Below are 61,867 nucleotides of genomic sequence, written 5' to 3'. Positions count from 1 at the left end.
TTCTCCTTGATGCTAAAACATGATTTAGCTCTTTGTACATTTAAAAACTCTTTTAGTTTGATATTTATATTTTCTTCAGTAACATTTTATAAAAAAAGACTTGTGATATCAAAGTCATTAATACTTACGTAAAAGAAGCTCAATATGTACTTACAACTTGTTTGGATGGTTGTTACGTATCGTTTCATAATGTATCGTATCGTATTGTATTGTACTGTATCGTTTGATGAATACAATGTTTGGATAAATTATGACATTTACCATCGTTTCATGATATCACGCACCAACAATATGAAAAATAAACTTGTAATATTATAAAGCAAATTTATAATACAGGGTAAAATTACTATATAAAAGGTAGGGTAAATGATAAAATAAAATAATTTTAATAATAATGAAGGGTCAGATTGAGATAAAAAGATAAGGTAACGATGCGACTACACCAAATCGGTCGTTATGTAAAGTGACATATTTCGTTATTACGTAACGACGGATTTAACGATACAATACAATAAAATTTAAGTAACAATCAAAACAAATATCGTATTTAAAGTAACAACACAATACAATATAATACAATAGGTAACAAGGGGGAAGTGCACGGTTAGTCACTAATTAGAGATGTCTTTACTCTTTAGCCACCGTTTAAAATGTATTAACTTTTTAGCCAGTGCTTAATAATTTTTTTACCCTCCCGGACAAAAATACCCCTGTGCTAATATTAAGGACATCATGTCCTTAACTTCATATGTTTAGTGTAAATGTTAAGGACACGACATCCTTAACTTCATGTGTGTAGTGTAAATGTAATGTCCTTAACTTGTATTTGCACCTTCTGTTGTTAAACTTTAGGACCTCATGTCCTTAACTTCATATGTGTAGTGTAAATATTAAGGACATGGTGTCCTTAACTTCATGTGTGCAGTGTAAATGTTAAGGACATAGTGTCCTTAACTTTATGAGTGCTGTGTAAATATTAAGGACATGATGTCCTTAACTTCATAAATACTGTATAAATATTAAGGACAAAGTATCTTGTATTTGCACATTCCGTTGTTAAACTTTTGGACATCATGTCCTTAACTTCATATGTTAAGTGTAAATGTTAAGGACACGACGTCCTTAACTTCATGTGTGTAGTGTAAATGTTAAGGACATACTGTCCTTAACTTGTATTTGCACCTTTTGTTGTTAAACTTTACGACCTCATGTCCTTAACTTCATATGTGTAGTGTTAATATTAAGGACATGGTGTCCTTAATTTCATGTGTGCAGTGTAAATGTTAAGGACATAATGTCCTTAACTTTATGAGTGTTGTGTAAATATTAAGGACATGATGTCCTTAACTTCATAAATAATGTGTAAATATTAAGGACAAAGTGTCTTGTATTTGCACATTCCGTTGTTAAACTTTAGGACATCATGTCCTTAACTTCATATGTTAAGTATAAATGTTAAGGACACGACGTCCTTAACTTCATGTGTGCAGTGTAAATGTTAAGAACATAATGTCCTTAACTTGTATTTGCACCTGTGTTGTTAAACTTTAGGATCTCATGTCCTTAACTTCATATGTATAGTATAAATGTCAAGGACATAGTGTCCTTAACTTTATGAGTATTGTGTAAATATTAAGGGCATGATGTCCCTAACTTCATAAAAACTGTGTAAATATTAAGGACAAAGTGTCTTGTATTTGCACCTTCCTTTGTTAAACTTTAGGACATCATGTCTTTAACTTCATATGTTCAGTGTAAATGTTAAGGACACGACGTCCTTAACTTCATGTGTGTAGTGTAAATGTAATGTCCTTAACTTGTATTTGCACCTTCTGTTGTTAAACTTTAGGACCTCATGTCCTTAACTTTATATGTGTAGTGTAAATGTTAAGGACATGGTGTCCTTTAACTTCATGTGTGCAGTGTAAATGTTAAGGACATAATGTCCTTAATTTTATGAGTGCTGTGTAAATATTAAGGACATGATGTCCTTAACTTCATAAATACTGTATAAATATTAAGGACAAAGTATCTTGTATTTGCACATTCCGTTGTTAAACTTTTGGACATCATGTCCTTAACTTCATATGTTAAGTGTAAATGTTAAGGACACGACGTCCTTAACTTCATGTGTGTAGTGTAAATGTTAAGGACATACTGTCCTTAACTTGTATTTGCACCTTTTGTTGTTAAACTTTAGGACCTCATGTCCTTAACTTCATATGTGTAGTGTAAATATTAAGGACATGGTGTCCTTAACTTCATGTGTGCAGTGTAAATGTTAAGGACATAATGTCCTTAACTTTATGAGTGTTGTGTAAATATTAAGGATATGATGTCCTTAACTTCATAAATAATGTGTAAATATTAAGGACAAAGTGTCTTGTATTTGCACATTCCGTTGTTAAACTTTAGGACATCATGTCCTTAACTTCATATGTTAAGTGTAAATGTTAAGAACATGGCGTCCTTAACTTCATGTGTGCAGTGTAAATGTTAAGGACATAATGTCCTTAATTTGTATTTGCACCTTCTGTTGTTAAACTTTAGGATCTCATGTCCTTAACTTCATATGTATAGTGTAAATGTTAAGGACATAGTGTCCTTAACTTTATGAGTGTTGTGTAAATATTAAGGGCATGATGTCCTTAACTTCATATGTATTGTGTAAATGTTAAGGACACGACGTCCTTAACTTCATGTGTGCAGTGTAAATGTTAAGGACACTATGTCCTTAATATTTACACAACACTCGTGAAGAAAGGGTAACAACGTCTTTTCGTATTAATTTTAATAGAGTAGTTGCTATTTGCGCTCAGCATTAAAAATACTGAATAAAAACTATATATCATGTTAAAAAATAATTATTCCACGCCATTTCTTCAGGTAACAACCATCCAAACAATCCAATTGAAATCAATATATGAATCGTCAATAATCATGCTCCTTTATTTAAGCTAATCTCATTTTACTATTACTAGGAGCTCTCCACAATTTTTGTACTTAATAGAAACATTGAATAGCCCTTCCAAACTTGCAAGAAGAAAAAAAGATATAATTAAAATAATAAAAAAGGTACTCTAAGTCCAAGTATCGGATTCTCGAGTTCCGACCCGTTTTATAGAGATTGACAAATTAGGGGGACCTTCAAAATCAAAATACCAAAAGTGTCTGTCGTGTGTCGGGACTCCACTCCGAGGACCCTGCGACGATCAGCTCTCAATTCGGGGCTGGGATCGTCTATAAGGTATGCCAATTTCCAATTGGATTCACTGCTTGAAGCTCAATACTCACATTCACTTTATGTACTTTTTCATTACTCAATTTTGTTGATCTAAGTGGCCATTGAATATTGATTTAGATCTGGCTCTTCCAATTTGAAGCTATTGTCTTTTGGTTATTTCTGACTTCTATAGGGCCAAATATCTCATTTTGAATTATTTTAAGGCGTATTTGCCAAAGGGATGATCTTGGATCATTTTCAGATCTTTGGTGGCGTAATTGAGAAATTTAAACATGATGTCGCTGAATTTTATATTCTGTTTTTCCCCCTTTGTTTTTTGTTTTAAAGGGGTTGGGTTAAAATTTCTAGTTACTGTTGTTCTATTGATTCCCAAAATGCTGAAAGCAAAAGCTTAGTAAGATTTCTTGCTCGAAAAAGTCTGATGTAATTGCCTGGCAGAATGATCTAGTAAAAGGGACATAACCTAGTGCTTTGTAGTTTTCCTCCTATTAAGCTTTTAATTTGATCTATTTAAATGTTGAAAGAGCCTAAGAGGAAAGGCTTGATTTTGAACAGTCGCAAGTGGAGAACTAGGATTAATAGAAGGACACTTGACGAGCATGTGCTAATGCACTAGCTATGTTACTTGGAATAATATGTGCTAGCATGGTAATAAATGTCTGATTCAAAATTTTCTTTAACATCGTAGCTTCTGTGGCTGCTCTGCATATATTTTTGAAGTGCTATGCTTTAGATAGATAAGAAATTCCTTATTGCATGCAACGTGGAGAGGATTTTGGTATGCATAGAACTCCATGTTTATCACAACAGACCAGTGTTTTAAAAGGCGTGGGCGTAAGGCGAGGCGTTTTACATATGCCGCAGCGAGGCGTAAGCCCCGAGGCACGGGGCGTAAGTCCCATAGGTATTTAATTTTTAATTTTTTATAAAATAATATAATGACTATTATACGCTACTTACAAGCACAAGTAACTTGAGTCTAAAAGAATAAAGTTTTCTACGTGGAGGAACAAAAAGGATGATTAACCTGCAATTTGAACTTTGAACTTGCTGCTATGAAGGAGAATGCAGTTCTCTTTGTATTTGTAAAAAAAATTAAATATTCGTTGCTTTTGGGAGATATTAGCAGGAAAGACCATGAATTAGGGCTTCAATCAATAAAAAAGGTCTTGACTTTTAAATTTAATACTTTTGAGTTCCTTTTTAAACCTTTGAGTAATTACCAAATTGACTTTTGAGAATTTGGGTATTATATGAAGGACTTATTTAACAAATTTTGTTTTAATTTGAAAAAGTCTCTGGGGCTTACTCCTCACTACAAAAATGTGCCTCGAACGCCCGGGTATACGCCCCGAATTGTTGGGCGTATGCCTCTTGAGACTTTCGCCCCACACCATCGCCCCGGGGCGTTTCTGGTACGCCTCGCCCTGAGGCTCGCCCCGAAAACGCCTTTTAAAATACTGCAACAGACCTGGATTGCATTGTGTGGCTAAGCATCCAACTAATTGGTTTTATTACGTAAGTACTTTTCTAGAGTTTTTTTTTTTTTTGTTGATGTCTCAATGCTGGTTTTCTTATTTTTTCTTAAGTAAAAAGATATTGATGTTGGTTGTCTTCTTAATGGTCATATAGTTCTGCCACGAACCTGTCAGGTCTTTCCCCCTTTAAAGTCTTAGTTTCACCTCCACATTTATCAGCGTGAATGAGATACAGAAAGTGTGTTATATTCTTTGATACCTTACTTCATTGTTTTACTTGTCTCTATCTACTTAAAACTGTTGACTATAACCACATCTAACAACTTACTGCTGCTCAGGGGAATGGTTTGGAAAAGCAGCTCCTTGATCCATGCTGTAGTTTTTTAATTCTTTTCTAATTGAAGTGAACTGAATCAAAAGTTAAACTATGATGGGGTGCCTTAATCGGCAGAGTGAAGTCAATACTCCAATTTCAGAGCCCAAGGGTTATACTCTAAAGCCTTCCAGAGGTGCCTTAGAATGTATGGTAAATTCAGAAATTGGTGCTGTATTAGCCGTCATGAGGAGAAATGTGAGGTGGGGATTTCGTTATGCTGCTGAAGATGATCAACTAGAGTATTCTCTCATCCAATCTTTCACGGAATTAAGGAAAAAGATATTCTCATGGAGACATGAGTGGAACAATGTTGATCCACTTCTATACCTTCAGCCCTTCTTGGATGTGATACAATCTGATGAGACTGGTGCACCAATAACTGGTGTTGCATTGTCATCTGTTTACAAGTTCTTGACTCTTGGAATAATTGAATCAGCTAACATGAATGTGGACAAAGCTTTGCATCAGATAGTTGACGCTGTGACAAGCTGCCGCTTTGAAGTGACTGATCCTGCCTCTGAGGAAGTGGTGTTGATGAAGATACTTCAAGTTCTTTTGGCTTGTATGAAAAGTAAGGCATCAGCGAATTTGACCAACCATCACGTATGCAACATAGTAAACACTTGCTTCCGATTGGTTCATCAAGCAAGTGCTAAAAGCGAACTGTTACAGAGAATAGCACGCCACACGATGCATGAATTGGTTAGATGTATCTTCTTTCACCTGCCTGACATTGAAAGCAGAGTGTGCGCTGGCCCAGAGGTAACTGAGATTCTCGTTCTTTTCACTTTTTTTTCAGCCCTTGTATTGGTTAGCTGGAGTTAGGACACTCACTTCAAGTACACGTAATTTTTGACTGGCATTGCCCAAAGCACTGTTCCACGTATGATTGCTTGTTATCTTTAGATTTTACTACATCAGTTTCATAATTAGGGCTAAGCCCAAGCTGATAAATTTAGCTGCTTCTCCGAGAAGTGCTTAAACCGGGTCTCATGTGATGCATTTTATACGTTTAGCTGTTTACTGACCATGTCGGGGACTTGGGTGTTTTGCGTCTTTTGATAGTTTTCATGAACTTTGATTACGTCAGCCTAGGGTTGATTGAGTATTAGATATTTAGTCTCTTAAGTTCTTGAAACATGAATACTAGTATCACCTTCTTGTATATTGCGACTCATAAAGTCATAAACTTTCTTGCAGGCTGGCAAGAAACAAGAAGACAATGGATGTGTTAGTGTAGAATCCACGGGCAAGTCACCATCTGCTGCTGTTACTTCAAATGTATCCTCAGTCACTTTGGGGAGCGTAGGGGATGAAACAACAGATGAGAAAACTGGAAAAGGGGATATTGCTTGTAATGGAGAAAACTCAATGATGGATCCTTATGGGGTCCCCTGCATGGTGGAGATATTTCATTTCCTATGTTCTCTTCTGAATGTGATGGAATCCATTGAAATTGGTTCAAGATCCAACCCTATAGCGTATGAAGAAGATGTCCCATTATTTGCGCTGGGTTTAATTAATTCAGCCATAGAACTAGGTGGTGCTTCTTTTGGGAATCATCCCAAATTATTGGCTCTGATACGGGAGGAGTTGTTCCGCAATCTGATGCGTTTTGGCTTGTCAATGAGTCCTTTAATTCTTTCGACAGTTTGTAGCATTGTTCTGAATTTGTATCATCATATGCGTTATAAGTTAAAGCTACAGCTTGAAGCCTTTTTCTCTGGTGTTTTGCTGAGGATTGCCCAGAGCAAGCATGGAGCATCTTATCAACTTCAGGAGGTTGCCATGGAAACACTTGTTGACTTCTGCAGACAGCATATGTTCGTGGCAGAAATGTATGCAAATTATGATTGTGACATATCCTGCAGCAATATTTTTGAAGAACTTTCCAACCTGTTATCAAAAAGCACCTTTCCAGTTAACAGCCCACTTTCAGCTTTAAATACTCTTGCCCTGGATGGTCTAATAGCCATGATTCAGGGTATGGCCGAGAGAATAGGCCAAGATTCATTAGCTTCAGAACAAGGTTCATTTAATTTCGATGAATATAGACCATTTTGGACAGAAATATGCAAGGACTACCATGATCCTAATCATTGGGTTCCTTTTGTCCATAAAATGAAGCAAATAAAGAAAAAGTTGTTGGTTGGAGTTGATCACTTTAACCGTGATCCAAAGAAGGGTATGGAATTTCTCCAAGCAGTGCATCTGTTACCTGATAAACTTGACCCAAAAAGTGTAGCATGTTTCTTTAGATTTACAAATGGCTTGGATAAGAATCTTGTTGGGGATTTCTTGGGAAGTCATGAAGAATTCTATATTCAAGTGCTTCATGAATTTGCAAGGACATTCGATTTTCGGGATATGAACCTAGATACTGCCTTGAGAATCTTTTTGGAGACGTTCAGATTGCCTGGAGAATCACAGAAAATACAGAGGGTGCTTGAAGCGTTCTCTGAACGATATTATGAGCAGACACCAGATGTTCTGGTTAACAAAGATGCAGCACTCGTGTTATCGTATTCACTTATCATGCTGAACACGGATCAACACAATACACAGGTGAAGAAGAAGATGACGGAGGAAGATTTCATTCGCAACAACCGGAGAATAAATGGAGGAAATGACCTCCCTCGAGAATTTTTGTCTGAGCTCTACCACTCCATCTGTGAGAATGAGATCCGGATTTCCCCAGATGGAGGTGCTGGAACCCCATTGATGGCACCAAGCCATTGGATTGGTCTAGTTCACAAATCAAGGCAAACTTCCCCGTTTATTGTCTGTGATCAAGGACCTTATCTTGATTATGATATGTTTTCTATGTTGTCTGGTCCGACAATTGCTTCCATCTCAGTGGTTCTTGATCATGTGGAGCAGGAAGATGTCTGGCAAACATGCATCGATGGATTTCTTGCCATTGCCAAAATTTCAGCCTCCTATAGCTTTGATAATGTGTTGGATGATTTAGTGGTATCTCTTTGCAAGTTCACAACTCTTTTGCTTCCATCATATACTGATGATTTTATTGTCACATTTGCCCAAGATAATAAAGCTAGACTGGCAACTTTAGCTGTCTTCACAATAGCAAACAAGTATGGGGACCATATTCGCTCTGGTTGGAAAAACATCCTGGACTGCATTTTGAGCTTGCATAAATTTGGCCTTCTTCCTACTCGTCTTTTTAGTGATGCTGCTGATGATGTGGAGTCTACTTCTGATGCCGACCAAAGCAAACCTGCTGCAGCTTCCCCATCAGCACCTCATGTGCCTTCATTGGCCCCATCAAGGAAATCATCTGGCTTAATGGGCCGATTTAGCCAACTGTTATATCTTGATGTAGAAGAACCTGCGCCTCAGCCAAATGAAAAACAGCTTGCCGCCCGCCAGCAGACTCTTCAGACTATTCAGAATTGTCACATTAATAGCATATTTGCCGAGAGTAAGTTTTTGCAAGCAGAGTCACTTTCACAGCTTGTTCGGGCCCTTGTGATGGCTGCAGGCCGGCCTCATAAGGGAAACTTCTCTCTAGAAGAAGAAGAGACTGCAGTATTCTGTCTGGAGTTGCTGATTGCAATCACAATAAATAATCGGGATAGGATAATGCTTCTTTGGCAGGTTGTTTATGAGCACATAGCAAGTGTTGTCCAATCAACAACAATGCCTTGTACTTTGGTAGAGAAGGCTGTTTTTGGGCTGCTTCGCATATGCCAAAGGTTGCTTCCTTACAAGGAAAATCTCACAGATGAGCTCCTCAAGTCACTGCAACTCGTCTTAAAGCTCGATGCAAGGGTCGCCGATGCTTTTCTTGAACAGATAACCCAGGAGGTGATGCACCTTGTCAAAGCAAACGCTATGCAGATACGATCACATATGGGCTGGCGGACAATTATATCTCTGCTTTCTATTACAGCTCGGCATCCAGAAGCTTCTGAAGCAGGATTTGAAACATTATCATTCATCATGGCTGATGGGGCTCACCTACTGCCTGCTAATTACATCCTTTGTTTAAATGCAGCCAGTCACTTTGCTGACTCCCGCATTGGAAATGTTGATCAAGCTGTGAGATCCTTGGACCTGATGGCTGGGTCACTTGTTTGTCTTGTTAGATGGTCTCACAAGACAAAGGAAGCTCTGGGGGAGGAGGCTGCTATAAAAATGTATCAGGATATAACTGAGATGTGGCTGAGGCTGGTACAGGGACTCAGAAAATTTTGTTTGGATTGGAGAGAAGAGGTGCGGGGTCATGCCATCTTGATGTTGCAGAGGTGTTTGACAGGGGTTGAGGGGATACACATTTCAACCGATCTGTGGTTGCAATGTTTTGATCAGTTGATCTTTACATTGATGGATGAATTGCTGGAACTTGCACCACAAGGTTCCATAAAGGATTACAGGAGCATAGAAGGAGCAATTTTTCTGTCTCTGAAGCTCATGTTCAAAGTGTTTCTACAGTGTCTGCAGCAGCTCTCACAGTTGCCATCCTTCTGCAAACTATGGTTAGGGTTATTGGATCATACAGAAAGATGCATGAAGATGAAATTCAAAGGTAAACGGAGTGAGAAGATCCCAGAACTCGTCCCTGAACTCCTAAAGAACACTCTACTTGTCATGAAAGCTAGTGGACTTCTGGTGCCAAGTGATCCTGTAGGAGGGGACAGTTTCTGGCAGCTAACGTGGTTGCATGTGCACAAAATATGCCCATCCCTTCAATCAGAGGTTTTCCCTTCTAGTGAATTGGAGCTGTTGCAAAAGCAGCACATCCAAGCTGGGTGTAGCCTTCTCTCAGAGGGAAGTGTTCTAGTCTCACCTAGTTGAAGCACATCTTGAAGATTCATGTTATTGATCACACTTTCATTTGGTGAAACTGACATTCTTTATCAGCACCATCATTAGTGTGGTGAGAAGATAAATTGTGTGGCTGAGAACGTGCTGGGCATTAGGCGAAACACGCTCATTGAAGCACAAGCTGCAACCTGCTGGAGCAAAGCTGGTTTCTGGTTTACAAGTTGTGATATCTCCATTCTGAATGTTATATGGTGCTTTACTGTTAAAGGAGCCTTTTCTGCCTTGTTGGCTTTCGAGGGAAGATTAGGGAGGGGTGGTCAACTCGTGCAATTTTGCACTTCTGTAGCGGTCACTTCACTTTAAGTTTGATAACTTAGTTGTTACCATTTCGGCTGTACAATATTGGCTATACTACAAAATAGTGATTGATATTTTATAGTATGAAATGTTACGGTCAGATTGAACCGTAGGGTTTCTTCAAAATTATTTGTTTCAATTATAAAATATAGAATGCTGATATTGGTTAGGGCGCTAAGTGGTGCAAAGTGTCTGTTCTTTAACTGTTTAGTGCGAGAGACTACTGAAAACTGGGTTATAAAATACAGCATATACCAAATATCGAGAGTAGTCTAACTTTGGTCGGAGGATGAGATCCTACGGAAGGGAACATTAGATTGGATCTTCTATTTATATATTATTCGAGACTTAGAAAGGTACCTGGTGTCCCGAGGTTCTTTTACTGTTTAATTTACGTTCTTATTTTTGTTGCTGATTAATTTGGTGACATAAATATTAGAAATCTAGGCTCATTTAGAACTTTGAAGCATTTCTTTGTACTATTAAATGAGTTTTTATTTCGTTTCAACATTAGGTTTTGCTTATCTTATTGGAGTAAGTTTATATAATGAACCAAAATAAATCCAACCCCTTCATATATTTCTGTTTTGAAAATGAAAAATTTCTAAGCACAATGAATCTGCATCACATTAGAAAGGAATGAAACAAACCTCCATTTAGGTGTTGCGGAAGAGATGACACCACTGAGCACCTAAGGAGGGATTCAATGCCTAACAAAAGGGCCAAAATAAGGAGAAGGATGGATGTGAATCCGCTTTCTAACGAAGTTAAGGTGTTGGTCCATTCTTGCCAAGACATAAGCTTTAGCATCCATCGAGCACATCTAAGCAAAAAACGAAAGTGCCTAGATTTCAAATGGATTTACACCCTCTCTACTGAGAAATTTCAGTCGACACCACAAAAAGTAAAGGCAAAAAAAAAAAAAAAAGAGAGGAGAAAAGGTATAAGTTAAGGTTGATAGAGAAGGGTAGAAAACTCAGATACACAGAGAGCACCAAAAATTGGCAAGTTTGGAGCGATAACTATGTTCGATATAACTGTTGCCATATACTGACGGGGGTTCTTAACCACTCAAGCAAGTTCCATCAACTATAGTTAAAGCCCCAAATGCTGAATTTGGATTTTGTATGGAACGCTTGTCTTTGTAGACCTTGATTCTGCAGCATCAAGAAGACCTGCAATAGCTCCACCTCATTGAGCAATCTGACTTCTCATTACTTTCACTACAGCCATCAACATCTCTAGAAACTGCTCAATAGTTTGAATTTGAGCATCAACAGCGTCAAAAGTCTTTGTGCACTCCTGGTTGTACACGTGTTAAACCATAAGTTTCAAGTAGGGCAATTAACAGTTGACGGTCCCATAAACTGAATTTAACATTACTTGACGTTAAAATACCAACATTTATGGCCTCTTCAAGAGCCTTCTTCCTTGCTCTGGTATTTCCAATTTCAAGAGCTCTGCTTCTTGCTAAAATAATCTGCAGGTCAACATTATTATCAGGCCTAAATCTAAAAAAAAACTAAATGGCTGACTGATGTAAATGTCAACGACACACAGAAAATTTAATATTTTTACCATCTTTCCGCGGAACATGGCTCTCTTGAGAATCAGATAAGAAGCATTCAATATCTCTGCATTCTGCAATACAGGCATTTTTAGCAATAAACCAAACAGAAATGCAATCATGTAAAAGAGAAGTAACCCGAAACTACTAAAGGCCCCATATTGTACAACACTGATAGAGCTTGCTGATATGCCCCATACAGAGGAATTGTGTACCTTTCTTATTGCGTTAAAAGCAGTTGGATTTCCTGTCTGTAAGCACCTAGATAACAGCCCAGCAGGTTGCCAGAATGATTCATGAATACCAGTAAGCGTAACACGATCAAATGCCACGGCTTTTAAGACGTCAGAATCATCAGCAAGTTCCTTGAACAGTCTGCAGCTGTGATGAGGAAATCAGGATCAGAAGCAACATAATCTGCAAGATAATCGCAAGAGATATGCAGATGCCTTTTACTAAACCCCTTTTGATGTTGTAAAGGGACAATTTTTTTTAACACCCATAGGACACTTGTTGGGTCATAGTCAGCGGAAATTGACAGACATACGTCAACTTCAACAGAAATTCAACTTCAAAGTTAATCATAGCAAGAGAATTGGGAAGGACAAAGAAGTCGAGGTAAATAGACATCATAGGTTATCTAGAATTAAAAAACCTACAAAAATAAGAAAGAGATTCGGGGAATGAATACTTACACCGAAACAGTCCGAGCAAGATTTCCAGCTCCATCGGGTGATAGGGCTACATGATACATAATGTGTTTCAACACATCAAAGTTCAAATCTGTTATTTTAGATTGCTTCCTCCGCTTCATAATTGCTGAAATAAGTTAAAGAATTGTTGTTTAACCTCTTTGATTCTTTAATTGGAAGAGAATAGCAGATTAAGGACTCCCAATATTCCTATCAAATCCGCCTACTGCTTCCATGAAATCCAACTCAATACCCTTGATTGGCTGTAGGCTACAGCCAAGTAGAAAGAGACAAAATTCAAGAATTCCGAAAGGCTTGCTATAAGCCCATAATGTGGAATTGCAAGATGATGTCAAGCAAAATAAGATAAATGGGCCATGTTAATAGAAACTGTAAAGCTTCTTCACTTAGGTAAGCACGTTTCACAATGTAAACCAGTATCCAAGCATCATATGAGCATAGAGAATATTCAAGGTCGCTAATGAATAGCTTGATGATTTTAAGAATACTTGTTAAATCAAACACTGAGGTCGTTTGAATTACAAAATATAGAATCAAGAGAGAAAGATCATTTTTTTAGAGATTGACATCCTAATTTTCTTTGAATGATAGATTCATCACAATCTTCTGACTTATTTAGAAAGTAAAAAAATGTAGCAATAGCATAGTCCAAGCGCAAATAGAGCGGAATGAATATAAAAGATTCATATAGCTAACCCTTTAACTAGTTTAAGATTGAGCTGTAGTTTTTATTCAGCCATAACATAGTCCACATTCCATGTTAGATAAACTTAGAAAAAAACAGCAAAAGAGGGGGGTAGAGGAAATCCAAAACTGAAAACCCAATATAAGAAGAAAAAAATTGAAACTTTTAGGGTTAATTAGAAAAAAACTAATGCAACAAGAAACCTAGACTTGAGCTATAGGATATACCGATAAACCCAGTTTATACTTTATGCCATTAAAAGAATCATCTTTTTAACACCCAGATAACACACGCCGATAATCTTGATCATCTTCGATTAATCAGAAAATCCCAATTGAAAAATCAAACAAATTGGAGTACTGAACATAGAGCAGAAGAGAGAAAAAACCAAAAAAAGAAAGAAAAAAGAACGCAATAGTGCAGCAAAAATAAAAATTGCACAAACAGCGTATCGTTACAAATTCGTACTATTTCAAACCGACAGATACAGAATCTCCGGCATGTATACGCGGTAAGAGTAGACGGAAAACGAGAAGGCTACGACGGTCAGATACCTATGCCGACAGTGGACGGCGGAGACAGAGTATGAGGATAGTACAATGATGACGGTGTCAAAACTATGCCACCACTGCTCCGAGCCTTTTCCCTTTCTGTCTTCTTCTGGAAAGACCAAGGGTAGAAACCGAACAAATAGGTTTTCCTTTTAAAGTAAGTTGGATTGTACAAGTTTAAATTCACACCGGATAACTAATAGGAGTATTGATTTTTGGAATTTATAGAAGAATATTTACTTATATAAAATTAAAATTAAACATATAGGGGTCGCTTGGTTACCGGATAGGGAGAATATAAAACTATGTATAATTTATGTAATTACATTGTTTGGTGAATCCAACATAGTTTTGGTTAGGTTTTTTCTTTTTCTTATACCCGTATAAAAAAATTCTTTTATGAAATAATAAGAAATTATTTTGCATTATTTTAAATAATACGTGAATTAAACTAACAAATAAAAAAATATCCCTTTATGCTAGTTCTGCTACTAGACCCTTTTTCTATTGTTTTTTATTTTCTACTATTACTAGATATTTTGCTTGTTTGCTTAATTTTTTCTTTTTGTAAACAAATATTTTTCAATAAAAATAAATTGTATAATGTGGGACTGATTTTTTATATAATAAATCAAGTATTCAAAAATAATTAATCCATACATAACTAATATCTCATAAATTTAATTCTTGCATAACTAATACCTGTATAACTAATATTTACATAACTTAAAAACTTATCTCTGAACTAAACGATCCCATAAAGTATTAAGTACTAATGTTGCATTTTTGCATTCTTGTCAGGGGAGGGTGCCCCTCGCTAAGATTAATAAGGAAAGATTTTTGCTCTTTCTTATTTTTATTTGTACTATTTCGATTTGAGGTTTTATTATGTAAGCCGTATACACGAGGGTGCATAAAAGTTGTACATGAGGGAGCTGCTTGGATTGGATTACAATGCCTTGAACTTTTCTTAGTCTTATTGTTACTATTTCTTGTTCTAGATAGTGATGTACTTATTCAAATTCATGTATTATTCGCCTGTAGTAGTGTTGTATTTGGATACTTCATACTTATTTAAACTTATGTTATGATTATAACCATGTTAACTTGCTTATGTCTTTATGGTATCAAATTTTGTTGGTTCACGTTGCAGGTTAAGATTAGATGTCATCACAATTTTAATGAGAATTTGAATCGTGATGTTCTCTCAACCACCTTCATTGTATGGATGTTATCTTCTTTTCAAGTATGTTTGGATACTAAACTGAGCGAATGGATCTTGGCTAAGTACATTTGTATTTTATCGATTCAATACTCAATTCGACTCGACTTATCAAAATTCAAGCTTGGATTTTGGCTCAATCGATTCACATAATTATCCCCTAAATTCTAGTAATAAGTAAATTACTAGTAGTATCTAACACAGTTGTTTATAGTTTTTGTTTACTACTAAATAAGCAATTATGTAATTGTTTATTAATATACCTAAACTTTTTAATCGTATTGACTCTTATAGTTTCCATTATGAATTATTGTTGGAACTGTGTATGAATATTCAAGTTAAGAAAACTTTTGTTTAGTCACCCCATTCCAATTTATGCAGTAGTATTTGATTGGACATGTAATTTAAGAAAAATGGATGACTTTTCAAACTTATGATCTAAAAAAAAAGATATAGATATTTGTGTTGTTATAAATATCTCATTTAGGTTTAAATTGAAAATTTAGAGTTAAATTTAATTTCTAAATATAGCAAAAATGTGTTTTTTCTTTTAACAGGCAAAACGGAATAGAATAATACAAATCCAGAGGAAAAACAGAACTAACAGGGGATGTAGCTCAAATGGTAGAGCGCTCGCTTTGCATGCGAGAGGCACGGGGTTCGATCCCCCGCATCTCCACATCGTCCTTTTTACTCATTATTTTACGGCGCTCGAAGGAAAGTCTTTCCTTTTATTTGATTGAATCTTTAGTGTGAAATGATCGACCAGCAACAATTTTTGACTGAAAAAGAACAATAACAACAATAAACTTCTTTCCCCACTGTATATTTCCTTTTCCCACTGATAAACATTTTATTAATAGTATTAGTTATTTCCCCACTGTATATTCCCTTTCCTGAAAAAGACAAAAAAATGAGGGATACAAGTGTGCTTGTAAGTAGTAATCTCACTTCATACTTGCCTTTGCGTACACGATATCACTAATTAACAAAGTATACACCAATAATTTTCATTGTTAGCTTGATTAGTTGAACAAATACAAAAGGCCACAAAAAGGGAAATTCACACCGAGCTAAGAGTGTTTCAGTATTTTTCTTGTTTATCTTATTTTCGCTCTTCTTCTTCAATGAAAAGTCTAACTTATTGTGGAGGTGGAATATTTTTGTAGTTTTCCTTCTTGAATTTAGTGTAATCGGCAAGCAGATTATCTCTTACTTTATGCTGCATACTTTCCGCCATATTCTTCATAACCTGTTATAGCATATACAAGGCAAAGTTAGAAAGATCATTTGCTATAGTAGCTAGTCCTTACTAAATTAGTGTTTTAAAATACTGGAATACCATTTATCTTCTATGAAAATAAAAATCTCGATCGTAATATCATAAGTTGAAATATCAGTAAAACTCCAACTATTAGTGTTCGATTAAGCAGTGGGGCAGCCAAAAATTTCAGAGATTAAAAAAAAGGAATCTTTACACAAATAGGCGGATGGATTATCTGTTTACTTTTCCTAATAGGTATACACTGATTATAAACGATTATACACATATTATATATAAATTATAGTACATATATTATATATCTGCCGACTATTTTTAATATAAGCAGTTGGATGAACGATTATTTAGGTTAATTAATCTTCTAAAAAATAGTACTATGTTATCACACGTCAATTTCAATCGATGACGTAAAGTAATTTTTTGAAGTAGAATTATTGTATACATGGTGTATAATTCAATTTAAGTAGTTCTAACCGATTGTGTAACATGTTGATGAACATGTGGAGGAACCAAAGCAAGCATAGGAGGCGGAGCGAAGCTAAGGCTCATATTGAAATGACCTTTGATCCTGCTTCTTGCTCCTCTTCTATCTGGGTAAAGTGCTCCTTCCATATTAAGCCTGAATTCTGAAGGTTTATTTTTCCCCTCTGTTACCCCTTCTAGATCCCATTTTGTCTGCATATATAGCAAATTAACCACAAAGTTAAAACTTAATTGAATTTAACCACAAATTAACCCATTTTGTCTGTTCCAAGTATGCACTTACAATTTTCAGCTCGAGAACAGTAGAGGTATTGGTGGGAACGCCAGAAGGGTATTCTTTTCCTTTAGTTTTGTATCTAATTCTCATATTAACAACAGGCCAGGCTGTGAGGAATAAGAAGGCTATCGGTTCCATTCGGATTCTCCATTCCTCCTGCACCATATATGTTACGGTGATTAATTTCCATTACACAGAAATCCCATCTATCACTCCAGGCGGAAGCATTGATCATATATATATATATTTGTTTTAGTACCACATATATAGAAGCTTTTATTCACATTAACGAATCAATCATATAGGAGAGAGATAACTATCAGATCAATCATATATGTTTTTAGTAGATGTGAACCAAAATATATATAATTACGTGCTAACAAAAAAGAAGAGTACTAGTAGTGTTTAATTACCTCGTTAACACGTTGGGTTCCTCTGTTCTCTGGAAATATGGCTTTGAATACTCTGGGTTTGTCCTCCATGTACCTGTCGAAAGAAGCCTGTAGCCACCCATTATTGTTTATTCGGATTCAACGGAATTTATATACACATTTAAAAGAAAATAGATATGCATACGTGTATAATAAGATCACATTCATTCTGAATTAACTAACTCTAGATAAATCATACGAAGAAAAGAGAATGTACATCAGGGGATTCATAGAGGGGCATATCGGCTAGAATGGTGATTTGTGAAGTGTATGTCTGCTGCGCGTTTATGGTAAAGCTAGATTTTTTTTGCTTTTTTGTTGCACTCAAAGCTAAATTCCTCCCTGTGATGAGGCAAGCACCTCTGTAATATTGCAAATCTCTACTTCTGCCTCTCTGCAACAAGCTATTTACGCTAAGATGTGAATATGAGGGAACTGCCACTGCCCGCATCTTGATAGTAGTAGTAGTAATTCGATCAGCTCTCTATTTAATTCCTTTATGTACCTCTTTCAATTCTTTCTTTTAGAATTCGGTTAATTACCTTTGCTTTCACCAAACTCAACCTTTTGAAGTGAAATGACAGGACCACGTAGATGTAGAGTATATAACACTTGAAAGCAAGGGAATCCTCTGCGTGGAAGTTTAGGACTATTGAATAATCCCACAACCTAATTATCTACTATTTGTTTGCCCGCATTTCGAAAAACGGTCAAATGCGGACTTCACATGATATGGATCGTGGTGTTGGGATATTGTCCTTGTCAAGGCTTTTGATATTCTGACGCCTTTACTTTTATTGTGTCTCCGACCTAAATTAGAGTCTGCCAACCTATATGTGTTTGGCCAAAATGTATAAGTGTTTTTTTAGCAGTAGTAGAAACAGTTTTTTTGGTTTGGGAAGAAGCTATAAATTTTAGTTTTTTTTCAGAAGCAGAAGCAATAAATTAATTCCTTTAAGACAAAAGTATTTTTACTATAAATTTTGTATTTTTTAAATTATTCTTTATTAATTTAACTTTTTTTAAAATTTCTATTATCCTTTTCGTCTTTTTTATTTATTCTATTTTCATTGTATTTTTATTCTCCATTCGTCTATTTTTCTTTGAAATAGTCTCTCTAATATCAATAAATCTCTTTTTCTATATATGAATTTTGAAGCAAATTTTGATTTATACTAAATGATTGTATTTTAATATATTTGAATTATCACGTACACGATAAGTAATATCGGACAAACAATATTATTGCTTTAGATAACTATAATTTGTATTGATTAAAATTTTTAATATATATTTTATTTTATATTTTATATCTTAATTAAATAAAAATAAAATATTAATTAAATTCTTTTTAATAAATATTTATATTTATTTTTCTCTTTTAAATAATATTGACTCAAAAGTAATTTTTTTAAAAATTGACCAAATACAATTTGCTTATTAAAATTTTAAAAAGCACTTCTCAAATGAATAGACCAAACACAAATTACAACTTTCCAAAAGTATTTTTGAGCAAAAATACCTTTCAAAATAAGTAAATTTTGATAGCTCGACCAAATGTGCTTTCAATTAATTGGAATAAACTTCTCCTCGTCTCATTTTATCTGACATAATCGTTAGAGAATAATCCTAAATTACTACCCCTTTAAAGACAAACTCAACAGCTGATCGACCAGCTCCAATTAAGGGTGGCAAGTGGGCCGGTCTAAGCCCGAGACCGCGGGCTAAACGGGCCAGGACCGTTAGGCCCGATTTTAGCGGGCCTGGGCCGGTCTTGTGAGTCGGTCCTATGATTTGGGCCCGTCAGGCCCGAGGCCGTTTAGCCCGCTAGGGCCAGATCCCTTCGCGGGCCAAACGGTCCCAACGGCTTTTTTTTAAAATTTTTTTTTTAAAAATATAGCAGTTGGGCTATCAAAAATAGCCGTTGGCTATTTATAAAATAGCCATTTACCCCTCCCCCTCCAAACTTTGTTTTAATCCCAAACTTTTTATAATTATACTTTTTCCCTATTTTGGTACGTCTTGATTAGTTTCTTTTTCTTCTCAATGGCGGTATTAGCACCTTGCTGTGCTCATTCCATAGGGGGATGAAGACTATGAAAGATATTGTCATATTTTTTAATGCTATAATAAAATTACAAGGCATATCTCTTTACAATATTTTTAACATCCTTTTGTCTTTAGATTAATATATATACTATACTATATATACATCTTATATATAGTATATAAGTTGTATATATAGCTTATCGAATATAACTTATATATATATATATATATATATATATATATATATATATATGCACTATACTATATATACATCTTATATATAGTATATAAGATATATATATAGCTTATCGAATATAGCTTATATATATATATATACACATCTTAAATCGATATACTATATATACATCTTATATACTATATATATATCTTATATACATCTTATATACTATATATACATCTTATAGCTATATACTATATATACATTTAATATATATACTATACTATATATACATCTTATATATAGTATATAAGATGTATATATAGCTTATCGAATATAGCTTATATATATATATATATATATATATATATACATCTTATATCGATATACTATATATACATCTTATATACTCTCTCTCTCTCTCTCTCTCTCTCTATATATATATATATATATATATATATATATATTACTATACTATATATACATCTTATATATAGTATATAAGATGTATATATAACTTATCGAATATAGCTTATATATATATATATACATCTTATATCGATATACTATATATACATCTTATATACTATATATATACTATATATATATATATCTTATATATATACTATATATATATTTAATATATATACTATACTATATATACATCTTATATATAGTATATAAGATGTATATATAGCTTATCGAATATAGCTTATATATATATACTATATATACATTTAATATATATACTATACTATATATACATCTTATATATAGTATATAAGATGTATATATAGCTTATCGAATATATATGTCTTTAGACTAATATATATACTATACTATACTATATATACATCTTATATATAGTATATAAGCTGTATATATAGCTTATCGAATATAACTTTATATATATATATATATATATATATATATATATATATATATATATATATATATATATATATATATATATAGTATATAAGATATATATATACATGGGCCCGAGACCGTTTAGCCCGCTAGGGCCTGATCCCTTCGCGGGCCAAACGGTCCCAACGGTTATTTTTTTTTAATTTTTTTTTAAAATATAGCCGTTGGATTGTCAAAAATAGCCGTTGGCTATTTATAAAATAGCCATTTACCCCTCCCCCCACTTTGTTTTAATCCCAAACTTTTTATAATTATACTTTTTCCCTATTTTGGCACGTCTTGATTAGTTTCTTTTTCTTCTCAATGGCGGTATTAGCACCTTGCTGTGCTCATTCCATAGGGGGATGAAGACTATGAAAGATATTGTCATATTTTTTAATGCTATAATAAAATTACAAGGCATATCTCTTTACAATATTTTTAACATCCTTTTGTCTTTAGACTAATATATATACTATACTATATATACATCTTATATATAGTATATAAGTTGTATATATAGCTTATCGATATATATATATATATATATATATATATATATATATAGTGTATAAGATATATATATATATATATAGTGTATAAGATATATATATAGTATATCGATATAAGATGTATAAGATGTATATATATATATATATATATGCACTATACTATATATACATCTTATATATAGTATATAAGATATATATATAGCTTATCGAATATAGCTTATATATATGTATAAATAGCTTATTGAATATAGCTTTTATATATATATATATATACATCTTATATCGATATACTATATATACATCTTATATATAGTATATAAGATGTATATATAGCTTATCGAATATAGCTTATATATATATATATATATATACTATATATACATTTAATATATATACTATACTATATATACATCTTATATATAGTATATAAGCTGTATATATAGCTTATCGAATATAACTTTTATATATATATATATATATATATATATACACTATAATATAGCTTATATATATATATACTATATATACATTTAATATATATACTATACTATATATACATCTTATATACTATATATATTCGAATATCTATACATCTTAGATATTCTTTTTAACATCCTTTTGTCTCTAATATCTATTTATATATATTTCTTTTTTAAAAAAATATTGGGCCCATTTAGCCCACTTAGCCCGCGACCAAACGGTCCCGGTCTTTAGAAAAAGCCCGTTTGGTCCGTTTAATTTGGGCCCAAAACCGAGACCGTTTGGACCGGCCCACTTGGCCCGTTTAGGTCCGGGACCGGCCCACTTGCCAGCCCTAGCTCCAATCCAGAAGCTAATATAATTTATCAATGAACTAGTGTATTAGCCCGCACTTCAAGCGGTTATAAAAAATTAAAATATAATTTAATACTAATGTCATAAATTATTTTTAAAAAGTTAATCTATACTATTTTTTTTTTTGTGATTCTATCAATTTTTTATGATTTTTCTAACATCTAATATAAAATTTTAGAAAAACAGATCATCATTATAAATATAAAGATTAAATATGAAACGATCCGTTTATGCGCTAAGCTGGCCCATAAACGGTTATCAAAAAGTATATATGAAATAATCCATTTAAATCAGCATATGTGAACTTGAATAACCAAAAAACAGAAAAAAAGAAAAGAAATAGTAGGGAGAAAAAAAGAAAAGAAAAAGATCAAATTGAACTTGTCATTGTTGGGATCAAATTCCCAGTTTCTTTTTTCTCACATTAAAATTCTAAGCTTACCAGAAAAAATGTTCTTAAGGGATTATTGTTTCCATTCAAAAAATAAAAAGTAGCATTGTTTTCCCGATTATTAAAGGTTATTTGGAATTTGAATGCTTAGTCATTCGGTTTCTAGCCATTTAAAATAATTACATAATAATAATATCCAATGAAATGTAGAAGGAGTATAGAATCAAATGTAATTACCTTTAATTAAACAAATGTGTGCAAAATCAAATATCAAATAAATATAAAAAGAGGAGGAGAAAATACATGATCAATGATGGAAAATGAAAAACAAATTAATCCTAATAAAGAAGAAATAAGCTATAGTACAAAGAGGATAAAGTGAGAATGAAAAGGGAGTGAGTTAGTCAGGTGTTTAATATAAATTACTAGTCATATTTTAAAAAAAATAAAAGTATACAAAATCAGCTATAAAATAAGAAGACAAAATTAATAGTACGTATCAAGAAACCTAATGAATCAAAAGAATGATCTCTAAAACAACCATACCTCAATGTCTATAACTGGAAGTTTCCTATATGAATTTTCTGTGCAAAATAACAGCCTTTGCAGGTAAAGAGATGAGAAACAAATAAAAAGTAGAATCTTTTACCTTATGTGTGGGTCCTTTCCCATAAATGAAATAAGTAAAAAAGAAAACAAAAAAGAAAGAAGGAAACAGATTCCAAATCCTAATCTAGATTTGGAACAATTTGCAAGAAGCAAATCGGCAAGTTGGCAACAACAACTTGCAAACCAATCAATTTGATTGGTTGGAGTGGACGGTAACTCTTCCCTGTAAGAGGAAGGCTTCAGCTTCTCATTTAACACATTATTTCAGAGGAAAATATATCTGAGAGTTAGAGAGCAGCGTGAGGTATTCACATGCGGTGTAGTCTGTGAGAGAAAATAGAGAGTGGACAATATTATAGTGAAGTGAGAATCTTAAAAGAGTGTTATTTCTTTTGAGTGTTATAGTGGTTGCTGGAGTATTTTACTCAAGACTACTGGTGTAAAATTCCTCATTATAGTAGATTACTTTGCTCCTTTCTAGCCCGTGGGTTTTTCCTTATTCAGAAGTGTTTTCCATGTTAAAAATCTTTGTGTCCTTATTGTTCTTTTTATTTTTGTTGATTACCATATCTCGGTACTACGTTATTATTCAGATGTTATTATCGTGAATAATATTTCTAGGGGGAGGGAGGGGGGTTATTCCCAACAACTGGTATCAGAGCACATATTCTGCTCATTCATAGAAATATTATTCACGGTCGGTAGTATTATACTCAGTGAAAAATAAAATGTCCGGAGTAAAGTACGAGATAGTAAAATTCAACGGAGATAGCGGTTTCTCAACATGACAAAGAAGGATGAGTGATATGCTCATCCAGCAAAGATTACACAAGGTATTAGATAATGATGCCAAGAGTCTGATACCATAAAAGCTGAGGATTGGGCTGACTTGGATGAAAAGGCTGCTAGTGCAAGCAGGTTGCACTTATCAAAAGATATGGTAAATAACATCATTGATGAAGACACTGCATGTGGCATTTGGATAAGGTTAGAAAGACTATACATGTCCAAAATGCTGAAAATAAATTGTATCTGAAGAAGCAGTTATACGCCCTACATATGGGTGAAGGTACATTTTTTGTCACATTTAAATGTGTTTAACGGACTAATCACATAGCTTGCCAACCTCGGAGTAAAGATCGAGGAAGAGGATAAATCGATCTTGCTCTTGAACTCATTTCCATCTCCGTACAATAATTTGGCAACAACCATCATGCATGGTAAAGTCACTATTGAGTTGAAAGACGTCACATCGGCTCTTCTACTCAATGAGAAGATGAGAAAGAAGCCTGAAAATCAAGGATAAACTCTCATCACAGAAGGTAGAGGCAGGAGTTACCAAAGGAGTTCAAGCAACTATGGTAGATCCGGAGGTCGTGAGAAGTCCAAGAACCGATCCAAATCAAAAGCCGAAAATTGCTACAATTACGATCAACTGGGTCACTTCAAAAGAGATTGCCCAAATCTAAGAAAGGGCAAAGGTGAAAGCAATGGCCAGAAGAATGACGACAACACAACTGCCATGATACAAAAATAATGATAATGTTGTCCTCTTTATAAATAAGGAAGAGGAATGCATACACTTGGCAGGTCCAGAGTCGGACTGGGTGGTTGACACAATTAGATTTTACCATGCCACACCTTTAAGATAAATGTTTTTGCAGATATGTAGCAAGTGATTTCGGCACTATAAGAATGGTTAACACGAGTTACTCAAAGATTGCAGGGATCAGTGATATTTATATCAAGACAAATGTCGTATGCACATTGGTTCTAAAGGACGTGCGGTATGTACGTAATTTGCGGATGAACTTAATCTCGGGAATAACTTTGGACTAAGATGGATACGAGAACTATTTTGCAAATCAAAAGTGTAGACTCACCAAGAGATCATTGGTGATCGCAAAGGGAGTTGCTCGTGGCACGTTGTACATGACAAATGCAGAAATATGCCGAGGTGAATTGAATGGGCACATAATGAGATTTTTACGGATTTGTGGCACAAAAGAATGGGTCATATGAGCGAGAAGGGATTGCATATTCTTGCCAATTAATCACTTATCTCTTTTGCCAAAGGTACAACGGTAAAACCTTGTGACTACTATTTATTTGGTAAATGACATAGTGTCACGACCCAAACCTATGGGCCGCGACGGGCACCCGGTACCTTACTCAATAGAGTACCAATGTAACGTATCTTTCTTAATACATCATCATAGGTAAGTGGTCTAGAAGGGGCGTCATGAGATAACCAGAGTAAACATGAGGTAATACCCGACATAGAATGACCCAACCTGATATAGAAACTCATATATGTGACATACGGGCCTATAAGGCCAATGTGATCCATTATATACTTAAAATATAGGCCGACAAGGTCATACAAGTATCCGTATACATGGCATCTATCTAAAGTCTCTAAGAGTACATACTTATCATAAAGGTCGGGACCAGGCCCCGCCATACCAAACAATACACGTCTAAATTATACTGACCAAACAAGCAACTCCGGAGCAAATGGAGCGCACCAACATCTTCCGCTGAGCTGATATCCTACTTGGAGGACTCTCGACCTGTCTATCGGGACCTGCGGGCATGAAACGCAGCGTCCCCAGGTAAAAGGGACGTCAGTACAAATAATGTACCGAGTATATAAAGAATGAAAATCAATAAATAATAGACATGAGAGAAACATGGAGTAAAAGACTCAACATGTAAGCCTGAACAACTCTGCAAATCATTAATATTTACAATGTCATGCATATGCGTTGATGTTTGGCATATTTCGATATGTGTTGATGTTACTTTACCCATGTTTTAACCGCTTCTTGATGTTATTTGATCTTTAAAATGCCCAACATGGTTTAATTATTGGTTTTATAACTAATTGAGTTGTGTGTGGTGAATTAGGGTGTTTGGAGTGCAAAAATATGAATAAAAGGTGCTCTAGGTAGAGGAAGAGAGATTGGATGCGTCGCATCCAATCTAGAAAAAGATCAGATTTCGTGCACCCTTAGCAGTGAAGTCGGCCCATAGCGTCCACCGTAGCATCCGAAGCTGAGAAGTGGAGGACGAGGTGGATGCGAAGCATCCACCGTAGCATCCGAAGCTGAGAAGTGGAGGACGAGGTGGATGCGACGCATCCACCCTAGCATCAATCCCTGAAGCTGATTTGGATTAGAAATAGGAGAACTTTGGCCCACGACTTTGGTACGCAATATATAAGCCAAAAACGCCTCTTTTAGGTCATCTAACATATTTGGAAGGGGAAAAAAAGCCACGACAAAGCTGTGGAGGCCGGAATTCATCAAGTTCCATCTTTCTCCCACCAAACTTAGTAATCTTTATGTTTCTTTGTATGATTTGTTGTTTGGCTACCATGTCTATATGGAGCTAAACTTCACGTTCTAGGGTTGTGGTTCTTTCATGACTATTGTTATTCGGATATTGATTTTGACTTCTTGATTTATCATATTAGTTTATTTATTCAATCTTGCACTTAATTATTTAATTGCTTGATCACCAATTGAATATTATCTACGAATCTAGAATTGAACTCGAAAGTGGGAATTCTATATTGCATACAGGATTGAGTAGGGCAAGTTCTTGAACTCGGGCATCGGGGAACGGATTCGTGGTTAGGATAGACATATACCTAATTGCCTTGTTGATTTACAGGAATTATAAATGCGTTCTTGTTGATTCTAACTCCATAGACATATAGGCGTTAGGTTAGCTTGAATAGGCGAGTAAGAACTCGACAGATTCTTATGAGCAATATTAACCCTGTCAACCAATAAGCTAGATAAATTAGTCGGTCAATTCAATTGAAGAATACAATAGGATTGTTAGATAGCCCATAACCCTAGATCGTTTTCATTACATTGATATCATTAAAATCTGCTCTTTCTCTGTTCAAAGTTTATTATTTATAATTTTTCTTATTTAATTAATTGGAATAAAATATTTTTAGATTTAATTCTTGTTTAGATAATTAGGATAGTCTAATTTAGTTAATAGCTAATCATAAGTCCTCGTGGGTTCGACATCCGACTTTTAGTCACTTTATTACTCGACGACCGCGTATACTTGCGTGAGTGTGTTTGGTCGCAACAAGTTTTTGGCGCCGTTGCCGGGGACTTAGAAATTTGCTATTTTTCTAGATTAGACATTTTTTTATCTATTCATGTTTTTTATTATTTTATTTTAGTTAGTATTTTTTATTTATTTTAGCATGGCATCTTGGAATAAAAATTATTCGAATGATGGTTATTCTTATTTTGATGATCCTTGTCCATATTGTGGAGGACCCCACTGGTGGAAAAATTGTCAGAATGTTCCCAGGAGCGAGTTGTGCGCACATTCTCAATCCTTTGAGTGAAATATTTATAATATGTGTGGTGGTCAAGATGGCCATTGGGATGGTTGTCCTAATTTTGTTCATCCTTCTCTGAGCCCTTATTATGATCTTTCTAATGATATTTCTGTGTTTGATAGGGGCAATGAAGTGCAGGATATGGAGCCTGATGCATATATTAGGGATATTCTGAGGCAAGTAGCAGAGCAACAGGATGAACTCAAAAAAGATATGAAAAGAATGAGGGCAGCAATCACAAGAATGAAGGCCAATATGGAAGAATTGAATGAAGAGAGCGAGTACCAGCAAGAGAAAATTTTTGAAAAAGAGGAGATTTTGAGCCAAACTTGGCTGGCAGAACAGGCTGAAAAGTTAGAAATATATGAAGCTCAACATGAGGAACTTACTGATGGGATGAGACACTTTATAGAGGGAAGATCTAAACTGGGACAAGGGATCTATAAATTTGTCACTACTATTCACGACTTGCAAGATAAATTAAATGCAAAGGTTGTTGCGTCTATCGCCCAACAAAATAGTAATGAGTTGTCAGAAGCTGAAAAGGAGCTTATACGCCAAATTGAGGAGCTAAAAGTGGAGAGCCAATCATTCGAGCATATTTCTGTTGATGATGCCCATGTTGAGAAAAGTACACTAGAGCCATGCGAGGTAGCAGATAATGTTATATTTGAAGACTCTAATGTGTGCACATATGAGGGTATAAATAGTAATACAATTCTAAAGTTGGGGCGTGTTGGTCCTCATTCTAAACATTTTTCGACATTGTATTTGGATGATGACATGGAAATCGAGTCATCTAAGCCTTTGGAGGAGTCAATGGAAGAGGAACATGATGCCTATATTTTTGAATTTGTCATGCCAAAAAGCAAAAAATATATTCCTCATCTAAAGGCCGAGAAGTGTAGAGTGAAAAATTTATTACTTGGCATGGTTATCTTTGTAGCCCCACCACTGGAGCATAGCCGCAAACTGGATGCCATGTTAGGGGCTCAATTCATAAGTTCGAGGTGGAGGCAAAAAAGTGGTTCACGTCGTGCCGCTACGTTAAATCAGGCGCTTGTTGGGAGGCAACCCAGCGTTACTGCTTTCTTTTATTTTTGTTTACTTTTTATTTTATTTTATTTTTATTATTTTGTAGTATTTATTTTTGTTTTGTAGGATTATGAGCATAGGAAGCAAAGCCATTAGAAGAGTGCAAAAGCGAGCTAGATGGTGAGGACTAAGTGTGGGGTGCCCACACAAAGGACGATGCCTGGGGGAAGTCTGAGTACCTCGTGAGCCGCTATTGCTTCGGCCTTTGACTTACCAGGGAGTCTCGTTTACCCTCTTATTATTTATAGTGTGCATTGAGGACATTGCAAAATTTTAAGTGTGGGGTGAGGAGATCGTTTGGATAAGTTTCTGTGCTATTTTAGCTTAGTTGTAGTACTTATTCTTAAGTGTAGTAGCTTTTGTGAAGGAAAAAAAAAATAAAAAATGAAAAAGTAGAAAAATTGGACTTTTCCCGACGATTGATCTCCTAGACAGTTTTCTTGAGGGATTAAAGTCTAAACAAAAATTCAAAATATGTCTTTTAGCTTTCTTTAGGTAGTAATAATCCCCTGTGGTTTTTCTTTGTGCCTCGGTTCTTTTCCATGGGATGTAGTTTGAACCGGGTAGTTTTTTTCTTTCCGAGTAGATTAGGAATTTAGGGAATAAAAGGAGCAAGAATGATGAACCTAGGCGCCCTTGACTTGTTTGATAGTAACATATTTATACTTTCGCATGTGTAGTATCTTCTGTATGATTTGAATTTATTGATGATGCCTTGTTAAATTGGACAGCATGTTTTGTGGTGCCTATGTCTCGTTTACATGACTTATGTTCACCTTGTGTTTAATACTTAATATCTCGTGGCTCCGTGAATACTTGCATTGCTTGAGAGTCGGAATGTGATCGTCCTTAGTGAGTCATGTGCCATGTGTGGTGAGTTTTTTTGTATTGTCCATGTATTGTACTTGTGTCTAGAATTTGCCCGGTATGTGAGTTGAAGCGAAATTTTAGGTGATGCTCGGTTTGAAAAATGATTTTAGGATTTCTTTGATCTTTTTGAGCTTATTGCTTATCACAAATAAAATCTATTCCTAGTTAACCCTTTTGAGCCTGTAGACCTTTTATTTGGTACCCACATTACAAGCCTATACCCTTTTTATTCTTAATTGACATTGTTTTGATCCTTTTACCTCTTAAAGCACTTTAATTGTTAGATGAGCGCTAAAAGAAGTAAGAAGGGACTAAGTGTGGGGTGACTTTTGAGTGGAACCAATGAAAGAAAGAAGGGTGCACTTATTTTGTAAAATAATACACCACTAGCGGAAATTGAAAGAAAAAAAAAAGAGAAAAATCTGGAAAAAAAAGAAAGAAAAATATAAATGAATAAATTGTTATCTTGTTCTTGCTAGTGGGTATGAACTAAAGTAGTGCTTAAAGAAAAAGGGACTGTTTTGGGGGTGATATTGTTTGTGAAATTGAAGTGGGGTTGGAAAAAAAAATGCTTAAAGTAATTTTGTGATGTATTAAAGTGCTTAGGAGGGTGAGTCACTATTCCTTAAATATATCCTACCCGTCCCTTAGCCCACATTACAACCATGAAAAAGTCCTAATTGATTTTAGATCGAGCGAGCTTACATTAGTAGAGATTTACATTAAGGGCAAGCCTATGGTACTAATTTCATGCATGTGACTTCTTTGTGAGAGTGAGCGATTTTCTTTGATATATGTGAGTCATTAAAATATATTTGATCATGAGATTCGAATGTGTGGATTGAACTCGCTCTCTTGTTCTTGTTGTGAGGGCACATGGTTTCACGAGGGATAGGTAACGTTATTAGACTTCTCTATGATGTTGGGTGTTCAAGCCATGAGTACATAGTGACATTGAGTCGGTTTTTGAGGTTAGGGTTGTTGTGAGCATGTTGTCTTTGTTCGAATATGTTTAAAGAAGGGCATAAGTAAAGGGAAGTGTATGTGATGCATAGTCTAGAGCTTAATTGTTGCAAATAACCATGGTCATAGGTGCAGTGTGCTTTGAATGATAAGAGCTTAATTTTGTTTCGTCTACTATATGATGGTTTGTTCGAGGATGAACAAAGGTTTAAGTGTGGGGTAGTGATGTTTGGCATATTTCGATATGTGTTGATGTTACTTTACCCATGTTTTAACCGCTTCTTGATGTTATTTGATCTTTAAAATGCCCAACATGGTTTAATTATTGGTTTTATGACTAATTGAGTTGTGTGTGGTGAATTAGGGTGTTTGGAGTGCAAAAATATGAATAAAAGGTGCTCTAGGTAGAGGAAGAGAGATTGGATGCGTCGCATCCAATCTAGAAAAAGATCAGATTTCGTGCACCCTTAGCAGTGAAGTCGGCCCATAGCGTCCACCGTAGCATCCGAAGCTGAGAAGTGGAGGACGAGGTGGATGCGAAGCATCCACCGTAGCATCCGAAGCTGAGAAGTGGAGGACGAGGTGGATGCGACGCATCCACCCTAGCATCAATCCCTGAAGCTGATTTGGATTAGAAATAGGAGAACTTTGGCCCACGACTTTGGTACGCAATATATAAGCCAAAAACGCCTCTTTTAGGTCATCTAACATATTTGGAAGGGGAAAAAAAGCCACGACAAAGCTGTGGAGGCCGGAATTCATCAAGTTCCATCTTTCTCCCACCAAACTTAGTAATCTTTATGTTTCTTTGTATGATTTGTTGTTTGGCTACCATGTCTATATGGAGCTAAACTTCACGTTCTAGGGTTGTGGTTCTTTCATGACTATTGTTATTCGGATATTGATTTTGACTTCTTGATTTATCATATTAGTTTATTTATTCAATCTTGCACTTAATTATTTAATTGCTTGATCACCAATTGAATATTATCTACGAATCTAGAATTGAACTCGAAAGTGGGAATTCTATATTGCATACAGGATTGAGTAGGGCAAGTTCTTGAACTCGGGCATCGGGGAACGGATTCGTGGTTAGGATAGACATATACCTAATTGCCTTGCTTGGTTGATTTACATGAATTATAAATGCGTTCTTGTTGATTCTAACTCCATAGACATATAGGCGTTAGGTTAGCTTGAATAGGCGAGTAAGAACTCGACAGATTCTTATGAGCAATATTAACCCTGTCAACCAATAAGCTAGATAAATTAGTCGGTCAATTCAATTGAAGAATACAATAGGATTGTTAGATAGCCCATAACCCTAGATCGTTTTCATTACATTGATATCATTAAAATCTGCTCTTTCTCTGTTCAAAGTTTATTATTTATAATTTTTCTTATTTAATTAATTGGAATAAAATATTTTTAGATTTAATTCTTGTTTAGATAATTAGGATAGTCTAATTTAGTTAATAGCTAATCATAAGTCCTCGTGGGTTCGACATCCGACTTTTAGTCACTTTATTACTCGACGACCGCGTATACTTGCGTGAGTGTGTTTGGTCGCAATAAATTTTTTAATGTCATACCATGCTTAGGTATATGCGTTCATAACATCATCAAGCCTCTGAGGGCATCCCATCATATCATCTTGGTCACTGTGGGCAAATCATCAACATATACTAGCTGATCAGGTGGTGGTGCGTATATAATCAGGTGGTGGTGCGTATATAACGCCGTAACATTTCTTCATATCCCATATACATATAATATACATATATACGCGTATATAACGCCATCTGGTCATGGGTCAATGTATATGAATGCAATGCATGAGAAGTACGTCAATAAAATTTCTCGGAATGTCATAAGACCATTATGCCTTTGATGAATATCATGAAATAAACTTTATCAACTTACGTATTTTCTCAGACCCATGAACAGATGATAGAATAATAGGATACATGGGGAATAAAGAACATAAGCATCTCTAGCATTTCTATGAATAGAGTCATTTATGAAAGTTGTGCATTTGCTCGTTTCGTTTGTATCGTATGGATCATGCCAAAAGGAAAGAAGGGATAGCCTTAACATACCTGAGTCGATTCTCTTGACAATCCCTCTAACTCACGTCAATTGCGACAAAATACGCAACGGCGGATCGAGATAGGAAAAAAATCGTATGATATTATTGAGAAAAATTGCACCGTATTCCTTAAAATTGCAAAATCTCACGCTATATTATGTTATGAAATTTCAAATGAAATATTTTGAGGCTCCATCGTTAGCACTTAGCATAACATTGCTGGTAGTCTTGTATGAATTCTTGTGGCAAATTCCATATGATCTCTTTGTGAATTTGATCATAACCTTGTATGATAATTGCTAAAGCAATCACGTTGAGAGTCTTTTATGGCTTTAGTGAATTCCATATATTTGTGAATTAGTCCAAATCTTGAATTTGAGAAGTCCTTCTTTTGATAACATTCTTTAATCAAATGGGATGAGGTGCTCATCTCTTTAAATGTTGCCACCTTGCCAAGTGATTTAAGAGTCACTTAATGGCTCATATGTAGCAGCCACGTTGGGCTATCAAGCCTTATCCAATAATTTCCCCATTTCCATAAATAACTTATTAATCCCTCACTAAACCAATAATTGACCAATTACCTATATAATTAAGAATTATTCCAAATTACTTAGAATACTACTCACTTTTAACACACTTTATATACCCTATTATCATGGTCATGTGGTTCCTTATATGACACTAGTCCATAAATACCAAGTATTATAACTTGGACCGTATTTTATCCCCAAATTGTCAAACTCCGACGAAACTCATTTTCTTCGATTCGCTTACCCTCTCATTCACGAATTTACTTATCACTTGTTTGAAATAGCATAATGCTTATAATCTCAAAATAATCTCATCTCTGAACTTACGTCGATTAACTTACGACGAAACTTTAACGTACAATACTACATGGTGTAACATCGTCATAATATATTACTGCAGAGCGTAACATCGATGTAATACTACAGGGCGTAACATCATTCCTCCCTTTGGAACATTCGTCCTCGAATGTTGACTGATGCACTTATCATTTTCATAATTTATGTCTTTCGTATACTTTAGTACTCTCCTTGACTGATGCACTTATCATTTTCATAATTTATGTCTTCCGAATACTTTAGTACTCTCCTTGCTATCTTGGCAACTATTCTATGAATAAATTCAAAGGCCATGGCATTCCCCCCTTTAGGCCTCTTTCTCACACCATGATTGCGGTCGAAATCCTTCCAATCTCGTAACTGTTGTTACCTTTTGTCATGCAACTTGTATGACTCTGACCTTGTAAGTGTGCCTATGCGACTCTTCTCTCCTTTTTCCTCCGACTTTTAGCCAATCTCTAGGCCTCACTTTGTAAACATATATAGAATTATGACAAGCTGTCCCTCTGGGCGTCTATGGGTATACTGAAGTTCTTTACTCGGTACTTTATTGAACTTACGAATATTGTTATACCTTATTTCAAAGCTCCGTTTATCCATCCGTTTGACTTTACTGCATTTAGATAGGTCATACTATACCATAACTCTTACTTCGATTTATCGTCACTGAGGTCTGCTACCAACTTCAGGTTACTCTCGTTGCTTATCCTATATGTATAAATCTAAGACCTTTAACACTTCTTCATTACTGTTTATCTTAAGACTGATGGCCTAATCTCATCTCGTACTTTGTAACTTTTATCCATCCATTGTTGATTCACCTCAATGTTGATCTACAATCTACTACTGATAACTTAAAACCTCTTACGTAATACATTGCCACTAGGGCTTACGTTGCATTGAGGAATATTTGAAGTGATTTTCCTGATCCACCTGGGGGCGATACCATACATCCATAACTATATTTCATAGCATCCCAATGTGATTCACCTTAAGTGGGTATTTTAATCCTGTACAATTCATGAAATTGTTACTCAATCAAAGGCCCAAGCGCCATCCTTCACTTATCACAATTACACCCTCATTCTACTACCAGGGAAGCATTCCATCTATGCTAAATGCTATTAGTCTTAGACTCCCTTGAGTTCATTCAGGTTATACTGAGCTTTCAATAACTTAGAGAAACCATTAGCTCTCTTATTTTCATGGGCTTAATCCAGAGGACTTATTCATTCTCTTCACCTTCTCACTCGCCTTTTTTTTCCTTACTCTTGTCTTCCTAAAACCTTGTCTCTTTACCATACTTTAGCTTGAGACCTACACATATCTATTTATACTACTCGCAACCTTCCTTTAACTTGCTTGCATCATAGATTTTCTTATGTCATCCTAGAACATCAAGTGAGACATCACATCATCTCTAACTCTTCTTTACTCTCTTAATTAGGCTTCTCGATACCTAGAAACCATAGGCTGGAAGATATGCCACTAATGATGCCGCTATCATTCCTGGATACTGAATCCCCACGCTTCTAGATTTTTATCCGAAGTATGGACTATTCATAATCTTCTGCACTTGAGTATCTTGTACGTTGTTCACCTTTACCTTACTTATCTTAAAATCTCGCATCACATCTTTTATTTCTTTCATGACCTCTCTTCCACATAGGTATAATTCACATTCATGACTTGAAGCTCTATTATAATACGGGCACCTCTGGTACATACACGATCCGGTGGAAGCTTCATACTTACTTCTTATGAGGCTGATACTTTTCTAACTGGCTCTTTCGTAGAGCCGTTATAGAATATGGCTGTTGTACTATCTCTCTTGTACCTCTGATTTTAAAAGTTATTCTGCTATGTTCACAATCACGATTCCTATAATTTTCTGGGTCCAATAATCAGACTCCTGATTTACTTAGTTGATTAAACTCTTTAGTTTCCTCTTCCTTCTGATCAGCCTTCATGTAGGCTTAAGCTATTTTCCGATCTGCGGCTCCTGGTATTAGTTATTTCTTTAGCCTTTTATGGGCGCTATGGAATATCCCTGATACAACCTTCTAACAATTCAACCCTTTGTATATGACCCGGACTCAATCCTTTCTTTTAACTTACACCGGAGTCTTCTACGGCTGTATGATTGTCAACATATATGCTGCATGGATAATACTTCAAAATCTTGAGGGAGTTCATAACGTAATTATCTCTGGATCATTGATCGAATAATTCCTTTAGTTCTTTCTCAACTTTCTTTAAGTGTAAGCTATTATTTTTCCTGGTCTTTTTGCCCCTTGTTGCGTGCATACTTAGCTTATCTTTGTTCCCACGCATGCCGGAATTTTCGTACAAACTCATACGATCTCGAATATTACTTTTGGTTTCATTTTCCGCTTATTAGCCATGATAGGTGCCATTTTCTTATGGAGTGCATGCAATGTTGTTGTGAGACTGTTGTTACAAGACCACTTCCTCTTTAGGTCACTGTGCTTAGGTTGAAGCCTTCTTCCTTATTTCCTTAGCTAGTCTTTCGTTGTAGTACTTAGGGAGGACTCTCTGACTCTTGTAAAGCTGCGAGCTTATCACATCGTATACTTGACGGAATTTTTGATGTTCTTCCCTGCTTATAATTATCCGTAGTTACTTATTTCCATGCCCTTATGCTTGTAGGGTTGCTTCTGATCTAATATTTTGACTGTCTTCCTAGTGGCATTCTCTTTTATTTCCGTAATACTTATACAATACCATTAACTACCCCAACTCCTATCTGAATATATCTCAGGGATCACGATGTCATATCTGCGAGACTGAATCCCCATGTTGGGGTTAACTATGTTCATCTTGCGCAATCTGTTGATTTGTCTGTGTCCTCTTGTTTAGCCATAACTAGGCTCTTCCTGGATTAACTACTAACTACTCGTTTGCCCATTGTCATATCAATATTCCGCGTAATCTTCTTGGGTTATCTCCTTTATCTTAACTTGCGTCTCGCACATGCTCCTTATCTATCAATAACATCTCGGGCCAGAACCCTTACTTCCTCTCCTTTACGTCATATTTGCATAATGTTCTAGAATCGTAGCATATCTGTAGGATTTGAATAAGTGCAATCTCATCCCTTTCTCATTTTTTTATCGCATTCTTCCTTTACCATTCCATAGTTACTAGAACCACTTAATTCTGACTTAATGGCACATCACTCCATATTCCCCCCTTTAGGGGAGTACTAAGATTTAGTGCTACGATGATCTACGTATAGATGTTTTACCTCTTCATATTTGGCGTCTTTCCACATTATCGATGATCCTTACTCGCCTCGCGGTAATCCTTCTGTACCAAGGATAATGAAATTCCTTACTCGCAAGGGTGACACTTAGTGTAACTGACACATACAGTCCCTTAAGCTTAACTTTGCTCACCTTGCTTGCTTTAGGGAAGTATCTTCATAAATGACCTTTAAAGGGTATTCTTCTGTCGTCCATTCTATTATCGTCGGGATGCAATCTCTGAAATTCTCATGATGCCGACTATTTCCATGTCCCTAGTTCATGTTTAGTTTATCTTGTTCATCAGTTCATGCTGATTTCTTATTACTCTAGGGTCTAACATTTCCTTTTGGCAGTCGCGTTGGAGTCACGAACTTATTTCTCGAAATGAGGATATGACTTTATGGCCTATACTCTTTTGTTGTCTCAAGGCCTGTCACCTATCGTCATTTCCTTCACTTGACTATAGATTCTGTAATACTGTCATCTTTTTGATCTACCGTTGTCATCCATGTATCACAACTTACTCATAATACTTCATTAACTCTCTTATTATTTCCCTGCCAATATTTCTATCTATTACTTTATTCTGAAAACTTTAACAAGACATTCTTTTGCTTTTAGCTCCCCTTGCTCCATCTACTGGCTCTTCGGGTTGCCTAACATTCTTTCTCTACTAGGGACGAGAGCCATACTAAGGTAATATTTATCCCTTCCAGGCTTCCAGTGCCTATCTTTATAGTACTCATATCTAGCTGTACTATTTTAAAGTGCACCGTCTGGGTGTCTCACAAGGAGATCTATTAGCACATTTGCAATATCCTTCGAAATGTCAGCTACCGCTAACAATCCATCCACCATTTTGGGTCACTCTAACCCCAGCCGGATCCTGATATCTGTCCTTCTCTTATACTACTTCTGTTAGGCCCCATAGGGCATAACTGAGATTGGTGTGGCCGATTGTACATACATCTGTTATTGTTGAAGGTAACTCAAAGGGCTTATATTTCTCTGCCTAAATTGTAAATACTGATAATCTTCATTAACTGGGCGCCTTGTACCCATCTTCATCTTGCTTCTTTTACTTGTTCAAACTTGTATCTATCTTCTAAATCTCTCATTGCCTTTGACCATAGAGGTGGATAGATATTCTTGCCTTAAGGCTCCTTATCAAGAGGCTTACACGTCTTAATACACACATAATCTACTAAAGACCTTATATTTACTCATCATAAGCATCATAAAAATAAATCGAGTTCCTATGACTCAACTCTTCCGCCACATTCAATCTCTTACCAACTGTCTTTCTGGATGTAGGCATCGTCGTATTATGAATAAGATAGAGTTTAGGAAATTGAGTTCTTACAACTGAGCTCTACCACACGATCTAGACTATGAAGAAAGAGTGATAGTCCTAAATGCCCTGTAGCCTCCTGCTTATAAGTGTAGTGCACAACACACCCATAAACAAGACTCTACTAGACACGGCTTGTAACTCCATAGGACAGAACTACTCTAATACCACTTTTGTCACGACCCAAACCGATGGGCAGCGACGGGCACCCGGTACCTTACTCAACCGAGTACTAACGTAACGTATCTTTATTATTACATCATCATAGGTAAGTAGGCCAGAAGGGGCATCATGAGATAATCAATGTAAACATGAGGGAATATCCGACATAGAACGACCCAACCTGATATAGAAACTCATACATGTGACATACGGGCCTATAAGACCAATGTGATCCATTATATACTTAAAATATAGGTCGACAAGGCCATAAAAGTATCCGTATACATCATATTTGTCTACAAGTCTCTAAGAGTACATACTTATCATAAAGGTCGGGACAGGGACCCGCCATACCAAACAATACACGTCTAAATTATACTGACCAAACAAGCAACTCCGGAACAAATGGAGCACACCAACATCTTCCGCTGAGCTGATAACCTACTTAGAGGACTCTCGACCTGTCTATCGGGACCTGCGGGCATGAAACGCAGTGTCCCCAGGCAAAAGGGATGTCAGTACAAATAATGTACCGAGTATGTAAGGAATAAAAATCAATAAATAATAGACATGAGAGAAACATGGAGTAAAAGACTCAACATGTAGGCCTGAACAACTCTGTAAATCATTAATATTTATAATGTCATGCATATACGTATAATGTCATACCATGCTTAGGTATATGTGTTCATAACATCATCAAGCCTCTGAGGGCATCCCATTATATCATCTCGGCCACTATGGGCAAATCATCAACGTATACTAGCTGATAAGGTGGTGGTGTGTATATAACACCGTAACATTTTTTCATATTCCATATACATATAATATACATATATACGCGTATATAACGCCATCTGGTCATGGGTCAATGTACATGAATGCAATGCATGAGAAGTACGTCAATAAAATTTCTCGGAATGTCATAAGACCATTATGCCTTTGATTAATATCATGAAATAAACTTTATCAACTTACGTATTTTCTGAGACCCATGAACATATGATAGAATAATAGGACACATGGGGAATCAAGAACATAAGCATCTCTAGCATTTCTATGAATAGAGTTATTTCTGAAAGTTGTGCATTTGCTCGTTTCGTTTGTATTGTATGGATCATGTCAAAAGGAAAGAAGGGATAGATTTAATATACCTGAGTCGATTCTCTTGACAATCCCTCAAACACGTCTTTTGTAAAGACACGTAACGGCGGATCGAGGTAGGGAAAAATTCATATGATATTCTTGAGAAAGATTGCACCGTATCCCTTAAAATTGCAAAAGCTTATGCTATATTGTGTTATGAAATTTCAAATGAAATATTTTGAGGCTCTATCGTTAGCACTTAGCATAATGTTGCTGGTAGTATTGTATGAATTCTTCTAGCAAATTCGACATGATCTCTTTGTGAATTTGATCATAACCTTGTATGATACTTGCTGAAGCAATCACGTTGAGAGTCTTTTATGGCTTTAGTGAATTCCATATCTTTGTGAATTAGTCCAAATCTTGAATTTGAGAAGTCTTTTTTTGATAACATTCTTTAATCAAATGGGAGGAGGTGCTCATCTCTATAAATATTGCCACCTTGCCAAGTGATTTAAGAGTCACTTAATGGTTCATATGTGGCTGCCACGTTGGGCTATCAAGCCTTATCCAATAATTCCCCCATTTCCATAATTAACTTATTAATCCCTCACTAAACTAATAATTGACCAATTACCCATATAATTAAGAATTGTCCCAAATTACTTAGAATACTACTCACTTTTAACACATTTTATGTACCCTACTATAATGGTCATGTGGTACCTTGTATCGCACTAGTCCATAAATACCGGAAATTATAGCTTGGATCGTATTTTATCCTCAAATTATCAAACTCTGACGAAACTCATTTTCTTCGATTCGCTTGCCCTCTCATTCACGAATTTATTTACCACTTGTTTGAAATAGCATAATGCATATAATCTCAAAATAATCTCATCCCCGAACTTACGTCGATTAACTTACGACAAAACTTTAATATAAGATACTACAGGGTATAACATCGTCATAATATAATACTGCAGAGCGTAACATCGACATAATACTGTGGGGGGTAACACATAGTGTCTCATTTCAGACATCGTCTGAAAGAAAATTAAATATACTTGATTTGGTATATTCTTATATTTGTGGTCCAATAAAAATTGTATCGATGGGCGGTAACAAATATTTTGTTACTTTTATTGATGATGCTTTCACGGAAATTGTGGGTTTATATCTTGAAAATCAAAGATCAGGTGTTTCAAGTTTTTCAGAACTTTCATGCTCTGGTGGAAAGGGAGATGAGTCGAAAGCTAAAGCGTCTCCGAACTGACAATGAAGGTGAGTACACTTCAAGGAAATTTGAAGAGTATTGTTCGAGCCATGGGATCAGACATGAAAAGACAATTTTTGGAACCCCACAATACAATGGTGTAGCTGAAAGGATGAACTGCACCATTGTTGAGAAGGTGAGAAGCATGCTTAGAATGGCTAAACTACCTAAATCAGTCTGGGGTGAAGCAGTCCAGACAACCTGTTACCTGATCAATAAGAGTCCATCAGTTCCATTGGAGTTTGACATCCCGAAGAGAGTTTGGACCAACAAGAAGGTGTTCTACTCACATTTGAAGGTGTTCGGGTGCAAAGCTTTTGCACATGTACCAAAGGAGCAGAGAACAAAGCTGGATGATAAATTCGTTCCCTGCATATTCATCAGATATGAAAATGAAGAGTTCGGGTATAGATTGTGGGATCTTATAAAGAAGAAGGTCATCAGAAGCAGTGATATAATCTTCCGAGAAAGTGAAGTTGGAGCTGTAGATGATCAGTCAGAGAAGGCCACGAATGGTATAATCCCTAACCTTTTTACCATCCTTTCTACTTCTAACAATCCCACAAGTATAGAAAGTTGGACCGACGAGGTTTCCGAATATGGGGAGCAACCTGGTGAGGTTATTGAGCATGGGGAGCAACTTGATGATGATGTCGAACAAGTGGAGTACCCCACTCAGGGAGAATAACAACCTCAACCTCTGAGGAGATCAGAAAGACCAAAGGTAGAGTCATGTAGGTACCCTTCCATAGAGTATTTCCTCAGCAGTGATGAGAGGGAGCTAGAAAGTCTTAAGGAAGTGTTGTCCCATACAGAAAAGAACCAGTGGATGACAGCCATGCAAAAAGAGATGGAATCTCTGCAGAAAAATGGCACGTACAAGCGGTTGAACTTCCAAAGTGTTAAAGACCACTCAAATTCAAATGGGTCTTTAAACTAATGAAAGATGGAAATGGCAAGCTGGTCAGATACAAAGCGCGATTGGTGGTAAAAGGCTTCAAACAGAAGAAAGATATTGATTTTGATGAAATTTTCTCACATGTTGTGAAAATGACTTCTATTCGAACAATTTTGAGCTTAGCAGCTAACCTAGATCTTGAAATGGAGCAGTTGGACGTGAACACTGCTTTTCTATATGGAGATTTAAAAGAGGAGATTTATATGAAACATCCAATAAGATTTGAAGTAGCTGAAAAGAAACACATTGTGTGCAAATTGAATAAGAGTCTTCATGGGTTGAAGCAGGCACCAAGACAGTGGTACATGAAGTTTGACTCATTCATGAAAAGTCAAACTTACATAAAGACATATTCTAATCCATGTGTATACTTTAAAAGATTTTCTGACAACAGCTTTATTATTTTATTGTTGTATGTGGATGACATGTTAATTGTAGGAAAAGACAAGGAGCTGATCGCAAAGTTGAATGGAGATTTGTCCAAATCATTTGATATGAAAGACTTGGGCCCAGCACAACAAATTCTGGGAATGAAGATTGTTCGAGAGGGAACAAGCGGAAAGTTATGGTTGTCTCAGGATAAGTACATTGAACATGTATTGGAACGCTTCAACATGAAGAGTGCTAAGCCAGTCACCGTACCTCTTTCTAGTCATCTGAAGTTGAGCAAGAAGATGTGTCCTACAATAATGGAGGAAAAGGAAAACATGACCAAAGTTCCTTATTCCTCTCCCATCAGAAGTTTGATGTATGCAATGGTATGCACTAGATTTGGTATTGCTCATGCAGTTGGTGTTGTCAGCAGGTTTCTTGAAAATCCTGTAAAAGAACACCGGGAAGTAGTGAAGTGGATACTCAGGCAGGTACCTGAGAGGTACCACAGGAGATTATTTGTGTTTTGGAGGATCTGATCCAATCTTGAAGGGCTATACATATGCTGACATGGCAGGTGACATTGAGAACACAAAATCCACTAGTGGATATTTGTTTACATTTTAAGGGGGATCTATGTCATGGCAGTCGAGGTTGCAGAAGCGTGTCGCACTCTCTACAACTGAAGCGGAGTACATTGCCGCTACTGAAGTTAGAAAGGAGATGATATGGATGAAACGACTCCTTCAAGAGCTGGCTTGCAGCAGAAGGAGTATATTTTCTATTATGATAATCAAAGTGCAATAGACTTTAGCAAGAACTCCATGTACCACGCAAGGACCAAACATATCGATGTGAGATATCACTGGATGCGAGAAAGGTAGAGAGTAAATTTCTACAAGTCTTGAAGATTTCCACAGGTGAGAATCTTGCAGATATACTGACCAAGGTAGTACCAAGGGATAAGTTCGAGTTATGTAAAGAACTTGTCGCCATGCACTCAAGTTAGAAGTCCGGTGTTACCTCCTTTAAGAGAATGAGTTTGGAGGAAGAGATTTGTGGGGTCCATCCCTATAAATAAAATAAATGAAAAAGAAAAAAAAAATAAAGAAGGAAATAGATTCCAAATCTGATGGTCAAATCTAGATTTGGAACAATTTGCAAGAAGCAAGTCGGCAAGTTGGCAACAACAACTTGCAAACCAATCAATTTGATTTGTTGGAGTGGACGATCACTCTTCCTATAAAATGAGGGCTTCATCTTCTCATTTAACACACCATCTCAGAGGAAAACATATCTGAGAATGAGAGAGCAGTAGAGCAGTGTGAGGTATTCACAGGCGGTATAGTCTGTTAGGGAAAAAAGAGAATATGAGCGATACTGTAGTGAGGTGGGAATCTTAAAAGAGGGTTATTTATTTTGAGTGTTAGAGTGGTTCGAGGAGTATTTTACTCGGGACTATTGGTGTAAAATTCCTCAATATAGTGGATTACTTTACTCCTCTTGGGCCTGAGGTTTTTTCCCTTATTTAGAAGGGTTTTCCACGTTAAAAATCTTTGTGTCCTTGTTGTTCTTTTTATTCTTGTTGATTATTGATGTTAGGCTAAAACTTCATAATTTTGCATGTAATTTGCCTTGCATTATACCTTAATCTTGTTAACTTTGGTGTAAATATTTGTGACTCGAGCTTAATAATGGTGTTTATATGTGTAGGAGTCAATCTGAAGTGATTTGGCAAGCTTGCATGCAAAGTGAAGTAAAAATAGAAGAATTTAGAGGGAGTATGATTTTGGTGCCCAGGTTGGAGCTAGGCACCAACCAAAACACCAATGGCAGAATAGAATAGAAGTGGAAAAATTTCGGTGTCCAGGTTGGCGTCAGGAGCCAAGCGAGACGGCTAAGGGCGGATTTCGTCCTAATTCGGCTAGGACTTGGTAGTTTCGATCTTACACGCCCCCAACATGTATAAAAGGGGTTCTAAACCTATTTCTTAGGGGTTAGACATTATTGGAGAGGAAAAAGGCTACGGGAACACCTAGAATCAACGAATCGCAAGAGTTTTTCTCTTCCATTCTTCCTTAATCTGTAGTTTAATGCTTCCAATTATTATCATAATTGTTAGTATAGTTATGAGTAGCTAAACCTTCCTATCTAGGGTTTGATGGAACCTATCGGAGGATGATTTGTTCACTACGTTTAATATAAATTTTTCGTTTATCTTTCTCTACTTGTTCAACTATATTTTTGTTGTTGTTAATTGAAGAGCTCTTACATAACTGTACCTATTTAGTGTGTATCACTCGAGACAGAGTACGCATTTAGGTAGTCATTGAACAACACCACTTCTAACGTATTTGAGAGATAAATATAGAGGGTTTAAAGGCGGGATTAGAGATAACGAAAACTTGGTACGATCGTAGTAAGCGGTGAATTAGTGCCAGCTAGCGTAGTTCGAGAGAATATGTCTAGTAAATTATTGTAGCTGCTCGAGAGAGATCTACGACACCCAAAGTGATCACGATCGATAGAGAATACTTAGGCGAATTTATAGGAAACGTAGCAGGGGATATTCCGACAATAGGGGAAATCATAACCCTAGACTTTTCCAAATCTTGTCTACAACATTTGCTCTGTTAGTTATAAATTACTGCATTTTAATTACTCCTCTTAGTTTGTAAACACTCAAATCGATATTTAGTATTTCTGAAGTTTGATTACTTGAATTCTTGCGAAACTAGTGGTTGTGATTAATAGGTTAATTCCCTGTGGGATTCGACTCCGGAATTGTAAACCAGATTATATTTGCAACGACTGCTAGACCTTTCTAGGATGACAAGTCATAGGGAATAATACCGCACGCCAGGTATTTTGCAATATCTGCATACCATGGCGCTACCTCAAGGCTTGTGGCCAATATTTTTTCATCCGGGAAGGTTTCCACGATCTCCTCTACCTCAACATTCTTCTCTGCTCCTTCCAGCATGGACAACTGATCCACCACTTGGTTCTCTGTTCCCTTTCGGTCACGGATTTCCAGGTCGAATTCTTGTAGTAGCAACATCCATCAAATCAGGCGCAACTTTGAATCCTTCTTCTCAATTAGGTAACTGAGAGCAACATGGCCAGTATAAACAATTACCTTCGAGCCTATCAGGTATGACCTAAATTTGTCAAATGCGAACACCACTGCTAGCATCTCCTTCTCAGTCATTATGTAGTTTAGTTGGGCACCACTCAGGGTTCTACTTTCATAGTAGATTGGGTGCATGACTTTCTCCTTCCGTTGCTCCAGCACTGCTCCCACAGCATAATCGCTTGCATCGCATATCAACTCAAATGGTTTCTCCCAGTCGGATGCAACTATGATAGGTGTAGACACCAACCTCTTCTTCAATTCCTTAAAAGCTACCCTGCAGTCATCAGAAAATACAAAAGGGTGATATTTTTCAAGCAATTTACTCAAAGGGTTAGCAATCTTGCACAAATCTTTTATAAACTGCCTGTAGAAACCGGCATGGCCAAGGAAACTTCTTATTGCATTGACAGAAGTGGGTGGTGGCAACTTCTCCATTACATCAACCTTAGCACAATCCACCTCAATGCCCTTACTTGACACTAGGTGTCCCAATACTATACCTTCATATACCATGAAATGACACTTTTCCCAATTTAGCACCAGATTAGTCGCCATACATCTCTTCAGCACTCTTTTCAGATTCCTAAGGCAGTCATCGAATGAGTTTCCCACCACTGAGAAATCATCCATGAAAACTTCCATTATGTCCTCTACCATATCTGTGAAGATGGCCATCGTGCACCTTTGGAATGTGGCGTGTGTATTGCATAGGCCAAACGGCATTCTCCGGAAAGCGTAGATGCCATATGGACATATGAATGGCGTTTTCTCTCTATCCTTTGGACAATGGTCTTTTCGGGTGGCCTTGTTCAATCTTCTGTAGTCTATAGAAATTATCTATCCCGTGACTATTCTTGTTGAGATCAACTCGTTGTTGTCGTTTTGCACCACAGTCATTCCACCTTTCTTTGGCACACATTGAACTTGGCTAACCCAGTTACTATCGGAGATGGGAAAAATGATTCCCGCATCTAACCACTTGATCACCTCATTCTTCACGACTTCTTTCATGTTAGGGTTCAGCCTTTTTTGATGTTCTCTGGAAGGTCTGTGCCCATCTTCCAGTAGAATATTATGCATACAGAAGGTCGAGCGGATTCCCTTAATATCTGTAATGGTCCAACCAATTTCAGTCTTGCACTCTATTAACACCTGCAAAAGTTGTTCTACCTGCACATCTAACAAACTAGATGAGATAATAACAGGTAAAGTCGAGTTAGGTCCCAAGAAAGCATACCTGAGGTGATATGGTAGCGGTTTCAGTTCCAACTATGGTGGCTCTTCGATCGATGGCTTAGCTGGAGGGGTCTTTCTTTCTTCTAAGTGTAAAAACCCGAATTCGAGCTCTCTTTTCTAGTACTCTTGGCCTTCAATAGCCAACACCCGCTCCACCAAGTCCTCACTATTTACCTCTTCTAAGTTCATAAGGCAAGCTGCTAAAGGGTCTTTTGCATTAAGTGCCTCATCAGCTTCCTCCATGATCACATCCACAGCTTCTATCAAAGAGCAATTTGCAAACTCACTGGGTCGCCCCAAAGAATTTTGCACATTAAATGTTATTTCTTCATTATTTAGCCTCATTTTCAGCTCCCAGTTTCACAATCAATCAGGGCTCTTCCTGTGGCCAAGAACGGTCTTACCAAAATTATGGGAATTTCATCATCAACCTGGCAGTTCAGAATGACAAAATCTGTCAGAAACACAAACTTTCCAACTTGCACAAGTACATCGTCAAGTATACCTGATGGCCTTTTCACCATTTGGTCAGCTAGCTGTAGTAACATGGATGTGGGCCTTGCTCTTCCAATGCCTAACATTTTATAGATAGCCAATGGCATCAGATTTATGATCGCCCCCAAATCACACAATGCTTTGGCGAATGCATAGCTACCTATGGTGCATGGAATTGTGAAGCTTCCAGGGTCGGATAGCTTCTCCGCTATAGGTCTTGTCACAATAACACTACATGTTTGAGTCAATGTCACAGTTTCCAAGTCTTAAAAGTCGAACTTGCGAGACATCAAGTCCTTCATCATTTTTGCATAACCGGGCATCTACCTCAAAGCATCAATTAGAGAAATGTTTACCTGAATTTGCTTCAACATTTTCATGAATTTTTTGTACTGCTCATCCTTCTGATATTTAGCCAACCTCTATGGGAAGGGTGCTGGAAGTTGCTTCCTTCATGTTACTTGAGTTAGATCCTGCCCCGACACTATTTCTGATGCCTTCTCTTGCACTTTCTCAGTCTCCTTTGCAACTTCTTTTTCTTTGCGTGTTTCCTCTTATGCATGTTGTATCGTTACCTCTGTTAACCATGTTGAATCATCCACCTTAATTGGTACTGGCACAAGTATCTCAGTTGGCCGGCTTTCGCGAGCAATTTCTTGTTCTAGATCAAGATCTCTACATTTCTTAAACTCACCGCCATAAGCTATTTTGGACCCTGCTTCGGATTGACATGTGTGTCTGTAGGTAACGTCCCTTGGGGACGATTATTCAGAGCCATATATATCTTCCCTAATTGAATCTCAATGCATTTTATCGCTGAGTCATGTGCTTCAATATTCTCTTGCATTTTTCCATTGGACCTAATCAGTTGTTGCAACATTCCTTTAATTTCAGACAACCCGTCATCTTGTCTCACTAGCTGTTGTTAATGAGGCTGTTGATAAGCTAGCTGCTGATTTTGTTGATTGTATCCCTATTGCCTTTGGTAAGGAATGACTTGACCCCGTGGTCGCATAGCTCCCGAATTGTTGTTGTTATTGTACTGTTGTTGTGCTGGTATATATTGCTGATTCTGCTGCCCCCAATTCTGACCACCTTGCCTCTGGCCTCCATAGTTGCCCACATAATTCATATTCTCCTGATAGTTCTGGTTCACCTTCACCACTCCTCGAGCACACATATGGTTGGTTACTGCATGGTGTACGTATGCCCCCATTAGTTGTGTCAACTATATGTACCTTCTTTTAGCCTGGCTTATCAATCTTCTTGGTGAGGATACTTATTTGCGTTATCAGAATGGCCATATTATCGGCTATGGAGTTGTTTGGGTCCAAAGCTACTGAGTGAACTATAGGAGTGATTGTAGTGTCTCTTGTTATCCATCCTGAATTTTGAACCATTTTATATAGCAGGACCTTACACTCTCTAAATGATTTGCTCAAAAATGCTCCACCTGCTGAAGCATCAATGTTGGCCTTCAAGCTATCTGCCATTCCCATGTAAAACCTTTGTCCCAACATCTGATTTGGAATGCCATGATGTGGACGCTTAACCAACATACCTTTGAACCTCTCCCACGCTACTTGTAATATTTCAACTGGTTTTTGCCTGAAGCTCAATATCTCATCAACTTGCTTGACAGTCTTATTGGGTGGGTAGAACTTATTCAAAAACGGCTTGACTAATTCCTCCCAATTGGTGATGGAGTTTATGAGGAGCGAATTAAGCCAAGTCTGAGCTTCACCAGTCACCAAGAATGGAAACAATAACAGTCTGATTGCTTTCAATGTCATATTAGGTTGCTTTTGAGTGACACAAATTGACAAAAAGTTTTCCAGAAGTTGTTATGGGTTTTCAATGTAAGACCCGGAGAACAGTCACTTATTCTGCAGCAGATGTAACATGTTGTTTGTGATTTGAAATGACTTTGCTTGTATCTGAGGGACTGCAATTGCGGTTGTTAGATTTTTAGCGGTGGGTTGTACCCAATCATACAAGGTCGCTCCACCTGCTGATTGTTCGGGTCATTCATATTGTTTCAGTTGTTCTGGTTGTCTATGACGTCCCCCATTTCTAGTTCGATATGTTATGATAGGTTCTGCTGTCATTTGTCCTTCTTGTCTGCACAATTTAATGCCTTGAAAGCTTTCTCAGGATCCGGTAATGCTTCAAATAATTCACCAGTTCTTGAGGAGTTTCTAGGCATGTACCTGTAACACACAAGACTACTAACGTAAGAATTTCATTAAAATGAAGAAAATTGACTAAACTTAGAATCCTAGCAATTCTTCTAGCTGTAATTAATAATACCGTTAAATTCCTCGACAACAACGCCAAAATTTGATCATGCCCAACTACGCTCCTAAGAGGTCTAGCGGTCGTTGCAAATATAATTCGATTTACAAGTCCGGAGTCGAATCCCACAGGGAATTAACCTATTAATCACAACCACTAGTTTCACAAGAATTCAAGTAATCAACCTTCAGAAATACTAAATATCGATTTGAGTGTTTACTAACTAAGATAAGAATAATTAAAATGCAGTAATTTATAACTAACAGTGAAAATGTTGGACAAGATTTGAAAAAGTCTAGGGTTATAATTTCCCCTATTGTTGAAATCTCCTCCGCTACGTTTTCTATAAATTTGCCTAAGTATTATTTACCGATCATGAGCACTTTGGGTGTTATAGCTCTCTCTCGAGAAACTACCATAATTTACTAGACATATTCTCTCGAACTACGCTAGCTGGCACTAATTCACTGCTCACTACGATCGCACCAAGGTTTCATTATCTCTAATCCCGCCTTTCAACCCTCCGTATTGATCTCTCAAATATGTTAGGAGTGGTGTTGTTCAATGACTACCTAAATGTATACTCTCTCTTGAGAGATACACATTAAATAGGCACAGTTAATTGAGTGCTCTTCAATTAACAACAATGAAAATATAGCTGAACAAGTAGAGAAAGATCAATGGTAAATTTATATTAAACGTAGTGAACAAATCATCCCCCAATAGATTCCATCAAACCCTAGATGGGAAGGTTTAGCTACTCAAAGACATACTAACAATCATGATAATAATTGGAAGCATTAAAATACAAATTAAGGAAGAATGGAAGAGAAAAACTATTGCGATTCGTTGCTTCTAAGTGTTCCTGTAGACTTTTTCCTCTCCAATAATGTTAGGGGCGTGTGATGTCACCCAAACTCACACCACTAATTGGGATTGTGAGGCGTTCAATGCAATTATAAATACCCAATGCGAGTCGGGGTCGATTCCATAGAGAGCTTTATGTTAGATTAGGTATATACCTAGTCTAAGTATATGATGTGCCCAAGATTGTACTTTCACATATTCGGTTGTTTCTTTTCTACCCCTAAATCATATGCTAATGCTGTAATGGAAAAGCTAAGAGATAATGTTTTTGGTATTGTTGTTTTTTAGGTTGTAAAAGATCTAGGGTTGTAACTTCCACCTAGTTGGTCACCTAACGGATTGAGATCTTTAGGGCATATTTGGTTGGCCGGGATACAATATAGCAATCACACACGATTACTCACTCTATACGTCTCGGTAGTTTGAGTGATTTTGCCCAATTTGGCTTTCTCAAGTTCAAATGGATATTTCACAAAACAAGTGATAGATGCTCAAGTCGGGTCTTACTATCTCTAGATTCGACCCTTTTATTGGGACTATCAATTTCTTGAGTTCACCCCAATTTCTTGTTAGCCAAGTTTTCCTAGACTTAGTCTCTCTTTCTCAAGTAGAGACTAAGTCAATTAGGCATGAATCAATGTTTGCACCCATCAATTCTCAAATTCAAGCAAGAACTAGGCTAAATATCATATAACCAATCATAAATAGGCCCTAAATCAATCACCCATTAAGTACCCATACTAGGGTTGGGTCACAACCCTAGCTAAGGGTTTAACTACTCATAGAAATTGAAGAAATTAAAGAAGAAACTAAGATAAAACTTATAATAGATGATTAAGGGAAGAAAATCTAATGTTAAAATGATAAACTATTACAAAGTTACCCAAAACAGTAAAGAATAAAGGCTATCTATTCTCATGTGCTCTCTACTAAACCTAAATTTAACAAAAAAGCTATTTATACCTAGCTAAAATTATTGGAAAAAAATTGCCCCTGCGGAGATTCTGCGGCCGCACAATTATGTGTGCGGTCTGCACTTTGACACTAGCTTGACAGGATGGACTTCTACGGCCGCACAATTCTGGGTTACGGCCACACTTCTTTAAATTCCACGGTCCGCACATTTCTGAGTACGGCCGCACTCTAGAATTTTAGCTTTGACATGCATGACTTCTGCGGACCGCACATTTCTGAGTGCAGACGCACTTTTGATTCTGTGGCCGCACAATAATGGTGCGATCCGCACAATAATGGTGATGTCCACACTTCTTCATGACCCGTGAATCTATCTCTCTGTACCTCATCTTCTGTGGCCGCACAATAATTGTGCGGTTCGCACTTTGCATAGAAATTTTGTCAGAGGCTTCCTCATGTTCTGCGGCCGCACTCAATATTGTGCGGTCCGCATTTTGCCCTTTTAGCTTTGTTTTGATCCTTGTCCAAAATTACTCCTTCTTGAGTTAATTTTCATCTCTTTGACTTATATTCCAACACTCCTGCAAGAAAGCACATTTCATCAGTTTTCGGGAATACCTTTAAGCATTTTTGAGCTAAAACAAAAGTAAAAGAGTGAACTAAGTATTCAAAATCTCTACTTATCAACTCCCCCAAACTTAAGTTTTTGCTTGTCCTCAAGCAAATAAGGTAATTCCCACCTTCACAAGAAAAGAGCTATTTCAGCTGGCCTAAGGTGAATCAAACACACATCAATTGGGACCAACAATTAACCACAACACTTATGAATTACCAAGAATGCAATGATTTGACTTTTTAAGTACAATAGTTCCAGTGTGACATTAGAGCATCAAGAGTTGACTTTATTCATCGAGGAAACTCGCTCTTTCATGTAGGTCATTGTGGATCCCAAACTCCTCCTCATCTATTCTCCGTTAGCATATCTCACTTTAGAATGTAACAGTCAATTCAAGGATTGTGAAAAGTTCACTCATCTCTCTCAAAAGAATTTTACAAGTACGGCTCTAAGTACCATATGCTTGCCCCTCATGTAAATCACCACTAATGTAAGCTCACTCAACTTGAAATCATGTAGGGATTTTTCGGGATGTAATGAAAGCTTTTGGACTAAGGTAGGATTTGTTGGAATATCATCTTTCCTTAAGCACTCCATTTTCTTTTTTTGGCTCATACTTAGTCGACTTTTTGAGTCATTTTCTTTTTCCTCGGGGGAACTAGAGAGACTTAACGTCACTCTTTCTTGGTCATGCTATTCATTTTCTCCTTCTTTGTTTACTCCATGCCTTTTATCCTTGTTTTTCTTTGAACCCTTCAACTCTTTACTTTATTCACTTTCTTTTTGGCATTTTTCATTTTGTTCTTTCTTTCTTTTATTTGCCTTCCCTTTTATTCATTTCTTTCCTTTTTTTTGTACCTTTATATCACTGTCAAACTCCTCGTCTCTCCCCCAAATTTATGTTTTAGCCAATTGTTTCTCAAGAATGCCAAGGAAAAATTGGGTGACAAGAGAGGGTCATTACAAATGGGTGTATGCTTGTAACGTGGTTATTAAATTAAAAAGGGCTTAGGCTCAAATGGGTTGACTAGGGATATCATATTGGTAGAGTATGGAAGATTTCAAATTGGATCAAGGAGAGCCTACAATCCTTTCTCAAGCCAAGCCAAACTTAGAATTTCGCCTAGAAAAATATCTGGGGCAAGTTCTAGACTATTAGCACGGGTACTTTGGACTTGCAACTAAATATCTCACCTCTCACGCTGCTGGATTGCTAAAGAGAAAGGAGTCGAGGTCCCACAACAACCCTATTTAAGATTGAAAATCACAAATGGCTCGATTGAACCACTCGATGAATTCTTAAGTCAACACAAGAGTCAAAAGGTCATAACTAGAGCCATTTTCTGCCAAAAACTTGTTTTTAACCATAAGGCCGTAAGTAAATGTGTTGGTACGAAGTGAAGCATGCTTGAGAACTTTTTATTCGTTTCTACTGTTTTTACCTAAACATAAAAAAATAGACTCAATCCCTTAAGAAGATTGTCACGCCATCCATCGTTGGGAAGAGCCACCCGGTTTATACAAAACCCACCTTTGGAAAGAACCGTGGCATTAAGAAAACCAAAGGCTTATTGCTTACTTAAACATAACAAGAAGCTACCAAATCAAAAAGAAGCTATTAAAGTAAATAAGAAGTTATACTACTAAGAAAAACAAACTACATAAGCTATAAAATAAACTACTAAAAGTAAGACAAATGAATATACAAACCGATGGGAAATGAATATATACATCAAGCGAAAGGGAGGAATATATACATAACGAAAGAGAGAATAAGGATAAAAGAAAAAGAGTATTAAAGTTATTACAGGCTAATGTCAATGTCATAATAAACTATTCAAAATAGCCTACCCCCCTGAAAACAAATAAGCATTGTCCTTAATGCTTAATAAAAATAAGGATAGAGAGTGAAAAGAACTCCCTATGTGGTCTCAGTATGCATGGCATCATCAGCACCCTCTGGATCCTCCAATTGGATTTCATCGTCCTCCAATCGGGGAATAATGGGGTGGCTGAACATCTGGAGAATCTCCTCAGCGGTGTGGGCAGCAGGGTCCGGCTCCTCAGACTGGCCAGTTGTTGTCTCTGATGCCTCAGGTACTGGTGGAACTGCTGGTGCTATCTCCATCAGAAGGTTAAGGGGAATATCCCCAGCTGGTGCAAGCTTGGCCACCTCGGTGCTCAATCTTTCCACTAATTTCTTTGATGCCTGAGATTTCTACATCTTCTTCACATGTTTGCCCAACTCCTCAATAGCTCTCCCGTGCGCCACCACTGTATCCATGATAGTCTTCTGATTTTCTAGGATCTTCTTCAAAGTTTCCTCCACTGACGGAGGTACCTGAGGTGCTGCTGGGGTAGAGGACTGTGCTGCAACAGCACTGGATATGTCAGACAACTTTGAAGTTGCTGTCTGCATCCAGTTGTTGAGACTCGCCAATGACTGGGAGACTCGCAGTGCAGTGAGTGGATATGTGGAAGAGGCAGGCACTGGCATTGATGTAGATGGTCTAGAAGGTGGAGGTGGTGGCATGTCAGCTGTCTTGGTGGAAGGACCGGCTGATGTGGAAGGCATGGTAGCTGTAGAAGGCTCAGCAGCTAAATCTGTAACCACCACCGTTGGCTCATCAGATTGGCCACCGGTGGTAGTTGCCTTACCCTTGAACTTTGGGTTTCCCAGACCTTGCAAAGAGTACCATGAGAAGGGTTATTTAGCCTGCACCTTTTGATCAAAACTCCTCGGATCCACCTTTGCATCCGTGAGGTATGTTGTGAGTGTCTTGGAATATGGATAAGAACTTTCACCTCTTTGGACCACCAATGACATATTAGCCGACATGATGTCACCCATATTTATTGGGTACCGGGCCATGATGGATGCCAACCAAACTGCTCGGGGGAGGGGAAGATTGTTTTCATTCCGGCTTGGGTCTAAGCGGCTGCACACAAAAGTTTTCCACCCTTTTGCTTCAAAATTGAGGGTGGCCCGAGCAATGGGAACCCCCACTGTGATCCACGGTGGTGGTGGTCTTGGAGCTGCCAATATCTCTACTAGCCAAGGGCGAACTACATCACCCTTAGAGAGATTTTCTAAGTACTGGACTGGTTCTAACTCCTCGAATCCCAAGTACTTTTTCAGAGTGCACTAATCGAATCTAACTTTCAAATTCCGCACTTTGGTAACTTTGGTACCCTTCTTTATGTGTTCCACATTGGCATAGAATTCTCGTACCAAGTACTCCTTGGCATCCTTGACACTTTGGGTGAACCACATCCACCCTTGGCGCTCCCGGAACTGTCTAAGGACATTTGGATTGTGAATATCCAAATCCTTAATTAATTGCGGCCATCACTCTCTGTGTGAAGGCCTTCAAACTCACAAACCGATCCTCCCATGCTTCCTTCTTCTTTGACCTCTCTAGGCCGCCCACTCGAGTGTCACCTCCTCTACCATCACCCGGGACATCATCATCATCATCATCTATTGCCACTGTTTCCGGAGGAGTAGGTGTAGAGGAGGGCTCTAAACCCTGGCTACCGGCATCAGAACCCTTAGAAGAACTTGCTGAGGTGGAGGGTTCGTCCCGGAGTTGGTATCTCCTTGGGAAGTGTGATCGTTGGGACTGGGCCTCAGGCTGTTCTCCCATTGAGTGACCTTCGGAGGCTTTCCTAGACGGGACATATGAGCTTGATTCAGAAGGTTCTGTGGCCCTCCCTCTCCCCAGGGTTTTCTTTTTTGTCAAAGTGTTCTTTTGCACCCCCAAAGGTTGAGTGACTTTGCCTCGGCCTCGGGAAGGTTCACCTCTCCCTTTAGATATATCTCCTCTACCTCGTGAACAAACCATTCTCTGCAATATGAGGTACATAAGTTGGTTATAGCTCAAAACAGTGTACACAGATGCATAACAGTTGCAGGAAAACGGACTGCAGAAGATGCAGTGCGGACCACACAATTTTGAGTGCGGCCATAGACTGCCATGTGCGGACTGCACAATTTTGAAGTGCGGTCTCACATCCTGACGTGCGGACCGCACAATTTCGAGTGCGGCCGCACAATCCTAATTCCAGAATACTGGTTCTCTGAAGTTCCAAAGTACGGTCGCACACATTTTTCTGCGGCCGCACAATTTTTCTACGGACCGCTTAATTTTGAGTGCGGTCCGCACTTTTCATACAACATTTTAGCCCTAAGTTTAAGATCTGCGGACCACACAAATTTGTGTACGTGCGCACAATTTGAAATTACGCAGCACTGACTCTGTCTTTTGCAAGTTTTGCACAATTTAGACATCGTATTTGCAATTAAACATGATTAATGATCTACCCAGGTCCCAATGAGCATATATGATATTAACCATATAAGTTTAAGCATACATGACTAACAATTGACATTTTAGGTCTAAAAATAACTCTACCACAAAAGAACAAAAACTAAAAAAAATTGAAAAATCTAGAGAAGTAATGAACATACCAGTTATGAAGGATGCATATAAGAATCTACACTGATGAAACGAAGGAAGATTGTGAACTAATTGAACGTGCACTGTGTTTGCTTAGGGTTCAAGAACTCAAAGTGTGTAAAATTGTGAATAGTGCATTGAGGTTCTATTTATAAGTTGACCAAGTCACCCCAAACCTAAGGTGAGTGCGGACTGCACTCTTTACCTGGACCTTGATGCAACTCTGCGGTCCGTACAAAAGTGGGTGCCGCCACAGAATTTGTGCAGACCGCACAATTTTGTGTGCGGCCGCAGATTGGCTATGAATTTTGACAGGCCAAGTTCAGAGAACTTGCAATTTTGGTCTTCCAGTTGTGCGACCGCAGAGTGATTTCTGCTGCTGCCTTTAGAATTGTGCGGTCCACACAATTAATGTGCGGTCCACACTTTTTCAATACTTAGCCAATTATGACATAGTCCCTACAATGCACATCCATTCCTGTATATACTTCAAAACTAGTTAGCACAAACAAAGCCTATCTAATGAAAAATAAAAAGAAAAAGAAAAAGACACATGGGTTGCCTCCCAAGAAGCGCCTGATTTAACGTCGCGGCATGACGCAGATTACCAATCATTTGAAATGAAGAACCGCCACGATGTGGCCATCATCAACCTTGCCAAGATAGTGTTTTACCCGGTGCCCATTGACTCTAAACACCTCATCATTTTTATTCTTCAAGTCCAAAGTACCAAAGGGGGTTACATTCACCACTTCAAATGGGCCACTCCATTTAGACTTCAACTTACCTGAAAATATCTGTAACCGGGAATTGAACAGTAACACAATATCACCTTCTTTAAACTCCTTATTTCAGATGTACTTATCATGGAGGTACTTCATCTTGTCCTTATATAAGGACGAACTTGAATATGCATGGTACCAGAATTCATCAAGATCATTCAATGGTGCCACCCTTAAGTTGGCGGCGACATCCCATTCATGATTAAGCTTCTTCAATGCCCACATATCCTTGTGTTCAAGTTTCACCGGTAGGTAACAAGCTTTCCCGAACACTAACCAATATAGAGACATACCAATCGGTGTTTTGTAAGCCGTGCTATAAGCCCAAAGAGCATCATCAAGTTTCTTTGACCAATCCGTCCGGTTGGCATTCACAGTCATTGACAAAATACTCTTGATCTCCCGGTTGGAGACTTCGACTTGCCCACTTGCTTGAGGATGATAAGGAGTCGACACTTTGTGAGTGACACCATTCTTTATGAGTAAGGTATCAAAAGCTTTGTTACAAAAGTGTGATCCCCCATCACTAATAATGGCCCTTGGAGTACCAAATCTCGTGAAGATGTTCTTTTTCAAAAATGCCACCACACTTTGAGCTTCATTGTTGGGTAAAGCCACGACTTCAACCCACTTTGACACATAATCCACAACTACCAATATGTAAGTGTTCCCACAAGAACTCACGAACGGACCCATGAAATCAATGCCCCACACATCAAAAATGTCAATTTCCAAGATGGTGGTGAGAGGCATCTCATTCGTCTTAGAAATCCCACCGACCCTTTGACATTCATTACAACTCTTGACGAGATCACTAGCGTCCTTGTAAAGAGTAGGCCAATAAAATCCACAACTCAACACTTTTGTTGCCGTTCTAGCTCCACCATGGTGACCACCATATGGTGAAGAGTGGCAAGCCTAAAGAATTTCCCTTTGTTCCTCTTCCGGCACACATCATCAAATCACACCATCGGTACAAATCCGAAAGAGATACGGCTCATCCCAATAATAGTCAAGACAATACCGTTTGAGCTTCTTCCTTTGGTTTGAATAGAAGTCATTCGGTACAATACCACTCACAAGATAATTGGCTAAGTCAGCAAACCATGGGATACCGGTAATTGAATTGGATAGAAGTTGCTCGTCGGGGAAGGAATCATTTATCTCAAGGCTGTCATGTGGCCTCCCCTCCTCCTGCAAATGAGACAAGTGGTCCGCCACTTGGTTTTCACTACCCTTGCAGTCTTGAATCTCTAGATAAAACCCTTGCAATAGAAGCACCCACAACATTAATCTTGCTTTAGAATCTTTCTTGCTCATCAAATATCAAAGCGCCGCATGGTCGGTGTGTACAATCACCTTTGTACCCATCAAATACGGGCGGAACTTCTCCATAGCAAAGACAATATCAAGGAGCTCTTTTTCGGTCACTATGTAGTTGACTTGGGCATCATTCATGGTCTTACTAGCATAGTAGACCGGATGGAAGATTATGTTGATACGTTGCCCCAAAACTGCTCTGACCGCCACATCACTTGCGTCACATATGAGCTCAAAAGGCAAGCTCCAATCCGATGCGGTGATAATAGGATTAGTAGTCAACTTGAACTTGAGCAATTCGAATGCCTTCATACAATCCTCATTGAAATGGAACTTGGCATCCTTCTCCAAAAGTTTACACAAGGGGTTCACCACCTTAGAAAAGTCTTTGATGAATCGGCGATAGAAACCCGCATGACCCAAGAAGCTCCTCACTCCCTCCACGGATGTAGGGGAAGGGAGTTTGGAGATCACCTCAATTTTGACCTTGTCGACCTCAATACCATGCTTTGAAATTTTGTGACCGCGGACTATGCCTTCTTCGACCATGAAGTGACATTTCTCCCAATTCAAAACCAAGTTTGTCTCCTCACATCTTGCCAATACCTTATCCAAGTTGTTCAAGCACTCATTGAAGGAATTCCCAACCATAGAGAAATCATCCATAAAGACTTCAAGAAACTCCTCCACCATATCGGTGAATATGTCCATCATACACCGTTGAAAAGTCGTCGGTGCATTGCATAACCCAAATGGCATCCGCTAGAATGTGAAAGTACCATAGGGACAAGTGAAAGAAGTCTTCTCTTGGTCCTTAGGAGCAATAAAAATTTGATTATAGCCGGAATATCCATCAAGGAAACAATAAAAATCTCGTCCGTCCAACCTATCAAGCATTTGATCAAGAAATGGAAGCAGAAAATGATCTTTCCGAGTGACTTTGTTGAGCTTCCTATAGTCCATGCAAACTCTCCACCCAGTGACCGTTCTTGTGGGGATCAACTCGTTCTTGTCATTTGTTACCACAGTCATGCCCCCTTTCTTTGGGACACATTGCACCGGAGAGGTCCACGAGCTATCGGAAATAAAGTAAACAACCCCGGCATCCAACCATTTTATGATCTCCTTCTTCACCACCTCTTGCATTGCTTCATTTAATCTTCTTTGATGTTCAATGGAGGGTTTGGCATCCTCTTCCAAAATAATCTTATGCATGCAAAAGGCGGGGCTTATGCCCCGAATAGCCGCCAGTGTCCATCCTATAGCTTTCTTCCTCTTTTGAAGCACCGCCAAAGTAGAATCTACATACACGTTAGTCAAGCAAGAGGAAAGAATAACAGGTAAAGTAGAACATGGGCCAAGAAACTCATACCTGATATGTGAAGGCAATGGCTTTAACTCCAAAGTGGGAGGCTCCTCTATTGAGGGATTTGTTGGAGGAGTCTTCCGGTTTTCAAGATCTAAGGACATTTTTCGGGGTTCATAAGTATACGACCCCATTCCTTGTAATGCATTTACACATTACACAAAGTCTTCCTTCTCATCATCATCATGATTAAGCAATACGGCTTCCAAAGTGTCATCAACATTCATCATGTCACTAGCATCATCAACAATCATCTTGGTCACTAAGTCCACAAACGAACAAACTTCATTGCTATTTGGTTTCCTCATAGATTTGCATACATGGAAAACCACCTTTTCATCACCCACCCGGAAGGTGAGCTCACCGGATTCCACATCAACAAGCGCCTTCCCCGTAGCAAGGAAAGGTTTACCCAAGATAATAGGTACCTTATAGTCCACTTCGTAATCAAGAATCATAAAGTCCGCCGGGAGGATGAACTTATCAACACGAACCAATATATCATCAATAATACCCAATGGTCTCTTCATAGTACGATCCGCCATTTGTAACCTCATAGATGTATGTCTTGGTTGCCCAATTCCCAAAGTTTTGAACACCGAGTAGGGCATTAAGTTGATACTCGCCCCTATATCGCATAGAGCTTTGGCAAAGTCGGCACTTTTGATAGTGCAAAGGATTGTGAAAGCGCCGGGATCTTCCAATTTCGAAGCCATTGATTGCACAATAGCACTCACTTTATGTGTCATCTTGATAGTCTCACAATTCATTAATCTTTTCTTTGTCACAAAATCCCTCATGAACTTTGCATAACCGGGCATTTGTTCCAACGCCTCAACAAATGGCACATTAATGGATAAGATCTTTATCATGTCAATAAACTTCTTGAATTGATTCTCACTATTTTGCTTGGCGAGCCTTTGATGGTATGGAGGAGGAGGAGGCCTTGGCATTAGTGCCTTGGTCTATGGCACTGCCGGTTTCGGTATGTCAATCATGTGTCCCCTACATGGGTTCACTTCTTCTTGGGTCTCCTCCACACTCTCATCAATATTAATTCTCACTTCTTCATTAGCTTGAACCACATTGCTTGGAATCTCATCTTCTTGAACCACTACATCATCATCCACAATTCTTCTTTGATTTGAGGTGGTTGTATCTCCACCTCTTCCACTCCTTGTTGTTACGGCCATGGCATGTCCCGTTTTGTTTTCACCCTTCGGGTTCACCACCGTATCACTATGTAGTGCCCCCTTAGGAAGAGTGTTTAAAGCTTGCGAGATTTGCCCCAATTGAACTTCCAAATTGCGGATTGGAGTGTTGTGAGAGGCTAATTGAGCATCGGAGTTGGCATTTTTCTCCATAATTTATTTGAACATATTTTCAATCCGTCCCATATCATTGTTGGAAGAACTAGAACCTTGAGACGGATAAGGAGGTGGGTTGTTTGGTTGTTGATACATCGGGGGCCTTTGAATGCCCGACCCCCGATTCTCTTGGTTATTGTTCCAACCCCATTGGTTATTGTTCCAACCCCCTTGGTTGCTGCCTCCCCAATATCCTTGATTGTTGCCACCTAATTGCCTTGGTTGCCTTAATTGTTCCAATTGCCTTGATTATTGTTATTGTTCCAATTACCTTGATTGTTGGTACCACCACTCCAATTGCCTTGGTGGTTTTGAGATCGCCATTGTTGTTGATTCGGGCCTTGAGAGTTGTTTCTTTGCCCTTGGTATTTATTCACATATTGCACTTTTTCCTCTTGCTCATTGTATGATTCGTCTTGATCAAACCCACTATCATCTTGCACAAATTGTTCCACACGATTTTGCACTTGTTGACCCTTTTGTCTTCGCTTGTTCACCATCATATTGACGCCTTTCATTGTATTTAATTGCTTAGGACCTTGAACCTATTGAAGTTGAGCTTTGGTCAATTGATTCATTGTAGTGGTCAACTCGGCAATTACTTACCCATGATCATGCAATTCTTTGTGTAGGTGAATCACATTTGGATCACATTGAGGAACATTTGCTCTACTTTGCCATGCCGATGAAGTATCTGTCATTTCATCTAAGATTTCACAAGTTTCGGCATATGATGTTGTCATGAAATTTCCATCGGCAAGTTGATCGACCATGCATTGATTGGTAGTATTGATCCCCATGTAGAAGGTTTGTTGAATCATAGCCTCAGTCATGTCATTATTCGGGCACTCTTTCACCATAGTGCGATACCTCTCCCATATCTCGTGCAAAGGATTATTGCATTCTTGTTTGAATGCTAGAATCTCGTCTCTAAGAGTATCCATATACCCGGGAGAAAAGAACTTGGCAATGAATTTTTCCGCCAATTCATCCCATGTGTGGATAAAATGGTTTGGCAATCTTTCTAACCAGTCCAAGGCTTTCCCCCGTAGAGAGAAAGGAAATAGCCTCAACCTTAGAGCATCCTCGAAGACGTTGGTTTGTTTACTCCCCAAGCAAGTATCCACAAATCCTTTCAAGTATTTGTACGCATTTTGGTTCGGAGCCCCGGTGAAGAATCCCCATTGCTCAAGCAATGTGAGCATAACATTTGTGATTTTAAAGTTGTCTGCCCTAATGCGAGGCAGGACTAGGGAACTTGCGTACCCTTCATTTGGCAACACCCGGTGTGAAGATGCTCTTGGTGGATTTAGGGGTGGAACGAGAATGTTGTCTTGAGGC

At 37.4% G+C, this 61,867-nt stretch overlaps 4 protein-coding genes and 2 non-coding genes across 8 annotated transcripts; 3 read left to right on the top strand and 3 right to left on the bottom strand.

The window, feature by feature from the left end:
* The first annotated feature begins 3,103 nt into the window (after positions 1-3,103).
* LOC107760519 (ARF guanine-nucleotide exchange factor GNOM-like) lies at positions 3,104-10,369 on the top strand. 2 transcript variants are annotated; one of them, XM_075233704.1, is made up of 3 exons: positions 3,104-3,247; positions 5,061-5,860; positions 6,299-10,369. In XM_075233704.1, the coding sequence occupies exons 2-3, from the start codon at positions 5,150-5,152 to the stop codon at positions 9,914-9,916; spliced, it is 4,329 nt and encodes a 1,442-aa protein (XP_075089805.1). In that variant the 5' UTR covers positions 3,104-3,247; positions 5,061-5,149; the 3' UTR covers positions 9,917-10,369.
* Positions 10,370-11,067: 698 nt separating this feature from the next.
* LOC107760518 (uncharacterized) lies at positions 11,068-13,896 on the bottom strand. Its single transcript, XM_016578579.2, has 6 exons — positions 13,763-13,896; positions 12,506-12,629; positions 12,026-12,191; positions 11,822-11,884; positions 11,646-11,723; positions 11,068-11,545 (listed from the first exon to the last, which is right to left on the bottom strand). The coding sequence occupies exons 2-6, from the start codon at positions 12,622-12,624 to the stop codon at positions 11,435-11,437; spliced, it is 537 nt and encodes a 178-aa protein (XP_016434065.1). The 5' UTR covers positions 12,625-12,629; positions 13,763-13,896; the 3' UTR covers positions 11,068-11,434.
* A 1,691-nt stretch (positions 13,897-15,587) lies between these two features.
* TRNAA-UGC (transfer RNA alanine (anticodon UGC)) lies at positions 15,588-15,660 on the top strand. The gene has a single exon. It is a non-coding gene; the product is annotated as a tRNA-Ala (tRNA).
* Positions 15,661-15,770: 110 nt separating this feature from the next.
* On the bottom strand, positions 15,771-18,042 carry LOC107760517 (uncharacterized). Of its 2 annotated transcripts, none has more exons than XM_016578576.2 (5): positions 17,672-18,041; positions 17,437-17,523; positions 17,030-17,179; positions 16,738-16,938; positions 15,771-16,233 (listed from the first exon to the last, which is right to left on the bottom strand). In XM_016578576.2, exons 1-5 carry the CDS (start codon positions 17,903-17,905, stop codon positions 16,123-16,125), a joined length of 783 nt encoding a protein of 260 aa, XP_016434062.1. In that variant the 5' UTR covers positions 17,906-18,041; the 3' UTR covers positions 15,771-16,122. The 2 variants fall into 2 exon arrangements, with proteins under 2 accessions (XP_016434062.1, XP_016434063.1); XM_016578577.2 differs by having other exon boundaries at positions 16,095-16,233; positions 16,824-16,938; positions 17,672-18,042.
* Positions 18,043-44,495: 26,453 nt separating this feature from the next.
* On the bottom strand, positions 44,496-45,437 carry LOC142171991 (putative mitochondrial protein AtMg00860). Its single transcript, XM_075235740.1, has 2 exons — positions 44,918-45,437; positions 44,496-44,716 (listed from the first exon to the last, which is right to left on the bottom strand). Exons 1-2 carry the CDS (start codon positions 45,435-45,437, stop codon positions 44,496-44,498), a joined length of 741 nt encoding a protein of 246 aa, XP_075091841.1.
* Positions 45,438-48,068: 2,631 nt separating this feature from the next.
* On the top strand, positions 48,069-48,175 carry LOC142172196 (small nucleolar RNA R71). The gene has a single exon (XR_012701572.1). It is a non-coding gene; the product is annotated as a small nucleolar RNA R71 (small nucleolar RNA).
* Positions 48,176-61,867: the final 13,692 nt, after the last annotated feature.

Source organism: Nicotiana tabacum, chromosome 17, assembly GCF_000715075.1.
Source record: "Nicotiana tabacum cultivar K326 chromosome 17, ASM71507v2, whole genome shotgun sequence".
NCBI classification, from domain to species: domain Eukaryota; kingdom Viridiplantae; phylum Streptophyta; class Magnoliopsida; order Solanales; family Solanaceae; genus Nicotiana; species Nicotiana tabacum.
Note: the sequence above shows the minus strand (reverse complement) of the source record. Positions and strands in the feature narration are given on the sequence as shown.

What these genes read in the sequence shown, in the direction of transcription:
- LOC107760519 (XM_075233704.1), top strand. Translation starts at nt 5,150, where the DNA reads ATGATGGGGTGCCTTAATCGGCAGAGTGAAGTCAATACTCCAATTTCA. An exon ending in GAGTGTGCGCTGGCCCAGAG is followed by an intron (nt 5,861 to 6,298) that starts GTAACTGAGATT and finishes ACTTTCTTGCAG; the next exon opens with GCTGGCAAGAAACAAGAAGA.
- LOC107760518 (XM_016578579.2), bottom strand. Translation starts at nt 12,624, where the DNA reads ATGAAGCGGAGGAAGCAATCTAAAATAACAGATTTGAACTTTGATGTG. An exon ending in CTTTTAACGCAATAAGAAAG is followed by an intron (nt 11,885 to 12,025) that starts GTACACAATTCC and finishes CCTGTATTGCAG; the next exon opens with AATGCAGAGATATTGAATGC. An exon ending in CTCTTGAAGAGGCCATAAAT is followed by an intron (nt 11,546 to 11,645) that starts GTTGGTATTTTA and finishes GTGTACAACCAG; the next exon opens with GAGTGCACAAAGACTTTTGA.
- LOC107760517 (XM_016578576.2), bottom strand. Translation starts at nt 17,905, where the DNA reads ATGCGGGCAGTGGCAGTTCCCTCATATTCACATCTTAGCGTAAATAGC. An exon ending in GAACCCAACGTGTTAACGAG is followed by an intron (nt 17,180 to 17,436) that starts GTAATTAAACAC and finishes TATATGGTGCAG; the next exon opens with GAGGAATGGAGAATCCGAAT. An exon ending in CTGTTCTCGAGCTGAAAATT is followed by an intron (nt 16,939 to 17,029) that starts GTAAGTGCATAC and finishes CTATATATGCAG; the next exon opens with ACAAAATGGGATCTAGAAGG.
- LOC142171991 (XM_075235740.1), bottom strand. Translation starts at nt 45,437, where the DNA reads ATGGATGATTTCTCAGTGGTGGGAAACTCATTCGATGACTGCCTTAGG. An exon ending in GCACCCAATCTACTATGAAA is followed by an intron (nt 44,717 to 44,917) that starts GTAGAACCCTGA and finishes TGCTACTACAAG; the next exon opens with AATTCGACCTGGAAATCCGT.